At 41.0% G+C, this 72,089-nt stretch overlaps 1 protein-coding gene across 1 annotated transcript; it reads left to right on the forward strand.

The window, feature by feature from the left end:
• The first annotated feature begins 3,858 nt into the window (after positions 1-3,858).
• Positions 3,859-47,669, forward strand: LOC115263355 (serine protease 53-like). Its single transcript, XM_062848398.1, has 9 exons — positions 3,859-4,482; positions 4,549-4,723; positions 20,542-20,887; positions 26,397-26,452; positions 26,513-27,081; positions 27,149-27,294; positions 46,721-46,776; positions 46,836-47,404; positions 47,472-47,669. The coding sequence occupies exons 1-9, from the start codon at positions 3,874-3,876 to the stop codon at positions 47,616-47,618; spliced, it is 2,673 nt and encodes an 890-aa protein (XP_062704382.1). The 5' UTR covers positions 3,859-3,873; the 3' UTR covers positions 47,619-47,669.
• Positions 47,670-72,089: the final 24,420 nt, after the last annotated feature.

Below are 72,089 nucleotides of genomic sequence, written 5' to 3' on the forward strand. Positions count from 1 at the left end.
GTCTCAAATTTACGAGCAATAATATCAATATCATCGGCGAAACCAAGCAGCTGAACGGACTTCGTGAAAATCGTCCCACTCGTGTTTATCCCCGCTCTTCTTATTACACCCTCCAAAGCAATGTTGAACAGCAAGCACGAAAGACCATCACCTTGCCGTAACCCTCTGCGAGATTCGAAGGGACTCGAGAGTGCCCCTGATACTCGAACTACGCACATCACTCGATCCATCGTCGCCTTGATCAACCGTATCAGTTTGTCCGGGAATCCGTATTCGTGCATAATCTGCCATAGCTGTTCTCGATCGATTGTATCATACGCCGATTTGAAATCGATGAACAAGTGATGTGTGGGCACGTTGTATTCGCGGCATTTCTGCAACACCTGGCGGATGGCGAACATCTGGTCCGTTGTAGCGCGTTCACCCATAAATCCAGCCTGATATTGCCCCACGAAATCTCTTGCAATCGGTGATAGACGGCGGCATAAAATTTGAGAGAGTATCTTGTAGGCAGCGCTCAGTAGTGTGATCGCGCGGTAGTTCCCGCAATCCAACTTGTCGCCCTTTTTGTAGATGGGACACACGATACCTTCCATCCATTCCTCCGGTAATACTTCCTCCTCCCAAATCTTGGTAATGACCCAGTGTAGTGCTCTCACCAGTGCTTCTCCACCGTATTTTAGAAGCTCGCTTGGTAGTTGATCTGCTCCAGCGGCCTTGTTGTTTTTCAACCGGCCAACCTCCTCCTCAATCTCTTGAAGGTCAGGGGCCGGAAGTCTTTCGTCCTGTGCACATACTCCTAGATCTGTTACCACGCCACCTTCGGTACTTACAACGTCGCCATTGAGGTGCTCATCGTAATGCTGCCGCCACCTCTCGACCACCTCACGCTCGCTCGTGAGAATATTCCCGTGATTATCTCGGCACATGTCGGCTTGTGGCACAAAGCCTCTGCGCGAGCGGTTCAGCTTCTCGTAGAACTTTCGTGTGTCCTTAGCGCGGCACAGCTCTTCCATCGCTTCGCGATCTCGTTCTTCCTGCTGGCGCTTCTTCATCCGGAAGACTGAGTTCTGCCTGTTCCGCGCCTGTTTGTAACGTGCCTCATTCGCTCTCGTACGGTATTGCAGCATTCTCGCCCATGCTGCATTCTTCTCGTTTTTCAACTGTTCACATTCGCCGTCGTACCAGTCGTTTCTGTGATTCGGAGTCGCGAAGCCTAGTGCTGTAGCCGAGGTACTACCTATGGCGGATCGGATGTCCCTCCAGCCATCTTCAAGTGTAGCTGCGCCAAGCTGCTCTTCCGTTGGTAGGGCCACTGCTAACTGCTGCGCGTAGTCTTGAGCCACTTCTACGTTACGAAGTTGCTCGATGTTGAGCCGCGGCGTTCGACTTCGACGCGTGGTGAAAACTGTCGAAAGTTTTGAGCGCATGCATACAGCGACTAAGTAGTGATCCGAATCTATATTCGCACTGCGGTATGTGCGGACGTTGGTTATATCTGAGAAGAATTTACCGTCGATTAGAACGTGGTCGATTTGGTTTTCTGTTTGTTGGTCGGGTGATCTCCAGGTGGCTTTGTGGATATCTTTGCGGGGGAAGAAGGTGCTTCGGACTACCATACCACGGGAGGCTGCAAAGTTTACGCATCGCTGGCCGTTATCATTCGATACGGCGTGCAGGCTGTTGCGCCCGATTACCGGTCTGTACATTTCCTCCCTTCCTACCTGCGCGTTCATGTCGCCGACAACGATTTTCACGTCACGCGGCGAGCAACCATCGTATGTTTGCTCTAACTGCGCGTAGAACGCTTCTTTCTCGTCATCGGGTCTCCCTTCGTGTGGGCAGTGGACGTTAATGATGCTGTAGTTGAAGAAACGGCCCTTAACTCTCAACATGCACATCCTTGCGTTGATCGGCTGCCACCCGATCACACGTTGTCGCATCTTGCTCAACACTATAAATCCTGTTCCCAGTTCATTGGTGGTGCCACAGCTTTGGTAGAAGGTAGCCGCTCGATGCCCGCTTTTCCACACTTTCTGTCCAGTCCAACAAAGTTCCTGCAACGCCACGATGTCGAAGTTGCGGGGATGTAGTTCGTCGTAGATTATCCTGTCACAACCTGCGAAACCTAGTGACTTGCAATTCCATGTTCCAAGTTTCCAATCGTAGTCCTTATTTCGTCGCGTGGGTCTTTGCCGATTGTATCGAGTCGTATTTTCTCCTATGTTATTCGCAATGGGGATTTTCACGGGTGGCTTATTGGGCCTACGCCAACACTCCTGTCTCGCCGGAGGGCCATCGTGCCAGTTCTGTTTAACGTCCCAACCAACACTGGGACGACCACGCTGATGGGGCTACCACCTTGGATCTAGCTGGGCGTGGTGCAGCGTTTCTTACTCAGCCGCTGGATGCCAGAACAGACGCTGTTTGAGCCGCACCTCCTTGGTGAACAGACACTCGGATCGTACCTCCTCAATCTAGCTGAAGTCAGAAGGACAACAGTGCCCAGGCTGCACTACCAGCTAAGCACACAACTCTTAGCTGGCGGTCTTTGTCATCGCTTGACCCGTGGAAGCATGAGGTAGGAACTTGTGAGGACCAGAGCTATATTGGACGCTCTCCTTATCGACTCACCGTTTTGCAGCCCCAGGTTAACGAAAATGCCGCTGATTGATTGTCGCATGTATGAGTTTGATTCACTATCATATTTGGCCACTTCCGGCAGGACATCCGGAACCGGTTCCGGAACACTACCAGTTCAGATATTGTCTGAAACTATTTTCCTGCTTACCGTTCATCAGGTTACCGAAAATGCCGCTGTTTGATGTGTCGCATGAATGGGTTGTGTTCCCTTTCAGATATGATTTTAGACTATTTTTCTGCTTACCGTTTATCAGATGATCGAAAATGCCGTGGTTTGATGGGTTGCATTTTCGTGTCTGGCCCCTTCCAGGGGTACCGGTCCGGAACACCTAAAGGGCCATAACTCCGGAACGGCTGGACCGATCCGAACCATTTTCAATAGGAAACAATAGGACCAGATTACGCGTCTAATGAACCGTCGGTCATTAAAATCGGTTGAGGTTTACTGCCAAAAAGTGATGTGAGTTTTTTTGTCCACACACACACATACACACACAGACATCACCTCAATTCGTCGAGCTGAGTCGATTGGTAAATATAACTCGACCCTCCGGGCCTTCTATCAAAAAGTCATTTTTGGAGTGAACATATAGCCTTTCCAGTACACTTAGTGTACGAGAAAGGCAAAAAATCAGAAAATCATTCGTCATTCAAATAACGTAATATAACTGTAAACTCATCCAACTAAAAATATCAGAAATAACTTGACGTAAGTTATTTTCTGTAACAGAGTTCAAACTGTAAAGATTGGCATCTATTATCTATTATTATCAATTATCTTTTATCTGTAGTATTTACTGTGTTGATAAGAAAGGCCGAAAAGGATGTGTGCTCAATGAATAAAAAGTAATGTGATGCTCTACTTTATTGGGCTTTTCCCGTTTTCGATAAAGAAATGAATCCAACTATGCGTAGCTGTCTGCATTCCTCCGATGTCAATGGTAAATAGATTTGTTTTTGTGAGATTCTCAACCAGGTTATCGGTTCATATTCAGCAAATCCATCATACCGATAGATATGAGGGCGCCACTGCATCTGCGCGTCAAACTGTTCAACAGTAATAACTGACCTAGATTAACAAGACATTCGCGTCGAATCGCTTTGTATTTGATGGGATGATAAGCAGATACATACGATTTCTGATTTAATATAAATATCCATTCGATTTCAATCAGGGGTATCAGTAAGCTTTCAAGAATTAATCGTAACCACATCTCAATAGAATCAATAATGATATTCGAGCTGTTAATCGTAGTGTTGATGCGCGGACTATCAGCTGCTCCAACGGAAAAGATCATCAATGGGACGGACACCACGATAGAGCAGTACCCGTTCATTTTCTCTCTGCGGTCTTCATCCGGTAGTCACTCCTGCGGCGGAAGTATCCTTACGAATTACTGGATGCTCTGTGCTGCACATTGTGTCAACGAGTACACCACTCCAATCCTTCAGTCGATCCAGGTTGGCCGAACGGAGATAACTAAGGCAGCCGATAGCTCAGTGTTCGACATTGATCGGGTGATCATTCATCCTGAGTATACTCCGTCCAACAGCTACAAAAACGATATTGCCGTTTTCAAGCTGAAGCGTCCGTTGGAGTTTAGTCAATCGGTCCAGCCCGTTCAACTGCCTTCTCCGTGCTTCGAAGTTCCGGAATCGAACCCAGAAGTAAGCCTACTGGGCTGGGGCGTAACCGATGCCGGAGTTGTTGCTTCGATTCTGCAAAAGGTGAACTACTACGCGGTACCGAACGAGGAGTGCAACCAAATTCACAGCAATACGATCTACCCGAGCCATATCTGTGCGGCTTATCCGGGTGGTGGCAAGGGACAGTGCAGTGTAAGTGACTCATTGATTGTGGAATGATGGGAAAAAATGTTATCAGTTTTTGTTTCTGCTTTACAGGGAGACTCCGGTGGACCTTTGATTCACAACGGGGTGCAGGTTGGAATCGTGTCGTGGAGCATCAAGCCTTGCACGATAGCGCCGTATCCTGGAGTGTTGACTAAAGTTTCTCATTTTATTGATTTTATTTACGAGCACACTGATTTGGACTCCGCTGCGTACCGTAATGCGAAATGTACTTAATGGTGCTACTGTTGATAGATGCAAATATACTCGATGATAGAAAATGTGAATGATTCATGAAAACTTGGGTTTGTGCAAATCCCTGCTCGACCAGTTTGAGTACATAGGTACCTCGCTGGAAGTGTATCTCATTTTTTTTTTTTTCATAATTTTATATGCCATAAAATTCGTTACCAGTCGCGGCCTCACATCGTTTTTGTTCCAATTTCACGTGTGCTCTCTACCGCCATGTAGTGGTTGCTAATCCAAACACAGCATAAGTAGAATTTGGCTGTTACGTTTTCATTGTTTACTGTAATTTGTTTTCGTTTTTGTTGTTGAAAAATGTAAGTAAAATGTAAAACAATGAAATTATAAATGAAATAAACATACTCTGTTACAGCTTTTAGCTGATTCGCACCCACTTGCCGGAGTTTGCGAGCTGCTTAATAGAATTCAGCCCTAACAAGGAGATCATAATGGGGGTCTTCAGAGGGGGTTTTCGAAAGCATTGTATATAATTTAAGTCGATTTTAGACGGGTTACAGGTTCGTTTTCGGGGGTTTCCGAGGCTATCACATGCGTTACATGGGATCCGAGTGGGTCTTAGGGGGTTTCGGAGGTATTTCAGGTCATTTTCGATGAAATTCCGAAGCATTACGGAGGAGTTTTCGGGGGTATCAAAGCGTCTCAGGTGCGTTACATGAGGTCATAGGTATCTTGGAGGCATTTCAGGAAGTTTAAGATGATTTGCAAAGACGTCTCTGCAACACCCCTGAAATGCCCTATGAAAGATGTTCTTGAAACCCCCTGATACGACCCTGACCTGGAATGCCTCGAAATGCCTCTGAAACGCCCGTAGCCCCATTGAAATCATCATAATCAATTTGAAATGCCTCTGAAGTCCCTTTGGACGCCTTCAATAGGCCATATACCGCACCTGAAAACCCCTTGAAACACCCCTAAAATGTTATCAATAGCCCCTAAAACCTCTAGGAACGCCTTTAAAATGTTCTTGAAACTCTCTGAAATGACTCTGGAATGCTTTGAAACGCCACTCAAACACCTTGCAACGACCTTTACAGGCTTCTGAGATTCCCTGAATTGCTCTTAAAGCCCCCTGAAACCCCCTTAATTCTATTGCATTCCCCGAAACCCCGTTATAACACCAAAAAGCCCTGACTAAAATCCCCTGAAACAAACCCCTGAAACGCCCGTGAAGCCCTTGGAACCTCCTTTTTTGGTCCCACTGGGAAACTTTTTGGAAACCCCCTAGCCCTAAGCACCACCTCAAACGCCCAGGAGCAAGACCTGTTCTCACGAAGTAGATTCCCTTATTGGAGCCAAAACATAATTTATGCATAAATTTCCCTGTTTCTATGCCCTTTTCAATTTATGCACATGTTTTATTTATGCACCCCCAGCCATATGCATAAAAAGAGGTTCAAGTGTATCAGAATTGCGCATAAGGTGCTGTCCATAAATTACGTACACCTTGTCTTTTTTTACGTTCATGCATGACTTAGCGACAAAAAATTCTGCCACCAAGAAAATGAGCAAACTCAACATTTTTATATTTTTTAAAACATCTCCGTGATTAGGAAATGTGTACAAAAAGAGCGATTCCAAGCAACAGCATCAAAATTAAGGAAAATTTTTAATTCATGATTTTCTATTGAACTGAAACTTTGCACAGTTTTTCAGTTCCATCTAAATCGCCATTTTTCGATATCAAATTTTTATTTAGAGCCACGACTAACTTTTCAAAAGGGTGTATGTGAAAATGGTTCAAAAATATTCAAAAATATGCACAGCCAAAACGGATTGTTCGATTGTTATGAATTTTTCAGCAAAGTTAGATAGCTAAATGGTGATTTCTAAGAAAATATACACTGTGAAAAAAAATCTATTTTATCATTGAAAAACATCATTTTTGTCACAAAAACTCAAATATCTCAAAACCCTATCTTTTTACCAACTTGAATTTTTTAGGAAAAACGGTCCATTGTATTAGCAATCTACCATAAAAATTTGGTGATGGTAAACTAATAAACAAAAAAGTTATAACATTTCAAAAATTTCACAATTTTTACATTTAGTAAAAAAAATTTTTCTGTGTAAATTATTTCGGCCGGGAATCGCGATTTGATGCTGATTTTATTGTTCAGCAAAGTTAGATAACTAAATGGCGATTCCTAAGAAAATATACACTGTGAAAAAAATCTTTTTTAACATTAAAAAATATCATTTTTGTCACAAAAACTCAAATATCTCAAAACCCTATCTTTTTACCAACGTAATTTTTTAGAGAAAACGGTGCATTGTATTAGCAATCTACCATGAAAATAAACAAAAAAATTATGATAATTCAAACATTTCACAATTTTCACATTTAGTTATTATTTTTTTTAGTGTAAATTATTTCGGCCGGAAATTGAAGTTTGATGCTGATTTTATTGTTAATGGCCTTGCGTGAGTAAAACAAGTTGTTTTTATTATATATTATATATACATATAATATACTATGTACCGTAATGTTCCGATTTTATCACGCCCTCCGCGCATTAGTCGTTTATTCATTAATTTGCTGTTACATTTGAGGACAAGTGTTTTCCCTCTTCTTCAAGATGAATGTTGAAAGCGTGTTTTGCAACGTTAAAAATACTGAAATGGGTATAGATGTTGAAGAATATTACAGGGCATTTTTGAAAAGGGGCGTAATTAAATTGTTTAAACAGATGTCGCTGATGGCAATTTCTCAGATGTTGTCGTTTTCGAACTTCCTGCGCCCTGCTTTACCGATGATATACAGATGGCTCGTTTGTCAAATTTTAGACGGCAGGACGTGCAAATGCGTAATTTTGTACACAATGTGGACATTTGGGCATAACCAGTCTCTTTCAGTTTATCTATGGTGCTTTCGGTGAGATTTCGTAACTCTTTTGAACATTTTTTTTCATCAAACGGTCTACAAGAGAGCGTTGAGTTGAAGACATTTGAGAAAGCGACTGTTCATCTTGTTCGTTAGATTATAATAAACAAAATCACTTATTAATTTTAACTTACTTGTTTGGTGTTGGTGGCTGAAGAAAAAAAAATACTATACAATTTTTAATATTCATAGCGGTAGTATTTTTTTGTTTTTTTCGTGAGCATTGTCAGGTATGTATACAGACAAACAAACGTAACACTGGCGAAATTTTCATTGACCACGCCTTCAACGATCATTTTGAATCTTGGTTGTGGCTTTCATAACAAGAAGAGCGCCCATCGTTTTTCTTTGCGTTTGACGTTTCACACTAGCGCCTTCTGATGACGATATTGCACAACGCAGTGTTTCGTGAAACATTTCCACCAGGTGGTGATAGTGTGAACTGGGCGATGAATTTTCACTAAAATTGTTCTAGGCGTTTCGTCTGTTTGTCTGTGGTATGTACCTCTTATGCATTTGTTGTTGTTGAAGTTACTCGCATTCTTCCGATCATAAAGTCTGTTCTCTACACACTTAATTTTGATTACCGAGTTCGGTAATTTTTTGACGAGATTAAAACTGCTGAGCACCGAACTCGTTCAGCAAAAATGCATTGTTTACCTTTTCCATACGATTTTGACAGTTGTTTTACTGAGCCTCAGTAAAATCGATTACCGAAACTACCGAGATCGTACTGCTGTTATAATCTCGTCAAAAAAGTACCGAACAGGCAATTCAGAAATAAGTGTGTAAGAGGGATTTTTTTGCGGATAAACTAGACGTATACGCGTAAAAAAAAACTTTTATTATACAGCTTTTGTCTTAAAAATAAATTCAATTCCATTTTTCTTATAATCAACAGCTTTTCAACACTATCAAGGTATTTTTTCACCAGTCACGTACAATAAAAAGTATGACAATCTCAATATTTTTGATCACAACACTGGATCGCGTCTAAGTTTCAAATAGATACTATAGTAATTACGAATAATCAAACTAAAGTATCATGAAAACAACTTGTTTAATTCAGGCGGTAGCCTTTACAATAAAATCAGCATCAAAATATAATTCTCGAAATAATTTACACAGAAAAAAAATTTTTTTTGTTACTAAATGTAAAAATTGTGAAATGTTTGAAATGTCATAACTTTTTTGTTTATCAGTTTACCATCACCAAAATTTTATGGTAGATAGCTGATATAATGGGCCATTTCCCCTAAAAAATTGAAGTTGGTAAAAAGATAGGGTTTTGAGATATTTGAGTTTTTGTGACAAATATCATATTTTTTCAAAGTAGAAAAAGAAATTTTTTACAGTGTATATTTTCTAAGGAATCATCATTTAGTTATCTAACTTTGCTGAAAAATTTATAACAATCGAACAATCCGTTTTTGCTGTACAGCTTTTAGAATATTTTAGAACTATTTTCGCATACACCCTTTTGAAAAGTTAGTCGTGAGTGAATATGAAGGTTTAATATCAAAAAATGGCGATTTATATGAAATTGAAAAACTGCGCAAAGTTTCAGATATTTTTGAAATGGTCGCTCAGGATCGACTGACATGACTCCGTGGAATTCCTCAAAATATAAAAATGTCTATTTTATTTATTATTTTGGCAGTAGAATTTTATTTCGCTAAGCCAATAGTGGACGTAAAATGAGGTTTAGGTGTATCGGTCTGGGAGAGAGAAAGTACGTCCAAGAGTTGCGGACCTTACACAAATTTTGGGATTTTCATAAAGGGTAAAGGAGAGGGTAGGGGATCGAAAAATGTCGATTCGTTTCGTAATAAATGGGTAACGCCTAAGAAAATATGTAAATATTATTAATAAATAATATTGCTGGTAACTATGGCAACGGCGGCGAGTGCAAAATGAAAGCTTCAGCAGGGCTTCAGCATTGCCAATTTTGTAAACTCGTAATTATTAAGAAATGCTTCATAAAAAAATCAACAAGCGCGCTATAAAGGACGAACATGTGTTACATGAAAATGTACAATGTTACCCAAGATGTTACTCATAAATAATTGATGGGTTCGTTCGCATATTACACACTAAGAGGGGAGGGAGTGGGTCTACCGCTGTGTTACGCTCCATATAAAAATTCGGAATTCTTCATACAAAGGTGTTTACGTGGGGGGAGGAAGGGGGTTTAAAATTGGGAAATTTAGCGTAACATAATATGCGAATGAACCCTGAAAACGTTCCATTCTTTATTTATACAAAATGCACATTAAAAGAAAAACTTTGCACCAAGGCTGACACAAATTTCGTTTTTCTCTTTGTTTAACTTTGTTTACAAACCACACCAACCCCCCTTCAGAAAATATAAGTCGGATTTCAACATGTTGAGGCTGTACAAAATAAATATTATTCAAAAATTTAGGGGATCTAGGACCTACCGAGACAACATGGAGTCGCATAAGGAAGCACACAGTACATCGTATAAACTACTATTTTTGAAAGCATATGATGATATTTTTGAACTTATTGCGATGTATTTAGTAGAGTTGTATAAGAATACAAAACAACTTCTAGAAGGTATATAAAATCGTAGTAAACGATATTCTGATGTTTTGCATATTCGCATAAGCGTGCGAGCGATCTCGCAAAGTGTCAAATGAAATCGGATAATTGCGTACTGCGATGATTATACGACTCTACTGGAACTTTTCTTTAGTTAGCGCCAGTTTAACTCGCATTGGTGCATGCAAACTTTTAAATATAAGATTCGTTTATGTTTACATAATGCGACTCAATGTGATAACAATGAAAAATGTCATGATAATAATTACACCGTTCAACACTAAATTTTGTTATGGGATGAGAGAAAAAATAACAGGGGTTTAGGACCCCAGAAGTGTCATAATGAAAGAATTTTTTGAAAAATATTGGACCAGGCCTTCACAGTTTAAGACCGAAGTTTGTCTGGAGAACTTGGGGTGTTCAATTGATATGCGCGTTAGAACGGGCTGTGCATATATTTGGGCGTTAGACAATTACGAAACAAACCTGAATACCGAAAACGCCTAAATATATGCACCATACGTTCTTATGCGCGTATTTATCAATTGAACACTAGTATGGGACAAACATCAAATTCACGCTCCAGTCGACTTTTTTGATTCCATTTAGGTCCCATATGAACTGTGCAAAATTTCAGCACAATCGGTGAAACTATAATTTAGCGCAAGCGGTTCAAAGTCTTCATACGATTTACTATGGGAAAAGTTACACTTTCAAACAAAAAATCCCAGAGGTCACCCTTTGTCTCCTTAATTCAAAACGATCAACGTTTCTTGTAGAAAACTCATTTCTGAAACTTTCTTTTGAAGACCGCAAAACGATTGGATGCTTGTGGAAAAAGTTATTGATTTATTACCGATTAGTGCTCCAACGAACGGCTTTTTGTTTTGTTTTATCAGCAGCACTGTAGCTGCCGCTGTTGCATGGGGTGGCGGGAGGCATCACCACCCCCAGAAACAGCAGCAGCCAAGGCAGCAGCTACAGTGCTGCTAATAAAACAAAACAAAAAGCCGTTCGTTGGATCACTAATCGGTAATAAATCAATAACTTTTTCCACAAACATCCAATCGTTTTGCGGTCTTCGAAGGAAAGTTTCATAAATGATTTTTCTACAAGAAGCGATGATCGATTTGAATTAAGGAGACAAAGGGCAACCTCTGGGATTTTTTATCTGAAAGTGTAACTTTTCCCATAGTAAATCGTATGAAAACTTTGAACCGCTTGCGCTAAATTATAGTTTCACCGATTGCGCTGAAATTTTGTACGGTTCATATGGGACCTAAATGGTATCCAAAAAGTCGACTGGAGCGAGGATTTATTTTTTCCATGCAAGCGTGTCCCATACTATTGAACACCCAAGTACTCCATACAAACTTCGGTCTTGAACGGTCCAATATTTTTCAAAAATTCTTTTACTATGGCACTTCTGGGGTCCCGAACTCCTGTTATTTTTTTTTTCTTATTCCATAACACCAAATTTTGAGAAATTTTGTCGAGCACTGTTAATAATCTGCTTGTTCAATAATGAATGTACAACAGTAGTGTGACTAAGAAATCCAAAAATCATTAGTACGATGCTGAGGTGACAAAAGTTGTATTTTTTTATATATTTCGCACAGGTCTTCAGTTAACCTCGTAGTTGAGGCTGTGGATCGCCAATTCGGAGACGGTGAGTTCGATTCCCGTTAGGGTCGGGAAAATTTTCTCGACTCCCTGGGCATAGTGTTTGCCTCACAATATACAAATTCATTATTACACCCTCTAACGCAATGTTGAACAGCTAGCACGAAAGTCCATCACCTTGCCGTAACCCTCTGCAAGATTCGAAGGGACTCGAGAGTGTCCCTGATACTCGAACTACGCACATCACTCGATCCATCGTCGCCTTGATCAATCGCATCAGTTTATCCGGGAATCCGTATTCGTGCATAATCTGCCATAGCTGTTCTCGATCGATTGTATCACACGCCGATTTGAAATCAATGAACAAGTGATGTGTGGGCACGTTTTATTCGCGGCATTTCTGCAACACCTGGCGGATAGCGAGCATCTGGTCCGTTGTAGCGCGTTCACCCATAAATCCAGCCTGATATTTGAGAGAGTATCTTGTAGGCAGCGCTCAGTAGTGTGATCGCGCGGTAGTTCCCGCAATCCAACTTGTCGCCCTTTTTGTAGATGGGACACACGATACCTTCCATCCATTCCTCCGGTAATACTTCCTCCTCCAAAATCTTGGTAATGACCCAGTGTAGTGCTCTCACCAGTGCTTCTCCACCGTATTTTAGAAGCTCGCTTGTTAGTTGATCTGCTCCAGGGGCTTTGTTGTTTTAGAACCGGCCTACCTCCTCCTCAATCTCTTGGTGGTTAGGAACTGGAAATCTATCGTCCGCATTGAGGTACACATCGTAATGCTACCGCCACCTCTCGACCACCTCACGCTCGCTAGTGAGAAGATCCCCGTGATTGTCTCGGCACATGTTGGCTTGTGGTACAAAGCCTCGGCGCGAGGGATTTAGCTTCTCTTAGAACTTCCGGGTGTCCTTAACGCGGTACAGCTCTTCCATCGCTTTGCGATCTCGTTCTTCCTGCTGGCGCTTCTTCCACCAGAAAACTGAGTTTTGCCTGTTTCGCGTCTGTATATTCCGTGCCTCATTCGCCCTCGTGCGGTGTTGCAACATTCTAGCCCATGCTGCATTCTTCTCGTTTTTCAACTGTTCACATTCGCCGTCGTATCAGTCGTTTTTGTGAATCGGAGTCGTGAAGCCTAGTGCTGCAGTCGAGGTACTACCTATGGCAGATCGGATGTCCCTCCAGCCATCTTTAAGTGTAGCTGCATGCACCAAGCTGATCTTGCTTTGGTAGGGCCTCTGCTAACTGCTGCCCGTAGTCTTAAGCCACATCTACGTTACGTAGCTGCTTGATGTTGAGCCGCGGCGTTCGACTTCGACGCGTGGTAATAACTGCACATCAGTTCCTTTTCCTTACATTTTGCTTTTTTCTAGGAGGCGTTTCATTTTTCGGAAGGACCCTGGTTTATTGCTTCCAATCCGGTTTGTAACGACCCACGTTCTGTTGAGTATCATGCTGCAGCAAGAACGCTTATGCTTTGTTATTATAGTTTATTGCATTGCTAACTGGACTGCGACAGAGTGCGGAATCTTAAATAAAAGTGCGATATTGCATCGAATCGTTGCGGTGTGTTCACCGCAACTATTCAACATGAGCTAATGAATAAGTGCGGTGAAGACATCGGAACCATCTGACACCAAATCGCACTTTTAATTGAGATTCCGCACTTCCTCGTCGCACTTTTAACTGCGCAATGCGCAATATCTTTCAAAATATCTCTGCACTCCTTTCAATGAATCCATGGATGTGCTCCCGGCTGCTTAGTTGATTGCTACGTAAAGGTAAAATTGCTACCAAACCATTTTTTTGCCTACCATTTTCAAAAGCACAGATTTTGTCTTCCACAAAACGCGTGAAGTTGAAAATTCTACTCAATGTACACCGCAAGCAATTATTTTTCAGATTCTTGAAAAAAAAAAAAATACAAGAATTATAGAAATATTTCAAAACTGAATATTTTCGTTTTGAAACTGAATTTTAATGCTAGTATTTAGACTTCAATGTCTTATAAAATATCATACATTTCATATGGGTTTCTGATACAATATATATATATATATATATTTTTTTAGGTAAACCTGAGAAGTTGGAAAGACTTGAACATGTCTTCAAACATTTTAAAACATTGAAGAAGCATAAAAACATGATTTGAATCTGTTTAACTATTATTGCTCTTGTGGCACCAAGAGACAAACGACAATTACAGATAAATATTTCATTTTTTCAGGTTCATAATACCCAGCACGACCCATGTTCCCATGTAAACAAATCATCAATCTAGACTGCATACGGTAGGTCAAGGTTGAAGCCAAAATGGGCCACCCCCATAAGCTTCTGACCGACTTGCCTTTCTAAAAGATAACAGTGCCTCTGCAGTGGGCTCCTCTTATAAATCAAAATCAGCTGTGCATCCTTATCTTTGGAAGCATTTATTTTCTGGTTCTGTCTAATGATAAAGATACCGTCCGACACCGTAACGATGCCGTTTCTTATCAAAGCAAGGATGGTTGGTGACCTATGGAATTGATTAGGTGGCAATATTGATGGTCAATTGAGAAGTATACATTGTAAGGCATGCTTGGCAAATAAAGAATTTAATGCGTTCTACAGATTGTTGTACATTGTACGTACTGTTGTGTGAAATGTAGATGCTTGAAGTTCAGGAATTTCAAATAAATCATAAACTAAGATATTTATTCTCCTTTTTTTAATTTTTTTTTTATTTTTCTACTAGGGTATGAGAGCCATAAGATTTTTGCCTTTCTCGTACACCAAGGTGTACCGAAAGGCTATATGTTCACTCCAAAAATGAAATTTTGATAGAGCCCCCGATAGACCCCCGACAATCGACTCAGCTCGACGAGTTGAGATGATGTCTGTGTGTGTGTATGTGTGTGTGTGTATGTATGTGTGTGTGTATGTGTACAAAAAAAGGTCACCTCACTTTTAGACAGTAAATATCAACCGATTTTAACGATCAACGACTCATTCGACGCAGAATCTGGTCCCATTGTTTCCTATTGAAAATGGTTCAGATCGGTCCAGCCGTTCCGGAGTTATGGCCATTTAGGTGTTCCGGATCGGTACCCCTGGAAGGGGACAGACATGAACATGCACCAAACCCATGCATGCGACCCATCAAACCACGCCATTTACGATTATCTGATGAACGGTGAGCAGGAAAATAGTCGCAGACCATATCTGAACCGGTAATGTTCCAGAACCGGTTCTGGGTGTCCTGCCGGAAGTGGCCAAATATCAAATTGAATATAACTCATGCATGCGACACATCAAACAGCGGCTTTTTCGATAATCTGATGAACAGTTAGCAGGAAAACAGTATCAGACCACATCTGAACCGGTAATGTTCCGGAACCGCTACCGGATGTCCCACCGGAAGTGGCCAAATATAAAAGAGTACCAAACCCATGCATGCGACACATCAAACAGCGGCATTTTCGATAACCTGATGAACGGTTAGCAGGAAAACGATATTAGTCCATATCTGAACCAGTAGTGTTCCGGAACCGGTTCCGGGAGTCCCGGCGGATGTGGCCAAATAAAAAAGAGTACCTAACTCATGCATGCGACACAACAAATAACGGCTTTTCTGATAACCTGATGACTGGTTATCAAAGAAATTGGTTAGGACCACATTAGAGACAGCCGGTTGTATTCCGGAACCAGTTCCGGGTGTCGCGCCGGAAATGGCCAAATATAAAAGTGAACCAAACCCATGCATGCGACACATCCAACAGCGGCATTTTCGATAACCTGAGAAACGGTAAGCAGAAAAACAGTATCAGACCATATCTGAACCGGTAATGTTCTAGAACCGGTTCCGGATATCCCACCGGAAGTTGATAAATTTAAAACAGTACCAAACCCATTCATGCGACACATCAAACAGCGGCATTTTCGATAACCTGATGAACGGTTAGCAGGAAAACAGTATCAGACCATGTCTGAACCGTTAGTTGTTTGGAACCGGTTCCGGGGGTCTCGACGGATGTGGCCAAATATAAAAGAGTATCAAACCATGCGTGCATGCGATACAACAAATAACGGCTTTTCTGATAACCTGATGACTGGTTATCAAAGAAATATGTTAGGATCACATTAGGGACAGCCGGTAGTGCCGTAACCAGTTCCGGGTGTCCCTCCGAAAGCGGCTAAATATATGCGACAGAGCAAAGCTAGGATTTTTTGATAACCTCATGAACGTTAGCAAGCAAACAGGTTCAGACTGGTGAAAAAAATGTTTTACGCATATGGTCAAATCTCAACCGTTACGTAGTAATTGAACTTTACATGTTTTTGACTTTGCTTGTCTCAAACTAACTATAACTTGAAAATGGTCAAACTTATCGCATTTGAAAGATGATTAAATTTGCTACCAAAAAAGATCTTGGAATCTATTTGTTTAGTTAGATAACTAAAGCTAAAAAGCTCGAAAGTAATGTTTTGCCTTTCTCGTACACTTAGTGTACTAAAAAACTGTTCACTCAAAAAACGATTTTTCGAAACAAGGCTCGGAGGATCAAGTCGCATATACCAATCAACTCAGTTCAACGAATTAAGATTATGTATGTATGTGTGTATGTATGTATGTATGTATGTATGTATGTGCGCAAAATAAGTTCACTCATTTTTCAGGAACTTCCCATTGGCCGATTTATCGGATTATAGCTTGAATCTAACTGGAATTGTTTGCTATTAAAAATGGTCCAGGTCGGCCAAGGCGTTCCGATGTTATGGCCATTTCAGTGATCCGGACCAGCACCGGTAGAACTGGCCGTATATAAAACTAAACTAGCCCCATCATGCGATACATCATGGTTGGCGAGTTTTGTGCGGAAATCAACACTGGAGACCAGAAACTCCACTAAAACTTAAGATGGTGGCTCCGAATTCAAAATCGCGGCTCTTAAATGGAGTTTTAGGGCCTGAAACAATGCATTTTTGGTATATTTGGTAATGGGATGATTTCTGGATTCCAAAAATGGCGACTTGAATATCCAAGATGTTGGTCCAAAATCAAGATGGCGGCTGTTTAATGAAGTATATTTTTCGTAGGGAAGATGCCTGGACGCCAAAAATGGCGACCAGAACATCCAAGATGGCAATCCTAAATCCTAAATGGCAGCTTCGAATTCAAGATAGCGTCTTTTGCTCAAGAGTTTGAGGCTCAAACATTAAAAGCCAGATAAACGATATGATTTCTGGTATCATGAAATGGATTTCTGTTAATTGTATGACAGTGCGAAGTACATCAACATTTCGCTTGATTTTTATTAAAATGGGGTTTCGAAGGCACGAGAAAGGCGCCATCACCGCTAGGTGGATTAATTAGGGTTTTTTTTATCTGTATTAACAAGATTTTCAGCCCTTGGCTAGTTCATCTCGACTCCATAAGTAATCTAACATTCCCAAATTCATCAAATTCGAAAAGAAGCGATTGCAGTACCGATTATTTCCGTTCTTTTTGCTTTCATGTGTGCTCTTTACAAACAAAATATACAAAAATAAGAAACAGAACAAACAACACTTCACTATTTTGTTTTTCGTAGAATTTGTTCCCTTATTAAGCATATGGCTTCTATATATGCTGAATAAAGGATCCAATCCCTACTTCTATCAGAAATGTTGTCCAAGCTGAGACAGAGCCTGCTTCTCAACTAAATATTCTACATGCATTGCTACAACTATAAACAGAGAGCTTTCTTTGTCAATTGGCCATTTTGCATTAATGTATCTTCAAGCAGATGCGATAGTGCTCTATATCGATGAAGTTTGAATAGTATTTTCATTACTAAAATATTCTGGACCGATCGGGAAATGAACCCTATCCCTTCAACATGGTCTTGCTGAATACCAGCTCGTTCTCTGCTTCAGCCGCTTCAGCTACGTCTTGTATCTCTGATGTAAATTTTTCAACTGGAAATTTGTTTTAGTCCAAGAAGAAACGTTTATCATCGTGTGGAGCTTTTGACCGACATCTACCGACAACATCAAGATCGAACTATTGATAACAACGGCAGCTTGAGCTTTAGCTTCGTAAACTTTATATCGACCATTTTCAGTTCGAACTGTATGTCGCCGGAGCAGAAAAACAGCATTGGGATAATCTTGATCAATAACAGAGATACTTTACCGTTTATCTCTAAAACATATTATTTACTATAGCAACGGTTATTTGAAATGCACCTGAAACTTATTCAACAGTTACACGCTAAAACCGCTTAGCACCTAAAATGTGTAAGACCTACTCATAAGTACATAATTTCCAGACCACAACAAAAATTTGTTACAGTTACACATTCACAAAAACAGCTTGTACATATTGTTGTTTACCAAGGTCACTAGTAAACCTAGCTAGATTGCCGTACCATTAATTTTGCAAATTTCACGATTTTGTGGACACAGGAGCTGATTTTGTGAATGTGTATGGTTTACACATTTTTAGTGTAATCTGGAAATAATACACTTAAGTGCTACCGGAGCGGACCTGGTGTGATGGTTAGAACACTTGACTATCACGCCGAGGACCTGGGATCGAATCCCACTCCCGACAGACTCACAAAATGTGAGTTCTTCCTTCGGAAGGGAAGTAAAGCGTGGGTCCCGAGATGAACTAGCCTAGGGTTAAAAATCTCGTTAATACAGATAAAAAAAAAACAACTTAAGTGCTGAGCGGTTTTAGCGTGTATTAAAACCAAAATAAGTAGCAAAACTGTTTAAGTAGGAAGGTATTGACGATCTTGCGCCAAATAATACGACGCACAGGCAAATACAATTATTCCACCACAAAATGTTCACACCATACACAGCATACATATTGGTTGTAGACGTGTGCGCCGAAGCACATTTCATCGGTGGCGGCGTATATAGTAATTTGAGTCAGCGGCGGCGGCGACGTGGGCGTCACGCCGGACGCCCTGTTCGGCGGCGGCGGCGGCGGCGTAATCGGCGCGAAGTTTTTTTTTAATTTATTTTCATGAACTGCAACTGTCAAAACTTCAACACAGAATAGTTTGTTTTCTATAGAGTAATGCGGGGCAAAAGTTTGCACCTAACAGTCTTCATAGAATAGCTATTGAAATTGAACAAAAAGAAAATAATTTATTTTTTTCTCGTTAAATTGATCCCTATCATGTTACCTTCAAAACGTAGTACTGGATTTTTTCGCATTCTTTTTGTAGTTCTAGTAATAACATTATCAATACAAGTAATCCAATGCGATCTTTTACCCCATACTGGGGGCAAAAGCTCGCATTGTACGGGGCAAAAGTTCGCACATGGTAAAGGATAGTTTATTGGCGTGGAGTTCATTTGCTTCATGTTAATTTATGTTTATCCTTTCACTCTAGCCATTAAACGTGTTTCTTTCCATTAGTGATATTAGATCCCAACTGGAACACGGCCATGTTCTCAGTTTTGTATACAGTATATTTTATGTTTCCACAACTATTAACAAAGAGCTTTCCCTTCCTGCTTTACTGCAGTTGTCAAATTACATTGTGGGGTAAAAAATACCCGCGAAAAAATCAAACATGCTGTATTAATTGTAGTGATGATGCTCTAGATTCAGAAATATATTTGTATTCTTCAATCACTTAACTTAACAACTAGGGCACTGCGTGAACAATTCCAATTGGAAGCTGTACTTACATTTTGTACAGCGTCTAAATGTATTCTATTCTATTATAATTCTACTATATCGAACAGGTTGCCGTTGCGCTGCTTTCACTTACTACCCTATCATGGTAGAATGATGAACACGGGGATGTTTATGTGTGGCTGTTGGTTATTCCTGTTTCCAGTCCGATTGGGGGTCCATTAATATAGGGTGCCGAAGTCCAAGTAACCGGGTCCATTTGAGCCATGCATGGGCTCAGAAGAGGGTCAGTTTCAGCTGCTTTCTGGTGGAAAGAGCAACTGACGAAAGTGCCGGGGCTGGGATCGGACCCATGACCATCTGCTTATGAAGCAAACGTGTGGCCAATTGCGCCACGGGCCCCGGCTCATTCAGAAATCTAGTGCAAATTTTTGCCCCACTGTCGAGGCTTTAGAAATGTTCCTGTCTGCAAGAAGCATAAGTAGTTTTTTGTTCATTCGAGTACACCTCTCGAACGATTCACCGACATCAAGAGGTTATTAATTTCTTCCTCTTCCTGGCACTACAAATTCTTATTCTAAAAGGTCCAAAAGTTACATCAAAACCGCTAGAAACACATTTTTTTAAAGTTTCTTGACATGATGTTGGAACGGGCGGATGACCAAATAAATACATCTTGGCTTCCGAAACATTCTAACGGAAGGTACCTGGACTATACGTCCAAAAGCCCGTTCCAACATAAACAAAATACCGCGATCGCGCTAATTGATCGCGCCATTAAGTTAACATGTGGGGCGAAGCGGGAAGAAACGTTAAAACAAGCAACACAAGTCCTAGAAAGAAACAACTACCCCTCCTGGTTCATACAGAAACTAAAAAGACTCCGCATACACAAACACTACAACACCTTGGAGGCCGACAACCGAACTACACTCCCACAGAAATATGTTTCCGCACCTTATGTGCCTGGTCTTAGCGAAAAGTTGAGAAAAGTCTTAAGAAAAAATGACGTCACTCTTGCTTCTAGACCGCAAAACAAAATAAAAAAACCAAATATTCAGCAAACTGAAGGACCCTATACCACCAGGGAAACAGAAGAACGTGGTGTACTGCATACCATGTGGGGCTGACGAGAAGGTGTACATCGGCCAAACGAAAAGGATGCTAGAAGTAAGAGTGGCGGAACACAAGAATGACTGCCGAGGTAGAAACCCGAAATCGGGCCTGGCAGTCCACAAAATGGAAGAAGGACATATCTTCAACTTCGATCAAGTGAAGATTTTGGATCGAATCCAAGACCAGGCAACCAGGAACATAGCAGAGGTGTTTCATATTAAGAAGAGAGGAGAAGATCTCACTGTGAACCTACAGAGAGAGTGTGGGAACTTCAACTCGGCTTACAACGGGCTTTTAGCTCAGTTGCGAAGACAACCGTGAGAGGAAAACTGCGTGTATGAGAGAATGAGTGAAACAGCATAATGGGTGAAAGTTGGGTGAAAGTAGGCATGAGATGGGTGTTACAAATTAGTATTATATAACTGACGAAGTTGAAGGGGTGATTCCAGCTGAATGTAAGTGTTTTGTGATTTGTAAATTGTATTGTATTTGTACTTGAATCAATGTTTTAAATAAATGTATAATGTTTTAGGCGTCTGATGATGACCGAAGAATAGTAGGTCGAAACGCGTCACGCAAAATAAGCTGTTTCCGTTATTTTTCACCGATAATTGCCAATAAACCGCATAATAATCGTTCACGGTGATCAACCCCGGTCAGTTCATGAAAATGTGCATGTTAAGTATGTGAAAAGCTATGTCGCATTTTAAGAAATGGAGTTTTATAGATGTTTTACGAAAACCGCTTATGCAGTTATGCAGTAAAGAACATTTTGCGTAATGTTATATTTTTTCTACATTTGAGAATAGCTATAGAAAGTAATGCAAAAAACTGATAATGATTTTATTGAAAAATAAAAAAGATATCGCACAAGCAAGTTGTCCGTTTTATAAATTGAACAGTCCTTATACCTCCAGGAATTCAGAAAGAGTTTTTTCTTCAAGATTTTCCAGGAATTCATCTGGAACTCTTAAAAATATTCCTCCAGATTTTCCTTTTAAAATCAATTCGAGTAGAAAACAGATTGAAGAGTAGTTCCTCTATCGATTACTTCACATGTTTCATAAGAGTCCAGTTATTATTTCAGTAATTCCTCAAGAGATCGTTGCAGGAAATACTCCAGAGGTTCCAGAGGTTCAGAAGATTATCGGATATTCCTCCTGAGGTTACATCATTTACTTATCTTGAGAGTTATTGAAACTTTTCATCGAGAATTTTTTCGGTAATTATCTCGAGGATTTTTCTGGAATCATTTCAGACATTCTTTTGCAAGAAATTCTTCCAAAAAATCTCCAGGAATTCTGTCAGGGTTCGCTTCAGAACTTCCTCCAGGATTCCCCCTAGAATTTTATTGAGAGATGAAATGTATTCATGAACTCCTTCAGTACCTTTGACTGCAATTTGTGCACGAATTGCTTTAGATTTTTTTCAAGGATATTCTATTCGAAATTCTTTCAGGAAATTCTATTCTCTCCAGGGAATTCATTGGAAATTTTTTAAATAATTTCTTTATGAAGTTTCATAAAATACTTCTGTAAAAATCTAAAAGCATTTTAAAGGCATTTCCAAATGAATCTCAGGAGATATTTCTGAAGGAACCGCGAAAGAAATTCCAAAAAGAAACCTTCTAGAAACTTCTCCAGTAAGGCCTAACGAAATCTTCATGGGATTCCCGAAGGAACCCTCGAAAAAAAAAAAAATCCAAAAGAAACGCTGAAATTGAAAAAAATATTTTGAATGATCTTCTGAAATAAACAAATCCATGGCAAACTTTCTTTAAAAAACCCTTGTTGATATTGATAAAGAATTTCTTAAGCTGCTGAAGGAGTCTCAGGAGATATTTCTGAGAAGATTTCTGAAGCAGTTTTCAAAGGAATCCGTGGAGGAATTTCTAATGGAATCCTTTGGAGCAGTGGCGTAGCCAGAAATTTACTCTGGGAGGGTTTTAACGATCATTCATTTTTTATTATTTGACACTTACAATTCGTAAACAGCAATGAATAATCAGGCAAAGTATGTTGAATTTCAATCGTAGGGTTAAAATAGCGGTGCAGCCGAAAAATTTTATCGTCAGAAAGCGTTTTGAACTGAAAATTTGTTCCACAAACTTTGACTATGGTGAGGGTTGTTATTTTGTCATCGGCGTGGGAAATATTGTTCGGCGGCGTGGAAAAATTTGAGCAGCGGCGCGCCGGGTCGATTTAACTGGCGGCGGCGGCGTGGAAAAAACGTCGCCGACGGCAGCGCGGCGCGGCGGCGCACACGTCTAATTGGTTGAAGTCGCCGCTACAGTTTTTCGTTTACACGCTGTTTCTCCACCGCTTCTCCACCGCTTGCCCAGCTACCGTGAAGCTTGAAGAATTGACCGTGTTAATTTTCAACGATTTGGTCTTGTTGACTTTGATGGTAAGACCTGTCGCAGAGTAGCGATTGGCACGATCATCGATCTTACTCTGTATACCAATGCGCCGTTGAGCTAGGAGAACAACGTCATCAGCTAGTTCGAAGTAATTTAGGTGCTCCATGATAATGGGCTGCCACAGCTACCCACGATTTGGTTCACGACCAATTGCACCTACCAGAATCTCGTAGATTACGATGAGATTACGGTGATAGTATACATCCTTGCCTCACTCTAGCAACGACCCGGATGAGATCGGAAAAAAAACACCGTAGTGCAGTACTCTGCACGAAAATGCCCTGTACTGTGCTTCAATGAGGCCGAAGATTTTCTCAGGGAGACTCTTGCGCCTAAAGGCTTCCAACATGCTTTCGTGATTGAGACGGTCGAAACCGTTTTCGTAATCAATGAACACCAGGTAGAGAGACTCTTGGAATTCATTGATTTGCTTCAGAATGAATGGGTCCAGCCGGTCGGTCAATAACTGTCCACGGGTATCTTAGCATTTATCTTACACTGCAAATTTTGTTTGCTGGCATTCAGCAAACTTTGCTGATTTTTTTTTGTACTGATTTCATTCAGCAATACGAATTTACTGAGTACCAGCAATCATTTTTAAACTTGCAATTTAGACAGTTGATCAGCAACATTGTGATGCTGAAATTCAGCAATAAGTTTTGTTGATTTTTTTTGCTTCCATTTAAAAAAAAATAGGTGTGTAGTCCCACTAATGCGACGTGAAACATCGTAGAGAAGATTGATGTTGCCGGTGTTTGCAGTTTTCTCGCGTTCGTCAGCCAGGGAGTCTGCCCACGCTTTTTTGTCCCATCTACATGAGCGTTTCACTTCCTTCTCGGGAGCCGAATAGCGCTGACGGGCTACGATTTTGGCTCCTCGTGATCAGATATCATCTGTGATTCACTGCTTTCATATAATAATATTTAATATAATATAAAATGATATAATTAATATAATATAAAATATTCACTCCGGTGGCGATGGAAGCGTTCTTGATGGCGCTCCATTTATCTGCTTCCACCTTCCGGAATATCCGCAGCACGGTTCTGTAGCTCCTCGACGAAGGAACTTTTTGCCGCAGCTCTTCCAGTCGACGTGTGTTGAACCGAAGCTCGATTTTCTCCTTCTGTCGATGGATCCTACCAAGGTGCAGCCGGATATCACCGATTAGAAGATGATGATCGGACGTGGACGCAATGTCGGCGCTACGTTTGTTCCGCACATCATTTTCGGCTCCGTCACCATTTTCGGCTGATGCAGATGGGAAACCCATGTCATTTTGTACACTGGTCGATGAGGAATGAGCGATCCTTCAATCACAATGTCATTGTTGCCACAAAACTCTGCAAACAGCTCCCCGTTCTCGTTTATTTCTCCAAGACCATGACGTGCTCATAGTCCAAGTTTTCGGAACCAACCTTCGCGTTGAAGTCGCCCAAGAGGATCTTGACATCGCTTTTCGGAATCTTGTTCAGGACAGCATTCAGTTGGCTATAAAAGTTCTCTTTGTCTTGCAATTCGGCAGCATCGGTTGGCGCGTAACATTGGATCATGGTAAGATTTCGAACCCGTGTTTTGAATCTGGCTACAATTATCCTCTCATTAATAGGTTCCCACTTCATGAGGACAGCGCGGGCGTGAACGCTGAGCAGGAAACCAATTCCATGGTGACGAGGAGCGTCTTCACCTCGTAGGCCAGAGTATAGCAGAATTTGATCCGACGCCAAGCTGTTTCGTTCTTCAAAGTTCAACCAACGGACTACGCTCAGTCCTCGGATCTCAAGCTTCATACGGCATGCTTCTTTGGCTAGTTGTGTCAGTTTACCCTGCTGGGCTAGGGTTAATACTAGAGGTGGGCAAAACGGCTCACTGCAGTGATCGGATCCGAACCATTAGAGAACCGGATCTGTTGAGCGGATCAGCGGTTCAGCTATGAATGACCAAGCCTCAATGAACGAATGGGATTGCTCGCTTCCAGTATTCTCTGAAACACAGCTTGCGACACTCATTCTCATGATGTGTTACACCCTTAAATAAAACAACACAGCGCACGAGTAGCATAGCATATCCGCATTATGTCTCTCCCAGCGCCATCAGCATCACACAACACACTGCTGAAGAACCGAACTAAAGAAGTATGTAATAATGTGTGAGTGCGGGTTGGGTCGTTCGGATCACACACTAAGATTCAGATGTTCCAGCTCAGTAATTTTTTCACTGAGTTCAGTATTTTTCCTATCTTTTTACTGAGTTTTCAACAGCTGATTTATCTCGGTACACTCGGTAATCGTATTTACCGTTTACCAGTAACGATATTTACAGTGCATCAGTAACTTTTGACAGATTATTAGCTGAGCTCGGTAAATCATTTACAGAATATCCGCAAAATAAATAACCGAGCGTACCGAGTTAAATCTGCTGTTGAGAACTCAGTAAAAAGATTGGCAAAATACCGAGCTGATCTTAGTGTGCAGCTCTGTCCGGACACACGCAGAACTCGATGTACACAGAGCAACGAGTAACTTTCACGCAGCGACCGAAAAGACAAAAGAATTTTCACGCAGATTTGTGTAACACCGGATCAGCACATTTTTTGTGTTGATCCAGTCGTACACAAATATGCGTGAAAAATCCTTTGTCTTTTTGCTCGCTGCGTGAAAGTAACTCGTGCGCTATGTTGTTTCATTTAAGGGTGTAGTGATCCGGCTCTCTTTGTAAAAGATCCACGCCTCACTCGCTCACTTTCCTGAAACGAATCTTTTTAACGGGTCCGGATCTGATTGCCCATCTCTAGTTAGTACAATCCATGTTCAAATTCTTGTCCGTTGTTTCGCGCTTCAAGTCGTTGCCATTGAATCAGTTCGTAATCTTGCATTTTCGGTTTCTGTAACGGTTTCTTGGGTTTTGGAAACAGTAGGCTGTTGGCGTAAGATCCCCTATCCACCGTAGTGGGACTGCCAGCTTATTTAATGCTTCCGGTGGAGGAGCATTTCGTATTCCGCCGCTAGATGCCAGAACAGACGCACGTCATCGGTGAACAGACGCTCGGGGCGTACCTCCTCAATCTAACTGAAGTCAGATGAACAACAGTGCCCAGGCTCCACTACCAACTAAACACACAACTATAAGCTGGCGGTCTCTGTCATCGCTTGACCCGTGGAAGCATGAGATAGGAACATGTGAGGACTAATGTGCTATGTTGGACGCCCTCCTTATCAACTCGCCGTTTTGCAGCCCGGGATAATTGCAATGATGTCCACTATTACCTTGAACTTTTTTTTTACTACATGAGTAATTTATGGACCTTACAATATGGCGAGATAAGACTAATCTAGCGCCAATTCAATAAGCCGCAAACGTTCCGTTTTGAAAGGCAATTGTCTTTTATAAGTATCATTCCACAAAAGTCTAGCCATGATAGCACATCTAATCAGCGCAATTGTCCTATTCAACGCGGCTTATGGTAAGTACCGACAAAGCAGACGGATCTTTTATGTCGAATCAATCCACATCTTCTAAACAGCTGTCCCAGCAACATCCAAGATCGTCAATGGCACAGATGCATCAATCACGGATTATCCCTTCATGGTATCGCTGCGTAGAGCCTCGGGTAGACATGCCTGCGGAGGAAGCATACTTAACGAATACTGGGTCCTAACGGCGGCTCAATGCGTCAATTTCTATACCACCCCCATTGTGCAAACGATCCAGGTAGGGCGGTCCGATGTGTCGCGGGATGTGGACGATTCCGTTTACTTTATTGCCGACGTGATTATCCATCCGTTTTACGATGCGTCGAATAGTTACGTGAACGATATTGCGCTGCTTAAGCTGAAGACACCGCTGGTGTTCAGCGAAAACGTCCAGCCAGTGAAGCTTGCAAGTAAATGGTATGAGCTGAAAGAGGAAAACTTGGGTGTGACGTTGATTGGTTGGGGTCGGCTGTGGACTCAGGGCGATTACCCAACTACGCTGCAAAAGGTGGATTTATTTGCAGTGCCTAATTCCCAGTGTAACGGATTCCATATAAATCACATCTATCCGAGCCAAATTTGCGCAGCTGTGCCGGAAGGAGGCAAAGGGCAATGCAACGTGAGTTGTAGTACATAGTTGAAGCCATTCGCCTTTCAAGACTTGACGCTATACTTTTGTGTTTCAGGGTGATTCTGGAGGTCCTTTGCTGCATAATGGAGAACAAGTTGGCATAGTCTCCTGGAGTATCAAACCTTGTACGGTTGCACCATATCCCGGTGTTCTGACTAAGGTTTCGTACTTCCTCGATTTCATCAATGAGTACACCAACTAAATGGTGATATTTGCTTATGAAAATAAAGTTGGATAAATATATCACCAACTCACTTCTCAGATTAAAAAAAACCCAGATTAATCCACCTAGTGGTGATAGTGCCTTTCTCGTCGAATATGTACTCATGATCTTTCCGTCGACATTCCGTGGCCGAAATGTTTATGAATCTTGAGAACACTTCACATAGAAAAGCAACAATTTTAACAAAGCCATCATAGATTTGAGACACTTATTGATGGCACTCATTCCGATGTTATGTTCAACGACAAACTTTATTCAAAATCACAGATCACAAAGTTTTTTTTGTAATTAAGTTGCGAAAAGTCTCACTTTTCCATCAGAGAAAATGCCGTGTAAAGGCCTACTTTTCGGCACTGTTGTTTGTATGGCCAATTTGATTATTCTTTTACATTCTTTTGCACTACAAACTATGTGTATTTGCCAGAAGTGTATTTCACGTATGGCACGTCCTGCAGCTCATTTCCGGTATTATTTCTTGCCGGATTTGAAGGCTAAGTGCCAGACCGAACTGGGCAGGAGATATATGCCGCATGCACGGGTTTGGTTCAATTTTACGTTTAACCACTTCCGGCGGGCAACCTGGAACTCATTCTATGACACTACCGATTGCCCCAAATATGGTTTCAGACTGTTTTCTTGTCTGTTCATCAGGTTATCCGCAAATTAATGTGTTGAATGCATGGATTGCCACTTGACCAATTCCGGCGGTACACTCGGAGCCCGTTTCGGATCACTACCGGGAGTTTTCTAATGTGATCTGAGGCTATTATTATGCTAACCCTTTGATGAGTTATTGAACAAACCGCGATTTTATGTGTCGCATGCATGATTTTGCTTCACCTCTCTATTTAATTACTTCTGGTGGAACACCCGCAACCGATTCCGGAACACTATTATGTACTAGTCTTAGATGTGGCGTGCGACTATTTTCTTGCTGGCCAGATTATCAAAAAAGCGCTATGGTTTGTTTCCCTTGTATATTTTACCACTTCTGGTGGGACACTTGTTACCAGTTCTGGAACACTACCGGTTCTCCCAAATATGGCCTGAGGCTGTTCATAGGGCTATTGAAAAAGCCACGATTTGATGTGCCGTATGCATAGGTTCGGACTTTTATATTTGACCACCTACGACGAGACACCCAAAATCGGTTTCGGAATCGACCTGTTATTCCAAGACTATTTTCTTGCTAACCGTTCATCTGACAACCTAATAAATCATTTGATATATTGCATGTATGGGTTTTCTTGTACATTTGACCATTTCCGGCGGGAAACCCGGAATCGGTGCCGTAACACATTGATATGGTCTGAGACTAATTTCTTGCCTACTGTTCATCGTGTTATATTAAATTAGATCCCTAATGTGATTTTAGCCTACTTTTTTTGATTATTGGTCATCAGGTTATCAAAAAAAGCCAGTTCCGGAACACTACCGGTTCAGATATGGTCTGAAACTATTTTCTTGCTAACCGTTCATCAGGTTATCAAAAAAGTCGTGCTTTGATGTGTCGCATGCATGGCTTTGGTTCACTTTTATATTTGGCCACTTCCGGCGGGTCCCCCGGAATTGGTTCCGGAATACTACCGACAGACCCCAATTTGGTCTGATCCTACTTTTTTAATAACCGGTCATCAGGTTACTGGAAAAGCTGTGATTTGATGTGTCACATGCATGGGTTTGATTCACTATTATATTTGGCCACTTCCGAGGGGCACCCGGAACCGGTTCCAGAACACTATCGGTTCAGATATGATCTGAGACTATTTTCTTGCCACCCGTAATTAGGTTATCAAAAAAGCCGCCCTTCGATGTGTCGCATGCATGGGTTTGCATAACTATTATATTTTGGCCACTTCCGGAGGGACATCTGGAACTGGTTCCGGAAAACTACCGGTTCAGATATGGTCTGAGACTATTTTCTTGCTAACCGTTCGGAAAATGCCGCAGTTTGATGTGTCGTTTGTATAGGTTTGGTGCATTTTCATGTCTGGCCACTTCCAGGGGTACCAGTCCGGAACACCTAAATGGCCATAACTCCGGAACGGTTGGACCGATCCGAACCATTTTCAATAGGAAACAATGGGACCAGATTCTGCGTCTAATGAACCGTTGATCATGAAAATCGGTTGAGGTTTACTACCAAAAAGTGATGTGAGTTTTTTTTGTACACACACATACACACATACACACACACACACACGCACATACATGCACACAGACATCACCTGAATTCGTCGAGCTGAGTCGATTGGTATATGTACTCGACCCTCCAAGCTTTCTATCATAAAGTCATTTTTGAGTGAACATATAGCCTTTTCTGTACACTTTAGTGTACGAGAAAGACAAAACAAAAAAGTTTGTCGGACATAACGGTTAAAATAGATGAACATGAGCACGTTGTGTTCGCGACATTTCTGCAACACCTGGTGGATGGAGAACATCTGGTCCATGGTAGCGCGTTCGCCCATGAATCCAGCCCGATATTGCCACACAAACTCTCTTGCAATCGGTGAGATAGACGACGGCATAGAATTTGAGAGAGTATCTTGTAGGCAGCGCTCAGTAGTGTGATCGCGCGATAGTTCCCGCAATCCAACTTGTCGCCCTTTTTGTAGAAGGGACACACGATAACTTCCATCCATTCCTCCGGTAATACTTCCTCCTCCCAAATCTTGGTAATGACCCAATGTAGTGCTTCTCCACCGTATTTAAGTAACTCGCTTGGTAGTTGATCTGCTCCAGGGGCTTTGTTGTTTTAGAACCGGTCTACCTCCTCCTCAATCTCTTGGGGGTTAGGGGCTAGAAATCTATCATCCGCACGTACTCCTAGATCTGTTACGTAATGCTACCGCCACCTCACGCTAGCTAGTGACAAGATCCCCATGATTGTTTCGGCTCATGTTGGCTTGTAGTACAAAGCCTCTGTGCGAGGGGTTCAGCTTCTCTTAGAACTTCCGTGTGTCCTTAGCGCGGTACAGCTCTTCCGTCGCTTCGCGATCTCGTTCTTCCTGCTGGCGCTTCTTCCTCCGGAAGACTGAGTTCTGCCTGTTTCGCGTATGTATATTACGTGCCTCATTCGTCCTCGTGCGGTGTTGCAACATTCTCGCCCATGATGCATTCTTCTCGTTTTTCAACCGTTTACATTCGCCGTCGTATCAGTGGTTTCTGTGATTCGGAGTCGCGAAGCCTAGTGCTGCAGTCGAGGTACTACCTATGGCAGTTTGGATGTCCCTCCAGTCATCTTCAAGTGTAGCTGCATGTACCAAGCTGATCTTGCGTTGGTAGGGTCTCTGCTAACTGCTGCCCGTAGTCTTAAGCCACATCTACGTTACGCTGCTGCTCGATGTTGAGCCGCGGCGTTCGACTTCAACGCGTGGTAATAACGGCACATCAGTTCCTTTTCCTTTCACTTAGCTTTTTCTAGGAGACGTTTCTTTTTTCGGAAGGACCCTGGTTTGTTGCTTCCCATCCGGTTTGTAACGACCCGCATTCTGTTGAGTATCATGCTGCAGCAAGACCGCTTATGCTTTGTTATTATCTTTCAGAATCTCTCTGCACTCCTTTCAACGAACCTATGGATGTGTTCCCGGCTGCTTCGTTGATTGCTGAGTTAAGGTGAAATTGCGACCAAATCATTTTTTTTGCCTTCCATTTTCAAAAGCACGGGTTTCGTCTTCCACAAAACGCGTGAAGTTGAAAATTCTATTAACCGCAAGCAATTATTTTTCAGATTCTTGAAAAAAAAAATACAAGAATTATAGCAATATTTCCAAACCGAATATTTTCGTTTTGAAACTGAATTTTAATGCTAGTATTTAGACTTCAATGTCTTATAAAATATCATACATTTCATATGGGTTTCTAATACATTATATATATTTTTTAGGTAAACCTGAGAAGTTGGAAAGACTTGAACATGTCTTCAAACATTTTAAAACATTGAAGAAGCATAAAAAAATGATTTGAATCTTTGATATTTTTATTCAGCACTTCAAAGAAAATTCTGACAAAACTTCAACACTGTTATCACTGAGAAACAGACATTACAGTCTCCAACTCTCCATTGATCAAATTTTTAACCTTTGTTTCAAATATTTGATAATTAGTCAATTAGCCAGTCGCTCCCATCGTTTTTGCTCCAGTTTGACGTTTGCTCACTACAGTGCTTGCTCATCATATGTTTTAACTATTATTGCTCTTGTGGCACCAAGAGCCAAACGACAATTACAGATAAATATTTCATTTTCTCAGGTTCACAATACCCAGCACGACCCATGTTCCCATGTAAACAAATCAACAATCTAGACTGCATACGGTAACGGTAGGTCAAGGTTGCAGCCAAAATGGGCCACCCCCATAAGCTTCTGACCGAGTTGCCTTTCTAAAAGATAACAGTGCCACTGCAGTGGGCTCCACTTGTAAATCAAAATCAGCTGAGCATCCTTATCTTTGGAAGCATTTATATTCTGGTGCTATCTAATGATGAAGATACCGAACGAGACCATTACGATGCCGCTTCTTATCAAAGCAAGGATGGTTAGTGACCAATGGAATTGATTAGGTGGCAATGTTGATGGGCAATTGAGAAGTATACATTGTAAGGCAAGCTCGACATATACACTAGTAAGGGATACGCTTGTATGGAAAAAATAAATCCTCGCTCCAGTCGACTTTTTAGATCCCATTTAGGTCCCATATGAACTGTCCAAAATTTCAGCGCAATCGGTGAAACTATAATTTAGCGCAAGCGGTTTAAAGTTTGCATAGGATTTACTATGGGAAAAGTTACACTATCAAACAAAAAATCCCAGAGTTCGCCCTTTGTCTCCTTAATTTAATTCGATCAACGCTTCTTGTAGAAATCATCATTTATGAAACTTTCCTCGAAGACCGCAAAACGATTGGATGCTTGTGTAAAAAGTTATTGATTTATTACCGATTAGTGATCCAACGAACGGCTTTTTGTTTTGTGTTATCAGCAGCACTGCTGCTGCCGTTATTGCATGGGGTGGCGGTAGGCATCACCACCCTCAGAAACAGCAGCAGCCAAGGCAGCAGCTACAGTGCTGCTAATAAAACAAAACAAAAAGCCGTTCGTTGAATCACTAATCGGTAATAAATCAATAACATTTTACACAAGCATCCAATCGTTTTGCGGTCTTCGAAGGAAAGTTTTGTTAATGACTTTTCTACAAAAAGCGTTTATCGATTTGAATTAAGGAGACAAGGGGCGACCTCTGGGATTTTTTATTTGAAAGTGTAACTTTTCCCATAGTAAATCCTGGGAAAACTTTGAACCGCTTGCGCTAAATTATAGTTTCACCGATTGCGCTGAATTTTTTTACAGTTCATATGGGATCCAAATGGAATCAAAAAAGTCGACTGGAGCGAGAATTTGATGTTTGTCCCATACTAATATACACTGAAAGGCGGCTTGCAGTAATGACAAGCATAAAAATGTTTTTAAATTTATCATGGCAAAACATGATCATCGACCCACCAACGCTTCTTGTGTGCGTTTTGTTTCTTCTCACATCAATCGGTGCGTTAGCCGAGTGGTAGCGTGCAAGCCTGGTGATGTCAACGTTCTTGGTTTGAATCCGGTTGCCAACAGAAACTTTTTTAATTGAAAATCGAGTCCATGGTAAAATTGAAAACATAATTCTGTTGATTGCAACGAAACTCAGCCTGCACAAATTTAATGGCGTTGTGTATTTAAATTGACCCTCAGAATAGTAATTTTCACCGCAAGTCGCCGTTTAGTGTATAGATTTTAATGCTTCCCGGGTAGACGAGAATATCTCCAATCGATGTGATTTTGAAGTGTTATTACAAAAATATGAATATCGCACGAATAACTCAAAGTGATATGATATAAATTTTTGTTCTTGTCGAATTATAATTATAATAGCATAAGAATTATTATTATAATAGCATGAGCTTCTTCGTTTCCACAGTTCAGAAAGAGATGCATGGCATTTCACTACATTGAGCCATTTCTATGGGTGTATGTGTTCCATTTTGAGCCGAAGAGCTAAATTTGTTCTTATGTAGAAATTTTCAGATAAATATCCGGGAGTTTCCTTAGGAATTCTTTCAAGAATTTCTCGGGGCTGGATTTCTCCGAGAATTTTTCTAGGAGTTCCTCCGGGAATATCTTCAGGAAATTCGCCATGAATTGCTTCGTAAATTTCTTCAAGAAATTGTCCGGGAAATCCTTCAGAAATTCTTCCAGGAATTCCTCCGGGAATTCCTCCAGAAATTCCTCCTGGAAAACTTTCGGTTTATTTTTTTTTTTTTTCAAAAAAAATCCACTGGGAATTTCATTAGGAAGTCTTCCTTCAGGAAGTCTTCCGTGACTTTTTTTTCTTCAGAAAACCCTCTGAGAGTTTCTCCAGGAATTCCTCTGGGAATTTCTCTTGGAATTCCTCTGGGAATTTCTCTAGGAATCCCCCCTTTGTTTTCTCCAGGAAGTCCGCCAGGAATTTCTCCGGGAATTCCTCAGGGAATGTCTATGGAAATTCTCCCTGGAATTTCTCCAGAAAATCCTTTCAAAGTTTTTAGGAAATTCTTTACGATTCCCTCCAGGAACTTGCCCGGGAATTCTTCTAAGACTCCCATCAGCAATTCCTCCGGTGATTCCTTCAGTTATTTCTCCAGGACTTTTTCTGGGATTATTTCCAGGAATTCTATCGAGTATTTCTCCAGGAATTCTCCCGGGGATTCCTCCAGGAATTCACCCTGGAATTTCCTTCGGGGATTCACCCTGGAATTTCCTTCGGGGAGCACCCTCCCCAGGAAGGAGGATTCCCTGAAGAGTTTTCCAGAGGAATTGCTGAAGAAATTCCTGGAGGAGCTCATGGAGGAATTCCCGGAGGCAATCATGGTCGAATTCCTGGGAAAATTCTCAGTAAAATTTCCGGAGAAAGTATCGGAAAATTCCGGAAGAATTCCTGGAAAAATTCCCAGAAGAATTCCTGCAGAAGTTGCCGATTCCTGAAGGAGTTCCTGATGGGATTCCTAGATGAAATCCTGGAGAAATTTCCGGAGGAATCCCCGGAGGAATTCCTGGAGGATTTCCTAGAGGATTTCCCGGAGGAACTTCTGGAGGATGTCCTAGAAGAATTCCCGGAAGATTTCCTGAATAAATTCTTGGAGGAAGTTCTTGAGAAGTTCCCAGTGAAATTCTTGGATAAATTCCCGCTGGAATGCCAGGAGAAATTCCTGGAAAATTCCCGGAAGAGTTCCTGTAGAAATTCTCGGAGATATTTCTGGAAAAAAAACGGAGCAAATAAAGCAATACTGTAGGGCGACAAAATTTGTCTGCAGGGTGTTCAATTATTGCCTCTTGTACCACCGTACTCGACTATCCTGCTAAATGGCTCTTAGCTTGCTGAACAACTATGCTGAAAATGGAATACTTCTTGTTCATTAGGGTGTTCATACAAATATTTTCTAAATACTAGACGGAACCCATCGAATAATATCAGATCCAAGGACACCAGATACGTCTTACTTCCTCTTAACTTTCGGAACAATTCCTGGACGTTTTCCGATTTTTGAGATACAATTGTTTGAATGTTTTGATTGCTGGTGTCACCTAGCGTCGCCATTGCCGGATAGATCTCAACCTGCCGAACAATTTTACAAAAAAATGCCATGCTTTCAGCTTATTACAGTAACGAGATGCACGTGTTTAAATATTATACACAAGGTGCCACCTTTGCGAATAAATCACGAATCAAAGACTCAACTATCAGACAGTTTTTAACTTGCTGAAGAACTTTGTTGAAGACGGCATTATTCTATCTTATCAGGATTCTGAGATATGGAAGTTTGAAGATTTTTGAACCTGGCGGCACCTAGCGGACGATTCTCGAACCAAAATTGCCATTGCCAGATAGTTCTTAGCGTACTGAATAACTTTGCTAAAAACCGCATGATTGTACCTCATTAGGGTATCGAGATAAACGTGTTTGAATTTTTCAGACACTATGCGCCACCTAGCGGATAAATCACAAACCAAAGACTTCGCTATCAGTTAGTTCTGACCTTGCTGAAGAATTCTGCCGAAGACAGCATCATTCTATCTTATCAGGTTTCTGAGATATGAGGGTTTGCATATTTTGGACACTGGCTCCGCCTAGCGGCCGAATCGCGAATTAAAGTCGTCATTGCCAGTTAGTTCTTAACCTGCTGAACAAATTCGCCGAAGGGACTATACTTCTATCTCATCGGGATCTTGAGATATACGTTGCCCAAAGTATGTGGACAATTTTGGTACCCCAAGACAAACCGGAATAACTCCGGAACCATGTGGACCAGACACCCATGTCCACGGCATCATAAACTAGAAGAGTTTTTTCGGGAAGTTGTGAAAATGTCATCAAAATTCATCGAAAAACAAAAAAGTTATGACCATTTTTGTGCTTTTCCGAAGGTGGAAAATGTACGTTGGCTGGATGAAGGGTAATATCAATATCAACACTTGTCTTTATTGTAAGAGATGAAGATGCTCTTGCATTTGCATCATCAGATTACTACATTTATTACCGTGTATTTCAACTTATGCTAATTCTACACTTCAACACTGTTGTCGTTTCGTAAGATATACTATAGGACACGGATTCCCAACCGGTGGTCCGCAGCACCCTGGGGGCTGTGAAGCCAGTCCAGGGGGGCCGCGATGTTGCAAAAAAAATGTTAAATGAGGGGGTTAGAACATCGTAGAGCCCATATAGCCGAGGCGGTAAACGCACGGGTATTCAGCATGACCATGCTGAGGGTGACGGGTTCGATTCCCGGTCGGTCCAGGAAATTTCCTTGACTTCCTTGGGCATAGAGTATCTTCGTGCCTGCCACACAATATACACATGCAAACTGGTCATTGGCAGAGGAAGCTCTCAGTTAATAACTGTGGAAGTGTTCATAGAACACTAAGCTGAGAAGCAGGCTTTGTCCCAGTGAGGACGTTACGCCAAGAAGAGGAGAGAGAGGAGAGGGTTAGAAGCAAAGGGGTGTAAGTGCCAAAAACTCACTTTCGAGTAAATGAGGTTTAAAGATTTTGACCAATTTTTCATCCCATACAAAATGTATAGAGTTTCAAAAACAATTAAATTTTCCCTGATTTATTGTAATTTTTCCAATTATCGTAGAAACAATCCTAAAAAAGTTCTTGAAAGCTTGAAATCTGAAGAATTTTATGATATGCTCAGCTCAAAATCGACAAAATGGTCACTTACACCCCTTTGATTCTGGGCCCCTCAAATTTTATTTTATTTTGTGCAAATTATACCAATTTTTGATTTTGTATACCGTCACCCCCAAAAGCCACAATTTGAGGAACATTTTCTTAGTATAAAACGCCTTCAGATGAAACAATTTTCGGCTGCTCCGCTATTTTTCAACTACGACTCAAATTGAATATAGATGGCATCATTGTTTACGAAATGTGAGTGCCGAATAAAAGAAAACGTATGATTGATCATCGAAAGTCCCTCCCACAGTAAATTTCTAGATACCTCACTGTGTACCCAAAAAACTCGGTTTTGTTTATTTAATTCATTTTTGCCTTTCTCGTACACTAAGTGTACTGGAAAGGCTATATGTTCACTCCAAAAATGACTTTTTGATAGGAGGCCCGGAGAGTCGAGTCACATATACCAATCAACTCAGCTCGACGAATTGAGGTGATGTCTGTGTGTGTGTATGTATGTGTGTATGTGTGTGTGTATGTGTGTATGTATGTGGACAAAAAAACTCACGTCACTTTTTTGAACTAAATTTCAATCGATTTTAACGACCGATGGATCATTCGACGTGGAATCTGGTCCCATTGTTTCCTATTGAAAATGGTTCGGATCGGTTCAGCCGTTCCGGAGTTATGGCCATTTAGGTGTTCCGGACCGGTACCCCTAGGAGGGGCCAGACATAAAAATGCAACAAACCCATGCATGCGACACATCAAACCACGGCATTTCCGATAACCTGATGAATGGTAAGCAGGAAAATAATCTCAGACCATATCTGAACCGGTTGTGTTCCGGAACCGGTTCTGGGTGTCCCGCCGGAAGTGGCCAAATATCAAATTGAACATAACTCATGCATGCGACACATCAAACAGCGGCATTTTCGATAATCCGATGAACGGTTAGCAGGAAAACAGTATCAGACCATATCTTAACCGGTAGTGTTCCGAAATCGGTTCCGGATGTCCCACCGGAAGTGGCCAAATATAAAAGAGTACCAAACCCATGCATGCGACACATCAAACAGCGGTATTTCCGATAATCTGATGAACGGTGAGCGGGAAAACAGTATCAGACCATATCTGAACCGGTAGTGTTCCGGAACCGGTTCCGGATGTCCCACCGGAAGTGGCCAAATATAAAAGACTGCCAAACCCATGCATGCGACACATCAAACAGTGGCATTTTTGATAACCTGATGAACGGTCAGCAGCAAAGCAGTATCAGACCATATCTGAACCGGTTCCGGGGATCTCCACGGATGTGGCCAAATATAAAAGAGTACCAAACTCATGCATGCGATACAACAAATAATGGCTTTCCTGATAACCTGATGACTGGTTTTAAAAGAAATAGGTTAGGACCACATTAGGGACAGCCGGTAGTGCCGTAACTAGTTTCGGGTGTCCCTCCGAAAGCGGCTAAATATAAAATTGAACTGCACCTATGTATGCGACAGAGCAAGGCTAGGATTTTTTATAACCTTATGAACGATAGCAAGCAAACAGATTCCGACCGGTGAAAAAAAAAATTTACGCATATGATCAAATCTCAACCGTTACGTAGTAATTGAACATTACATGTTTTTGACTTTGCTTGTCTCAAGCTTGCTATAACTTGAAAATGGTCAAACTTATCGCATTTGAAAGATTATCAAATTTGCTATCAAAAAGATCTTGGGATCTATTGGTTTAGTGAGATAACTAAAGCAAAAAAGCTCGTAAGTAGTGTTTTGCCTTTCTCGCACACTTAGTGTACTATAAAACTATATGTTCACTCAAAAAACGATTTTTTCGAAAAAAGGCTCGGTGGATCAAGTCGCATATACCAATCAACTCAGTTCAACGAATTGAGATTATGTCTATATGTGTGTATGTATGTGCGCAAAATAAGTTCACTCACTTTTAAGGCACTTCCCATTGGCCGATTTTTCGGATTATAGCTTGAATCGAACCGGAATTGGGTTCTTTAGGGGTATCCGGATTATTTCATAATCGGAATCTCCGCCCAATAATTAGTCGAAATCCAAAATTTCATATTTTTTGGAGGCCGGGAACTATTTTTAAAATGCTTTTAAAGTTTGTTTGGGGAATTTTTTTTGTTCGGGTCGAACTGTTACTTTATCGATTGAACTGTCATTCTATCCACGAAAATTAAAACTGTTTTGTTGATTTAACCATCAAAACGAAGGCATTGGAATCCAATAAAATCACGTTATACTCAGAAAAATGTGCTCTTTCGATTAGGTTATAGAAAATAGCAATATTTTATTCACTAAACAACCCAATTGTTTGCTATCCTAAATGGTCCAGATCGGCCAAGGCGTTCCGGACTTTTGGCCATTTCAGTGATCCGGACCAGCACCGGTAGAACTGGCCGTATATAAAACTGAGCTAGCCCATCATGCGATAAATCAAACTGCGGCAATTTTTGTAACCCTTAGCATGGTTGACGAGTTTTGTGTGGAAATCAGCACTGAAGACCAGAAGCTCCACGATGTCGGCCCAAAATTCAAGATGGCAGCCAAATGTTCAAGGTGGCGGCTCAAAATTCAAGATCGCGGCTGTTTACTAGAGATTTAGGCTCTTAAACCATGCTATATGGGAATATTTAATATGGGGAAGATGTCTGGACTCCTAAAATGGCGACTAGAATATCCAAGATGGCGGTCTGAAATCCAAGATGGTGGCTTCAAATGCAAGATGACTTCTGTTTAAAGAAGTTTAAGGCTCTAAAACCATTGAAGATGTCCGGACCGGAGTCAAAAAATGTCGACCAGAATGTACAAGATGGCGATCTAAAATCCAAGATGGCGGCTTCAGTTTCAAGATGGCGACTGTTTGATGGAGATTTAAGCTCTATCGGCTGTTTAATGAAGTTTTCGGCTCTAAAACCGTGCAATATTGGTATATTTGGTATGGGGAAGACTTCCAGAGTCCAAAATGGCGATCAGGATATCCAAACTGGCGATCTAAAATCCAAGATGGCGGCTTCAGTTTCAAGATGGCGACTGTTTGATGGAGATTTAAGCTCTATCGGCTGTTTAATGAAGTTTTCGGCTCTAAAACCGTGCAATATTGGTATATTTGGTATGGGGAAGACTTCCAGAGTCCAAAATGGCGATCAGGATATCCAAAATGGCGATCTAAAATTTAAGATTGCGGCTCCGAATTCAATATCGCGGCTGTTTAATTGAGTTTTAGGGCCTGAAACAATGCATTATTTGTATATTTGGTATGGGGATGATGTCTGGATTCCAAAAATGACGACCAGAACATCCAAGATGGCAATCTTTAATCCTAAATGGCGGCTTCAAATTTAAGATAGCGTCTTTTTCTTAAGAGTTTGAGGCTCAAACATTGAAAGCCAGATAAACGATATGATTTCTGGTATGATGAAATGGATTTCTGTTAATTGTATTAATGTGCGATATTCATATACATTTCGCTTGAGTTTTAATGAAATAGGGGTTCGAAGGCACGAGAAAGGCGCCATCACCGCTAGGTGGATTAATTAGGGTTTTTTTCTAAAATTTCTCATTGGGCCCCAGATGTTTTGACAATTCTTAAAGGGGGTCGCCACCTCCTAAAGGTTGGGAACCCATGCTATAAGGTATTTGTTCCCTTATTAAGCATGTGACTCCCATTTTCGTCCTACACAAAACAAAGGATTGTAGCGATGTTTATTTTCTTACTTATTTTTCTTTTTTTTTTGGTACCTATACAAAACAAAACAAAAAGGACTGCATGAATCGCTGACGTGATCGCGTGAAATTACTGATGGCATTCAGACGCTAATCAATATATTTCCATACATATGGATTCACATAAAACAAAACTTTAAGTCCAAGAAGAAATGCTTATCATCGTGTAGAGCTTTCGACCGACATCTACCGACAACATAAAGAACGAACTAATGATAACAACAGCAGCTTGAGCTTTAGCTTCGTGAACAGTATTTCGACCATTTTCAACTCGAACTGTATGTCGCCGGAGCAGAAAAACAACATTTGGATAATCTTGATGAACAACAGAGATGCTTCACAATTTATCTCTAAAACATGTTAAGTACTTCAGAAAAGAAGGTAAGTACCTTTTAAACAAGTAATTAACCTTATCTTGATGCCTTGTTGACTACAAATTAAACCTACTAGAGTGCCGAGCACATACTAGAGCACCATCATCATCGGTCATTGGCGATGTTCCTTCAGTTTTTCCCAGGTCTTCTTCAACCGCGTGCATTCAGCACCACGTTCGCGGCTGCCCACCTCTACCTGAGTACATGTTAAATATTGGCTTTGCTATCCTTTCTTCCAATATTCCCATCACCTGTTCAGCCCGCTGAAGTCTGCCGTGTTTTATCCTTTCATGCTCTAAAACTCCGCGAATGCTTTTCGGGCTCTTTCGTCAAGCCTATCTTCTCTGTGTCCCTCTTCAAAGAAGCATAAGCATCCTCCACTGTCTTATGATCGATGCTGATGAGTTCAATATCGTCCACAATGCCGAGGAGTATGTACAACCATGCGATGATAACACCGTTCAACACTAAATTTTGTTATGGGATGAGAAAAAAAAACAGTGGTTTGGGACCCTAGAAGTGTCATAGTGAAAGAATTTTTGAAAATATTGGACCGGGCATTCACAGTTTATGACCGAAGTTTGTATGGAGAACTTGGGGTGTTTAATTAACCCGTTAACGCCCAAGGTGTCTCACAATTTTAATCTTCAAATAAATTTGTTATCAAAGGTCAAGTTCCATTGAAACAAGCATGATTTGATGAAAAAAATGGAAGTCTATGGTGTAGTTCCAAAATAATTCTTCATTGTAGGTCCTCAATGTCTGATAATTTTCTCGAGTTCTATTTCAGCCAAACTTCTACGCTATCGTTATATTCTGATCCGTATAGATACAATACAGCTCTAAACAAGTGACAGAGATGATAACCACTCAAAAGGAATAGAAAAATGACTTATAAATTTGTACAGAAATATAACCCGATAAACGCTTAAAAGTATCCAATGCATGATTCTTGTAATTTTATGTAATTTCGACTGCAGTGTTCAACATTTCTCATTTTTTTTTTTAACAAATCAAGCAAACAGAGCTCACAATGTGTGGCATAAGCAAACGTTAAAATACTGTAGAAGTGAGATTTTACACAGATAATGATTTCTAATAAAGTAATTGAGTTTGCACCCCACAAACTCTCTTTACGTACTCACCATACGTAAACTTTTCAGAAGTTTTCATATTTTAAAAAGAAAATCGTGTTTAGTTCTGTTCCATTTAATTTGAATCCTTTGACAGATAAGTATTTCGACCTCAACTATAAGGTCGTCTTCGGTGTCTCGTATTTACAGGTATTCCACTAACACGCCCAGGTTCATCATCATTTCATGTTTTGATATAAAATTTCAACCAGATATACTCTGCACAGCTTCTCCACTTATGTTTGTACTACTCCATGATTGCTTATTCGTGAACAATATGTGGGTTTTATGGTGTTATTCTGGGCACTATCAAAGTTACATCGAAAAGATAATATGAAATCCCCGAAGGAATCCCGGGAGGATTTACAGAAGGAATTCTGAGAGGCATATCTGGTAGAGTTCTGAAGGAATCTCAACTGAAAGCTTGGTAGGAAACCCTGAAATAGTTACAGAAGAAATCCCGGGAGGAATTGATGTATAGATCCCGAGCGAGGATCCCGGCTCATTGAAAGAATTCCATTAGGATTCTCTGAATATGTTTTGACAGATCACTTTGAAAGTATACTAAAATGAATCTAAAGCAATTCCGGCAGAAATCCCTGAAATTATTCCTGAAGGAATCCCGTAAAGAATACCTGATGGAATCCTTAGAGAGATCATGACGGCCAGAAGCTGAGCAGGCATTCCTGCAAGAACCATAGAAGATATCTCTATGATCTATGATTGCCTGAAAACAATTTCGGAAGAAACATATATTTTTTCATATTTTTTTCGGGAGGAATTCCTTAACGAATAATAGCAGGATCCTGAAAGGAATCTTTGAAGGAATTCCAGCACAAATCAATGAAAAAATGCAGAAAAAAATATCTAACAGAATCCATTCAGGATTTTCCAAAGCAACCCCTGCAAAAATCCCTGAAGAGAACTCCGGAGCAATCCATACAGCAATCTCGGAAGCAATATCTGAAAGAATCCCGGGAATAAACCTGGGAATGCCTGAAGAAATCCTGAAAAGAATTCCTGAAGGTATCTCAAAAAAGAACCTTAGCTCATTTACAGGGGATGGCCAAAATGTTTGGGATAGGCAACTTTTTTTCCCAAAAAAATAATTCAACATGCTGTAACTTTTTATAGAATGCATAAAAAAATCTCAAATTTTGACTGTTTGTCAACCTATTATTTGTGCACCATTGCACAGTGGGCAAAATCGACCCAAAAAAACGGATCTTTTAACGCCGCTGGTTTCGGTACGTGAAGTTGACCATTTCTGACGTAAAAAAATACGAGAAATCGATTGGTGCTAAATTCATTCCCCGCATGGCACGGGAAGTGGTCCATTTTGCCCCATTTTGCCCTTTTTTCATACAATAATAGAATCAAAATGTACTTTCAAACAACAAGCACAACTGTTGATCGTTGAAAATAGCTGCATATATAATTAGTGGTTCATAGCAATCATAAAAATACAATAAAGATCCTTTCAAGTGCTTATTTTGCCCCATCTGCCCCAACAACGGCCGGAAATTCACACTTTTACCTAATTATGAATAGATTTTTAATGTTACTGATTTGAAGTTGATTTTTTTTTGGCATAAACAAAAAGCGATATATCTATTATCATCAGAATTATCTTCGGGAGTTGTCCAATTTGCCCCATTTTGCCCTATTTTCATAGAAGGAGATTTAAAATGTATTTATAAGAAACAGATACTGCTAAGGAACGTTAACATTAGTTTTAGGTGCAATTGGCAGCTCACAGTAATTATGCGCGTATATGAAGGATCTTTCCCTATTTCACCCTACATGCCCCAAAACCTGCTGGATAATACCATATTTTGTATGGTTTTGCAATGTCAATATTGATACTTAATACAACGTTATAAAATGTAATATTTTGTCAAGGCGAAATAAGTTGATACGGGTTGAAATTTTTACCCATATAGAGGAAAATAAGTCAAAATTACAATACCACACAAAAAATACTGAATGTGTTCTTCCTTTAATCTGAATAGGCTCTAATATATCTGATTAAAGATAACTTGAGAACAGAAGTGGAAAATGTTTGGACATCAACACTGAAATTTATTGACATTGACGTAAAAAAATACATATTTTCGTGAAAAATCCAAAAAGTTTCAATCCATGATAACTTTTTTCAACGTTTGAAAAGTATCTATGTTATAATAGTTTGTGAAGCATTTATATATTGTTAGTGTACGTTCCAAATTTCATTCAATTTGGTTTCCAAGATATCACAGCTCAAAAATTAGTTGTCTAAAAAATAGTGTTTTACCCGAACGGTTCTAACTTTGCGAAAAAATATTCAATCGAGCCCGAATTTGTACCAAAGATGCACATATAATAGGTTGACAAACAGTCAAAATTTGAGATTTTTAGATGCACTCTATGAAAAGTTATAGCATGTTGAACTTTATTGTGAGAGAAAAAAAGTTGCCTATCCCAAACATTTTGGCCACCCCCTGTAATCTCATCTGTGGAGGCGATATGCGTACATTTTACATGCGCCTAAATAGAGGCATGTACGTATATGGCCTCCACTTTATCATCCTATGCAACATGTACCGTCTACCCTACTCTCTATCCTAACATTTTTCCTACCCTCATACCTACTATCTATTCTACCCTTCTCCCTACCGTCTACCCTATCCTCTACCCTAACCTTCTACTCCACTCCCTCTACTCTATCCTTCACCCAAACCCTCTACCCGACCGTCTGCTCCGACCTTTATCCTACCCGCTACCTTACCATCTACCATGACCCTCTACCCTGTGTCTCACAAAGCCCGATCGGTAGATACCCATATTGCATGATATTATAGCTCAAACTACCATTCCGTGGCCACCTTCTTAGGTATGGTCCGCCATCTTGGGTTTCAAAATGGCATCGGATATTAATTTTTGAGCTCTACTCATGAAGCCCGATCGATAGATACCCATATTGCATAGTATCATAGCTCAAACTCTCATTCCGTGGCCGCTATCTTGGATATGGTTCGCCATCTTGGATTTCAAAATGGCGTTAAATATCGATTGTTTTCATCTACTCATCAAGCCCGATCGATAGATACCCATTAGCCTGGTACACGGTTTAGATGGGAAAATTCAAAAAATGGAAAAACTCAAGCTCCTGTATACTTTTTGAGTTCCTCTCTGGTCCCATATCAACTGTGAAAAATTTCAGGTCGATGGGAAAAACTATATTTTAGCGCCCGCCATTCTTAGTTTTTCATACGATTTACTATGGGGTCAGACGGTGGTTGTAGGGGAACAGAGCCCAAAATGCCAAGATGGGGTAAAATGGCCCAACTCGTAAAATCATTCATATATGGGACTTAATCATTACTATAGGTGAATGGTGTCAAGATATGTTTGCATTAAACATTCTTCTAGAAGCTAGGCCGTCAAACCCACGGAAAATCTTTTGATTTCCCAATGAAAATTGGCAACTTCCGGTTTTTCGTGCTTCCAATTAAGGTTTTCGGGTGATTTTATTACCAGCCATGCTGTTCCAAGGAGATTGAGGCACACATGGAGACGCATGGTTGTAGACATCAACAATCCCGTTTGGGGGTCATTCAAATATGACGACCATCGTTTAGCAGGGAGGGAGTGATACACCATGCATTGAGTATACGAAAAAAGCGTGACAGAGGGAGGAAAGGGAGTCGGAAATGCCCAAAAAATGTTGGACGTAATTTTTGAATATTTTCATGATGTGGCATCTTAACCCATGGCAGATGGCCTTTTTGCACCACTTCCGTTTTACGAACCAGTTTATTAAATTGCTGAAAATCGATGAAAATGCAATTGTTTAGTGAATATTTTTGCTTAAGTATTGAGCAAATATTGTCTAGTTGCTGTTACCACTTTGAAAGCCTAACAAATGAGGCTATTTCCATTGAAAATGATGAAAGGTTGAAAAATTGCATCTTACCCCACTTGACCCTACAAGGAAGCTGACTCTGCGAAGAATTCCTAGGTAGTAACTAGCCATTTTTGATGTATTGGCACGTCGTTGATAGATTCCGTACAGAAACTCCTCACTAACTCGTCGTTGTATATTTTTGCATCAAAATCTTCGAAGGAAAGCTTCTCTCATATGGTGATATTGCTTGTATTTGTGACCAAATACACTCATCCACGCGCGAGCAACATTTTCGAGGCAGGAATCGAATATCTCGTACCACGCATAACTCGGAACAATATGGGTACGTTTCAGATTGTTGATATACAGATCGAAATCATGCAAAAACTGCGGAGCTGGATATCTCATCGTGTTCCCATCGAATTTAGGAGCGCGTAACGCAGTGTTGAAACATCTGTGGAATGATCGATTTTCTCTAAGGTAATTTGTATTTCCACGGTGTAACGCACTGTAGTGTGTACGATTGGGTCCTTGGTTTGGTCTGTCGTAGCTTCCACGCCAATTATAATTATGCACTGGTCCTGTATTTCTTGAAATATTGTATCTCTGGTTTTGTGGGAAACATCCCGGTTGAGTCCCCAAGTGTCAACGTGCATTTAATGTTGAATTCATCACGAACTTTTATTTTTATTCAAATTGTAACTTTCATCAACAGCAATACAATATCTGATTCAACCGATAGGTAAACTTAAACTGTCCATTCTCTTTTCCCAAAATCCGATCTCTCCATAACATTGGATGCCGCAGCTAACGGAGAAGTAATGGCTTCGTGCTTTTCTCTGAGTACTCTGCAGCTTGGTTTGATGAGTGATGGTTCGAATTTGGCGACGACGTCAATGTGCTCATTACATTACCTTAATTTCATTTTTTTTACTACATGAGTAATTTGTGGACCTAACAATACGACGTGATAAGACTAATCTAGCGCCAATTCGATAAGCCGCAAACGTTCCGTTTTGAAAAGCAATTGTCTTTTATAAGTATCATTCCACAAAAGTCTAGCCATGATAGCACAGCTAATCAGCGCAATTGTCCTATTCAACGCGGCTTATGGTAAGTACCGACAAAGCAGCCGGATCTTTCATTCCGAATCAATCCAAATCTTCAAACAGCTGCCCCAGCAACATCCAAGATCGTCAATGGGACAGACGCATCAATCACGGATTATCCATTCATGATATCGCTGCGTAGTGCATCGGGTGGACATTCCTGCGGAGGAAGCATACTTAACGAATACTGGGTCCTAACGGCGGCTCACTGCGTCAATTTCTATACCACCCCCATTGTGCAATCGATTCAGGTAGGGCGGACCGATGTGTCGCGGGATGTGGACGATTCCGTTTACTTTATTGCCGACGTGATTATCCATCCGTTTTACGATGCATCGAATAGTTACGTGAACGATATTGCGCTGCTTAAGCTGAAGACACCGCTGGTGTTCAGCGAAAACGTCCAGCCAGTGAAGCTTGCAAGTAAATGGTATGAGCTGGAAGAGGAAAACTTGGATGTGACGTTGATTGGTTGGGGTCGGCTGTGGACTGACGGCGATTTACCAACTACGCTGCAAAAGGTGGATTATTTTGCTGTACCCAATTCTCAGTGTAACGGATTCCATAGAAGTCACATCTATCCGAGCCAAATTTGCGCAGCTGTGCCGGAAGGGGGCAAAGGGCAATGCAATGTGAGTTGTAGTACAAAGTTGAAGCCATTCGCTTTTCAAGACTTGACGCTATACTTTTGTGTTTCAGGGCGATTCTGGAGGTCCTTTGCTGCATAATGGAGAACAAGTTGGCATAGTCTCCTGGAGCATCAAACCTTGTACGGTTGCACCATATCCCGGTGTTCTGACCAAGGTTTCGTACTTCCTCGATTTCATCAATGAGTACACCAACTAAATGGTGATATTTGCTAGTGAAAATAAAGTTAGAAAAATATATCACCAACTCTCTCCTCCGATTTTAAACACCATAATTCCAAGTCCAATCTAGTCTACTGCAGTGTTTCAGTTACTTTGAGAGAATCGAAAAGTACTGAGAGCTAGGGCTTTGGCTCCTCGTGTTTTTGCTCGCTTAGTAGCGGCTTTGGTGTTCGCGTGCTTTTGTTTCTTCATTACAAACTTACATTCATTTCATAGAGGGACTGACTGGGTTTTACAGAAACTTGGTGTTTTTTCGGCTTTCAGTCACAGAAAAAGCGTTGATTGTTTCAAATCATTGCCTACGTTTCGATCCTGCGGTTGGGATCTTCATCAGGGCTCGATATGAATCAACTTGTAAAGATCGTGTTGATCACACGGAGGATGGTCGTTTTCATGAGGGTTGAGCACCGCACTTGTAGCATTGGACCAACCAGCACCCTGGTTGAGATGGTGGGTGAGTGGTACGCTTAACCGTTCGAGTCGCAACACTAGGCACTTTGGGAACACTTCTGTTCTTGTTTACCGGATTGGAGTTACTGTCTACTGTAAACACCAAGTTTACATTTATTTCACAATTATAATAAACAACAATAATCGTTTTGTGGCTGCCCCTCTTTATAAATGTTGAATTAGCAATAAGTTACAATACCCAAAATTACCTTCTTTATCCTCACCCCTCGTTCACTACCAATGCTAGCCAGATCACGCTCCATCGGGTCCATCCATCATGTTTTCTTTGCCAACGCCTTTTTGTGCCAACCGGATCTGTGGCAAACTCCAAGTTTGTAGGATTGTTGACCGTCATTTTTGTAACATGCCATGTCCATCGTAACATGCTTTGGTCATCTTCTTGAGTGTTCATCCTAGAGTGCCGCAAGCTCGTGGTTCATCCTTCTCCACCACATTGTTGTCAACCATCAGAAAAAATCCATGTCTAGACAATGTTTTGATGCATTAACTGTTGGAGCTAGTCCACCATGACCACGCAGGCCATAGCGAAGCTAGCTCCGTCGATGCCAGTTTCTTAATTACAATGAAAAAAGAACGCTAGGCATCTTCCATCAAACTAGAAGGCTGATACCTCAATCAGCAACCGCTACACTCTTTATTCCATTCAGGTATATACAATCCAACATTCTTCTTTTACAATAATATAGGGTCTGGGACCATTTGGGCAGGAGCACCTATTTTGGGCACTTGCTGTTATAACTTAGTCAATTTCAAACCGATTGACTTGAAATTTTGCACATGGCTAGATACTGTGCGAATCTGATCGTGTCTCAAAAATCAAGTCAATCGGATCAAAATTGACTAAGTTATAGCAGCAAGTGCCCAAAATAGGTGCTCCTGCCCAAATGGTCCTAAACCCTACCTACTACATCTCTCAAACAATTCTACCTACCAACAATATTGTCGCCGTTCACGTACCTGAAGGTTCGACACTACCTAACTTCCAACACTCCTCCTTAGCGTCGCAGCCTTCGAAACCACGATCATCTCCTCTTGGCTCGAAGCTACTCCTCACTCCAACGCTTGTAGGACGCTGTAGAAATTCTTGGTAAAAAGCTATGATTATTTTAACGAGTTATAAAAATAAACATATTAAAAAATCACTCAGAAATTTATTTTTATTATAAATTTTAATCCAGATTGTTTATATTAATTACATGTTCTGCAAAGTCGTTGAGCATACAAAAATACACAATTGTGCTGAACATTACGACACTCTATCTCGTTAAATGAAGAAGTTATTGAAATATTTCAATATTTGATAATTGTTTGTTTTTTTTTACCATAACCCATAAAGAATACACTTGTATACAAAAGTTTAAGCCATTTTCATATAGTAGAAATATAGTTGTTCCAGTATTCGAAACGATTCTCTGCGCAATTTTGCGCCGAAAGCAGTTAGACGTGTTCAAAGTTACCCTATAAAAATCAGTAATTTGAAAATAACGTTTTTATTCCAAAAGCTAGCGTTTTTCGATGTTCAGCAAAAACATGTATTTTTGCATTCTTAGCAACTTTGTTGAAGACATATCTCGTAAAGTTTAGCATTAGGACGTCTTTGACAAAGTTGTTCAAAATTGCATTTTGCACAACTATGCCGATAACATCAAACGTCTATCTGCATTTAAAAAAATCTCACTTTTAGGTGGATTGATCATCCAGCTCTTCATGTCAAAAGATGCGCTTTATTTTATGTAGAAACTTTTCTGAAGAAACTATAGCGCAAAAATCAACGGTTAAAAAGTTATTAAAAAAGCGCACGAAACCGGCAAAATAAAACACTGTGCAATCTTCGCGTTGAAGTCGCCCATGAGGATCTTGATAACACCTTTCGGAATCTTGGTTCGATTGGTTCCGACAACTCGGACTATGAGCACGTCATGGGACGCCATGGTCTCGGAGAAACGGAGAGTTGTTTGCAGAATTTTGTGGCAACAATGACAAGGTGATTGGGGGATCTCTCTTTCCTCATCTAGCAGTGCACAAAGTGACATGGGTTTCTCGTGATGGCGTCACGGAAAATCAAATCGACCACATCTGCATCAGCCGAAAATGGAGACGGAGCATTCTTGATGTGCGGAACAAACGTAGCGCCGACATTGCGTCCGACCATCATCTCCTAATCGGCGAGATCCGACTGCACATGGCTAGGATCCATCGAGAGGAGGAGAAAACCGGGCGCCGGTTCAAGACACGCCGACTGAAAGACGCTGCTGTGAAAAGGTCCTTCGTCGAGGAGCTGGAGAATCGTGCTGCGGATATTCCAGAAGGTGGAAGTGTAGAAGATCGCCATCAAGAACGCCTTCATCGCCCCCGGCGAGAATAATTTGGGTGAGCAACGCACCCGGAGACAACAGTGGATCACAGATGATACCCGGAGGGAAATAGAGGATCGATGGACATCAAAGCCGCGATAGAGCGAGCGAAAACACGAGGAGCCAAAGCCGTAGCCCGTCAGCTCTATTCGGCTCTCGAGAAGGAAGTGAAACGCTCATGTAGTCGGGGTAAAAGATTTTGGGCGAACTCCCTAGCCGACGAAGGCGAGAAAGCCGTCACAAACACCGGTGACATCCGTCTCCAGCTGACCAGCACTTTGGAAACCGCTGGTTCGAGCACTTTGGAAACCTTTTCCAAGTATCGATCATGCCATCAACACCTTAGCATGATCCGCCAAGGGTTTGACGCATTACCCGTTTCAACACCGAAGTTCCATCAATAATGCAGGAGATAGAAACAGCATGAAATCGAACAGGGCTCCATAGGTCGATCACATATCAGCTGAGATGCTCAAAGCTGACCCCGTAGTATCCGCACAACTACTGCATCAATTATTCTGCATCATATGGGAAACCGTGACATTTCAGGCCGACTGGGTGCAAGGCTGGTAAAGGTACCCAAAAAGGGTGACCTGACTGTATGCTATAATTGGTGAGGAACCATGTTACTGTGTATCGTTCTCAAAGTCCTCTGCATAGTGATCCTTAACCGGACACAGGAGAAGATTGATGCAACTCTCCGACGGCAGCAAGCAGGATCAAACTGGAGCGAAACAATGAATTCCAAGAGTCTCTCTACCTGGTGGTCTTTGATTACGAATTAGCTTTCGCCCGTCTCAATCACGGAAACATTTTGGAAACCCTCAGGCGCAAGGGTTTCCCGGAAAAAAATCGTCGGCCTCATTGAAGCACAGTACATGGCATTTTCGTGCAGAGTACTGCACAGCGTGCTGGGTGAGTGCGACTGGAAATTTGTTACTTCCGGAAAAATTGGCTTTCTCAGTCTTGGTCTATTCAAAACGGTGAGTTTTGCTTTGCCCGCAAAACTCACCGTTTTGAATAGTCCAAGACTGAGAAAGCCAATTTTTCCGGATGTATACTGCACAACGGAGTTTTATCCGATCCCATCCGGGTCGTTGCTGGAGTGAGGCAAGGTTGTATACTATCACCGCTACTGTTCCTCATCGTAATCGACGAGATCCTGGTAGGTGCGATTGACCGTGAACCAAATCGTGGATTGCTGTGCCGGCCGATCGCGGCACCAAGATCGACATAGGTGCACGGATGCAGAAGACGAGGGCTGCTTTTGCGAGTTTAAGAAATGTATGGAAAAACCAGTAAATTAGTCGACGCACCAAGATCCGAATTTTCAACTCGAATGTGAAATCTGTGCTGCTATACGCCAGTGAAACCTGGTGTGTATCAGTGGAGATCACTCAACGACTGCAGGTCTTCGTCAATAGATGCCTGCGGTATAAAATTCTATGCACGAAATGGCCTCAGAATTGGATCTCCAACGTGGAGCTCCATCGTCAATGTCATCAAGAGCCGATAGCGACAGAAATTCGGGAGCGAAAGTGGAGGTAGGTCATCCACACTCTAGGCCGGGGGCGGAAACGAAATCTGCAAGCAGACTTGAATCAGATTGGAACCCAGCAGAACATCGCAGCCGAGGTAGACCCAGAGGCTCATGGTGGCGCAGCCTCAACAACGAAATCAAGCAAGTCGACAGAAATTTGACCTGGCCACTGGCGATGGCTGGCAATCGCCTAGGATGGGTAACTTTCAATTCAGGCCTCTGCACGACCGTGGGTGCCCAGGACTGAAACTAAGTAAGTAAGTAGATCAAGCAAACTTTTCACAAGATCAAACACCTCAAAAGCAAGCTCTTCCTCATCTCAATACCCGGATCAGCCAGGTGGTCCCAACCAAGACTCGTTCTTCGACCTACACGTCAATCGGTAAGAAACTGCATAGAAAAAGGAAAGAGAAAAGATGGTAGAAGATACAAAGAAAAGGAAAGAGACGGGCCAGGGATTGAACCCAGGACTTTCTGCATACGAATCAGTAGACACTATACCACCAAGCCCATGCAATAGGGTTTGTTGGTACTGGAAGCTCTTGGTAAATAACAATGAAATTGTTAATAGCATACCAAACAGAGAAGCAGGAGTTGTCCCAGTTGGAACGTTATGCCGAGATAAAAAGGCATCAGGAAATAACACCATTCACAGTAACATACCTTCAACATCATGTAGGTATGTTACCAGAAGGTAGGAAACGTTAACGTTCTTCAATTCATTTGTTCCGACGCGGCCCTTCCTGAACGGATGGACACATTACGGGATGCGTCATTTCGCTAGCAATGATCGCTAATTATCATCAATTTTGCTAATTTGTATCGGTCATTCAATTGTCACGACCCATTGAATCCAATCATCCTCCGGCATCGCTGCTACTGCTGCTGAACATCGTTACGTAGGATTGTCGTCCTACAACCATATCCAGGTGCAAGCATCAGTTACCTTTAGGTGTAATCTCTCCTTTTTCGAATCCACACGACACGCGTGAGCTTTGCTCTCTCACCAAAAGCTTCCATCCCCTGTTGTAACTCACGCCAACCGGGAGGGGAGAAATGAGTGACGTTTTCCGAAGTGGGAAACCTTCGAGGGGAATCGCCGATCAACAGGTTCATCCCGAACTTCCCCAGCTCATCATCTGTACCCGGGGGTTCTTAACGCACTTGGGGGTCGGGATACTCGATGGAAAGAGAAGAAGGTTCTCCGAAAACAACTGAAACAAAATAAAGCGATTTTAACGGAGACAGAGCAATCCACACTGGATGGCAGCAAATCAAGTCGTTAAAAATTCGGCTACCATCCTACCGTCCGTGTGGATGGGATACCTGGGAATGGACGTTACCGTGTGCAAAGCAAGGACCCATAATTAATTGAGGACTTTTCGAGAGCCGGGTCGTGGAAGTGGCTCTCCGGACAGAATTATGTGCTCTGTGAATTACACACTCGGCTGGCTGGTAGCAGGGAGGCAAAATGTAGGGCACCGTGCGTGGGTAAGACACGTTGGGAACGGAAGGGCAGCCGAACTCAGGTCAACAGCTGAGTGCGAGTAAGCTGTTGCTTCTTCCCGGGTGGGAGGTTGTTACAAAAAGGAAATTAAATGTTTATGGTTATAGAGAAAAGCCTGAACAGTAATTACATTTGATTGTTTCAAAAAATATCGCATACAGAAATCTTCTTCAACATCTCACGTTCCAAATATGCCCAGCATATGTCACAGAAACCTTCATTTTTCCTTCAACCCTACTTCAATATCTTATTTTGGTGCATTGGTGATGCATAGGCCATCACGGAAGATCACCATCCTGGGTGATTGCTTGCAATCGCCTTCACCTGTTGCCCGGTCTTATTTTCGTTCCTCATTTGTTTATAAAGATAAGCATTCGTTGATTATTCTGCACTGATACACACCAGGCTTCACTGGTGGCGTACAGAAGCACAAATTTAACATTCGAGTTATACATTCGGATTACCGGAGTTACTGCATCGACTATCGACTTCAACTCGGATTGAAACCCGATACCGACCACTACCATGACTTCCAGGAACAACAACAATGAGAAGAAGGAAGAAAAGTCCTAAATCTTTCGTGAGTTTCGCACTGGTATCGGTAGACCACGACACGAGAGATAATGGTGAAAAGCATTCAACAAATGAAAAGTCACGATCCACACATTTTGTTCTCCCTGGTGCTGCAGCGCCCGACTCGAGAACTCGAGAAAGGAAATGGTGACACGGGATGGGAGCAGACTCTGACGGACGACGGCGAAGAAGATGTTAGTCCCAAGGGAAGGGCGGGTGAGGTGATGGAATAAAATGAGCGGCTATAAATAGTGTTATTTCATTCCGGGTGGGTGATGTGACGCGATGGCGGGCTTCGAGGCTTTTGCGTTGGCCGGGATGATTTATGGAGTTTGCTTTTGGTTGCAAATCAACAATGTTTTAACCTGGGCGAAAGCGGGTGATGGCCATTGATCTTGACCGGGTTTTGGGTTAAGTGGACTTAGGTAAAATGGGCAGTCGAAGTTGAAGTGTAATGCAACAAATTAGGAGAGTGACATTCACAATTGTTTTTTGTTGGGTGGATATGTCAATCAAAAAGGATATAAAGGAATAATTGAAGTTAATTGTTCGCCTAATTGATATTAATTGATTTTCTTTTAGCAATTGAAGAACTTCTCGGACTAGTAGAGAATGAGTGAGAAACGAAATACCTACTGGTAGGCGTAATTGCCCACAACATTCGTTGTCTAGAATAAAGGCAGACGGGATCTCAAATCGACCATGTTCTGATTGACACTTCTCCGACATTATCGACGTCAGGACCTATTGTGGCGCTAACATCGACTTCGACTACTATCTGGTGATGGTCAAAATGCGCCCAAAACTTTTCGTCATCAACGATGTACGGTACCGGTGATCGCCACGGTACAACCTGAAGCGACTAAAACAACCGGATGTCACCTCAGCATACGCGCATAATCTCGAGGCCGCGTTGCCCAGGCGAGGGCGAGCTTGATGAGCCCCCTCTAGAGAACTACTGCAGTACAGTGAAAGCGGCCATCAACGACGCAGCCGAGAACATCATCGGGTACGTAGAACGGAATCAACGGAACAAATGGATCGACGAAGAGTGCAGAACGGTTTTGGAGGAGAAGAACGCTGCGCGGGCGATAATGCTTGGTAATGCTGCAGCAAGGGGTCCGACAGAACAGGGAACGTTACAGACAGAAGCGGAAACAGCAGAGCCGCCACTTCGGTAGATAAAGCACCGCCTGGAAGAAGCGGAGGGCGGATAACGACGGAGGCCTCTTGACGGACCACGTAAGGTGATCGAAAAGTGGAAGCAGCACTTCGACCAGCACTTGAATGGCGTGGAGAACATAGGCACGGGAGATCACGGCAATGGAGGAAACGACAACACCAGTGCACAATGGTCCACAAAACAGATTTACGAGGAAAGATGCATTCAGCGCCTTCAAATGATTTTCTAGATTAATATGGTCTTCTACAAAGTAGTCCCTTATAATAAGGCCCTCTTTTCAATACACATGAAAATTAGGGTGGTCCATATTTTCAAAGAAATTGGGAACCAAACTTTTTTATTTGCAAGAAAAACTATATACATTCTTCGGGATAGTTATAGATCTATCTATTTTGAGCAAGTTTACTTAAGACACTTTTTATGTAGCTTTAAAATTGACCGATCTAGAGGTATTTTTTTGAATTATCTTAGGGTGGTTCAAGAAAAACCGGTTTTCTGGCGTTAACTTTTTCAGTTTAGATTTTTAATTAAAGTCGCCCAAGAAACACTTGTAGAGCATTTGAAGACGCGTCGTTTCGTGCGCTGAGATGGTTGTTATCTCTTTTGGTTCAAAAGTTACAGGCATTTTTCTTGACAAATCATAGTTTTTTTTAAAAAGGGTTTATGACGGGTTGGGGCAAACATAAAAAAATATCGTTTGCCCGCATTCAAAAGATAAAATGTTGTTATAAAACATATCAAAAAATTAGAGGGGTGTTATTTTTGTAACTCAAGTGAAAAATACTTGAAAAGTGCCTATTTTTTCTAGAAAATCATCAATATCTTTTGAACGGAATGACGTAGCAACATTCTCAGCGCACGAAAATGTGCGTTTTAAAGCTCTGAAAATGGTTCTTAGACAACTTTGATGGAAAATTTGAAACAAAAAAGATAAATTGTTTAAACTGTTTTGACCAAATTTGGAGCATTATCCCATAGTTTTCATAGGGTGACGCTAGAACAAATCGTTTTAAGTATTGCTTTATCTTTTTTGTTTCAAATTTCTCATCAAAGTTGTCTAAGAACCATTTTTAGAGCTTTAAAAAACGCACATTTTCGTGCGCTGAGAATGTTGCTACGTCATTCCGCTCAAAAGATATTGATGATTTTCTAGAGAAAAAATAGGCACTTTTCAAGTATTTTTCACTTGAGCTACAAAAACAACACCCCTCTAATTTTTTGATATGTTGTTCAACAACATTTCTTCTTTTGAATGCATATTTTTTATGTTCGCTCCAACCCATCATAAACCCTTTTTAAAAAACTATGATTTTTTTTAGAAAAACTCCTGTAACTTTTGAACCAAAAAAGATAACGACCCTCTCAGCGCACGAAACGACGCGTCTTCAAATGCTCTACAAGTGTTTCTTGGGCGACTTGGATGAAGAATCAAAACTGAAAAAGTTACCGCCAGAAAACTGGTTTTTCTAGAACCACCCTAAGATAATTCAGAAAAATACCTCTAGATCGGTCAATTTTGAAGCTACATAAAAAGTGTCTTTGAACTTTTAGTGGCTACGCAGTCTTTATTCTTGCGTAGCCACTAAAAGTTCAAAGTTAAGAATTTCAGTCGATCCTTGAAAGTAATAAAAAGTGTCTTAAGCAAACTTGCTCAAAATTGAGAGATCTACAACTATCCCGAAGAATGTATACAGTTATTCTTGCATATAAAAAAGTTTGGTTCTCAATTTTTTTGAAAATATGGACCACCCCAATTTTCATGTATATTGAAAAGAGGGCCTTATTACACAGCGCAACATTTTTTTGTCTCAAGAGCAAACTTATGTGTCTCCGAAGGATTTTGGGCCGCTGAATCTGAATCCGGGCTCAGATTTGCTCTTACACGTCACAATTTTGAGCTATACCTCAATTTATGGGGCAAAATATGCGATTTTGGGCTTTTTTGACTGCAAGCCATTAAGCAAGGCAATATTTTTTTAAGTAATCAAAAGGTTAATTGGTCAATTAACATCTAAATTAACGACTCATGCAAAATATTTTGTTTTACCTAATCAAATTTGATAGATTTAAGCATTTTATGTTAGTATGGAAACTTGCATGCAACTTCTGGAGGGTGACTTGTATGGGAAATATCGTACCTAACATAAATCGCTTAAAACTATCAAATTCGATTTGGTAAAACGAAATATTTTGCATGAGTCGTTAATTTAGATGTTAATTGACCAATTAACCTTTTGATTGCTTAAAAAAAATATTTTCTTGCTTAATGGCTTGCAGTCAAAAAAGCCCAAAATCGCATATTTTGCTCTATAAATTGAGGTATAGCTCAAGATTGTGACGTGTTAGAGCAAATCTGAGCCCGGATTCGGATTCAGCGGCCCAAAATCCTACGGAGACACATAAGTTTGCTCTTGAGACAGACAAAAGGTTATTTTTTGTTACGCTGTGTTATTAGGGACAACTTTGTAGAAGACCATATTTGCCTAAAAACTCATTTGAAGGCGTTGAATGCATCTTTCCTCGTAAATCTGGTTCGTGGACCCCTGTGCAGAGTAGCGGAGGACGGAAATGAACCAACTCTCACGCTGAGGTAAGTCAAGGATGCCATTCATAAGCTCATAACCAACATAGCAGATGATAAAGGTGGTATCGCAGCTGAACAGCAGCTGAAGATGAGCCCAGAAAAGTTGGCCACCTGTCTGCACCGGCTGATGGTCAAGATCTGGGAAACCGAGCAACCATCGGAGGAGTGGAAGGAAGGGGTAATCTGCCCCATTCACAATACAGTTTTTTTTTTCAGAAATTCTTCCAGGAAACTCTTCAGGAATACCCTCAGGAACTTTTCAGGGATTTCTCCAGAAATTTCTCCTGAGGTTCCTTCATGAATTGCTTCAGGGATTCCTCCAGGGATTCCTCCACGAAATTCTCCAGGGATTCCTCTAGCAAATCCCTCGAAGATTCCTCCAGGAAATCCTCCAGCAGTTCCTCTAAGGATTCTTCCAGCAAATTCTCTTGGGATTTCTTCAGCAATTCTTGCAGGAAATTTCAGCAGTTGTAATACCTTAAGGACTTTTTCCTCCGGATATTCCTCCTGGAGTTACTTCCAAGATTCCTCCAGTGACTTCTTCACTAATGTCTTCAAGGATTCCCCCATGGATTCTGTCAGGGAAATCCTCTAGGAATTGCTCCAGGATTTTCTCAAGGATTTTTTACAGAAACAGATAAATAATAGAATAGATTTTTTTTTCCAGATTTCCTCTAGAAATTCAACAGTAATTCGTTCAAAAATTCCTGTAGTGATTCCTCCAGGAAATCTATCATAGATTCCTCCTGCAATTCCCAGAGCAATATCTCTAGGAATTCTTAAAGGCATAACTCCAGGATTTTATCTAGGAATTTCTCCAGAAATTACCCCAGGAATTTCTTCAGAAATTCCTCCAGGAATTGCTCCTGGACGTCCTTCAAAAAAAAATGTCAGGAATTCCTGAGATCTCATCAGGAATTGCTTCAAGGATTCCTCCAGAGGTTTCTCCATGAATTTCCCCAGGGATTTTCCAGGGATTCCTCCAGGAAATCCTCCAGCAGTTCCTCTAAGGATTATTCCAGGAAATTCTCTCAGGATTTCTTCAGAAATTCTTCCAGGAAATTCTCCAGGAATACCTTCGGGAATTTTTCAGGGATTCAGACATTCCTCCAGGGGTTTCTTCACGAATTTCTCCGGAAATATTCCCAGAGGTTCCACCACAAATCGTTCCAGGGGTTCCTGCAGAAAATCCTCTTGGAATTTCTCAAAGGATTTTTTACAGAAATATCTCCAGGAATTCTTCAATGGATTGCTCCAAGAATTCATCAAAGAAATTTTTCAAGGAATATCTCCAGGAATTTCCGCTGGGTCTCATCCAAGAATTCCTCTAGGAATTACGTTAGGAATTTATTCATAAGTTTTTTCAGGTTTTCCTCCACGATTCTCTCTAGAGATTTTCCCAGGAATTTCACCACGGATTCCTTCAGGAATTTCTCCAAGAGTTCCTCTTAGCAAGCCCGTGCACAAGGAAGCGGTTTTGGGCGTTAAACCCCTCCCATTGCCGATGTTCCTAACACTAGGCGCTCCTTCGCCCTTTGCCAAATTTGGGCAAAAATCCCTCCCTTTTCGCCTTTTCTGTGCACGGGCCTGCCTCCAAGGATTCCTTCAGAAGATTTCCTCTATGAATTCATCAAGAGATTTCTTATGAAATTTTTCTAGGCATTCCTCGCAGATTTCCGCAGGAATTTCTCAAAAATTTCCTCCACGGAATCCTCGAAAAATTTATTTATAGGTTTAATAGGATTTCCTCATGAGATCTCTTCAGAAATTTCACTAGGTTCTTCTTCTTCTTCTTAATGGCTCTACGTCCCCACTGGGACTTGGCCTGCCTCGCTTCAGCTTAGTGTTCTTTGAACACTTCCACAGTTATTAATTGAAGAGCTTTCTTTGCCTGCCATTGCATGAAATTGTATATTGTGAGGCAAGTACAATGATACACTATGCCCAGGGAGTCGAGAAGATTTTCCCCGACCGGAACGGGAATCGAACCCGCCGTCTCCGGATTGGCGATCCATAGCCTTAACCACTAGGCTAACTGGAGACCCACTAGGTATTTATCCCATAATTTTTCCAGGAATTCAACCAGTTATATTCCCAGAAATTCGCGCAAAATTGTGACGTGCTGAAGCAAATCTGAGCCCGGATTCGGATTCAGCGGCCCAAAATCTGTCAGAGACACATAAGTTTCTCCTTGAGACAAAAAAATGTTGCGCTGTGTAATCTTTTCAGGGATGTACCCAAGAACTTTTCCAGAATTACCTTATGATTTATTTGAATTGTTTCAAGAATTTCTAAAGAAATTCCTCCATCGAAGAGAATGGGAAGATAATTCTTAAAGGACGCATACAGGAATCTGTAAATTCTTGGTTAGTCCTCAAAAGAGTTCGTAGTTTCCAGGAGAGTTCAGCTATAATTTCTTATGAATCTTTGTAGACATCAACAACAAATTAGGGCAAAATAATGCATGAGTAAATAAAAACTCTTAACCTTCTAGAAATTGGTCTCCGCTACCAGTCACCAGTGTGGATCAGGAGAACTTTTTTTTAACATATTGTACAAAATACAGCAGCGTGACTGCTGAAGGGCTAAATAATGCTTTTAGAATATACAGGGGATGGCCAAAATGTTTGGGATAGGCAACTTTTTTTCTCTCACAAAAAAATTCAACATGCTGTTACTTTTCATATAGTGCATCAAAAAATCTCAAATTTTGACTGTTTGTCAATCTATTATATGTGCATCATTGGTACAAGCTTGGGATCGATTGGTTAATCTTTCGTAAAGTTAGAATCGTTCGGGTAAAACACTATTTTTTAGACAACTCATTTTTGAGCTGTCATATCTCGGAAACCAGTGAACCAAATTGAATGAAATTTTGAACGTACATTTACAATATGTATATGCTTCGCCAACTATTAAAACATAGGTACTTTTGAAACGTTGAAAAAAGTTATCATGGATTGACACTTTATGGATTTTTCTCGAAAAAATGTATTTTTGCCTTTCTCGTACACCAAGGTGTACCGAAAGGCTATATGTTCACTCCAAAAACGAAATTTTGGTAGAGCCCCCGGAGGGGCAAGTCTTATATACCAATCGACTCAGCTCGACGAGTTGAGATGATGTCTGTGTGTATGTATGTGTGTGTGTGTGTGTGTGTGTGTGTGTGTGTGTGTGTGTGTGTGTGTGTGTGTGTGTGTGTGTGTGTGTGTGTGTGTGTGTGTGTGTGTGTGTGTGTGTGTGTGTGTGTGTGTGTGTGTGTGTGTGTGTGTGTGTGTGTGCGTGTGTGTGTGTGTGTGTGTGTGTGTGTGTGTGTGTGTGTGTGTGTGTGTGTGTGTGTATGTATGTGTGTGTGTGTATGTGTACAAAAAAGGTCACCTAATTTTAGATAGTAAATATCAACCGATTTTAACGACCGACGGTTCATTCGACGCGGCATCTGGTCCCATTGTTTCCTATTGAAAATGGTTCGAATCGGTCCAGCCGTTCTGAAGTTATGGCCATATAGGTGTTCCGGACCGGCACCCCTGGAAGAGGCCAGAAATGAAAATGCAACAAACCTACACATGCGACACATCAAACTGCGACATTTTCGATAACTTGATGAACGGTTAGCAGGAAAATAGTCTCAGACCATATCTGAACCGGTAGTGTTCCGGAACCGGTTCCGGGTGTCCCACCGGAAGTGGCCAAATATAAAAGTGAACCAAACCCATGCATGCGACCCATCAAAGCGCGGCTTTTTGATAATCTAATGAATGGTAAGCAAGAAAATAGTCTCAGACCATATCTGAACCGGTAGTGTTCTGGAACCGGTTCCGGATGTCCCGCCAGATATATAATAGTGAACCAAACCAATGTATGCGGCCCATCAAAGCGCGATTTTTTTGTTAACCTAATGAATGGTTAGCAAAAAAATAGTCTCAAATCATACCTGAACCGGTAGTGTTCCTGAACCGGTTCCGGATGTCCCGCCGGAAATATAATAGTGAAAAAAACCCATGCATGCGACCCATCAAAGCGCGACTTTTTTGATAACCTATTGGCAGTATAGCAAGAAAACAGTCTCAGACTATATCTGAACCGGTTCTGGATGTTCCGCCGAAAGTGGCCAAATATAAAAGTGAACCAAATCCATGCATGCGACCCATCAAAGCGCGGCTTTTTGATAACCTAATGAATGGTAAGCAAGAAAATAGTCTCAGACTATATCTGAACCGGTAGTGTTCCGGAACCGGTTCCGGGTGTTCCACCGGAAGTGGCCTTATTTAAAAATGAACCAAACCCATGCATGCGACACACCAAATCACGGCTTTTCCAATAACCTGATGACCGGTTATTAAGGAAGTAGGCTAAGACCACATTAGGGACTGCCGGTAGTGCCGGAACGAGCTTCGGGTGTACCTCCGAAAGCGGATAAATATAAAATTTTACCAAACCCATGCATACGACACATGTAAGCGCGAATTTTTTGATAACCTAATGAATAGTAAGCAAGAAAATAGTCTCAGATCATATCTGCAACGATAGTGTTCCGGAACCGGTTCCGGATGTCCCGCCGGATGTGATCAAATATAATAGTGAACCAAACCCATGCATGTGACCCATCAGAACGCGGCTTTTTTGATAACCTATTGGAAGGTTAGCAAGAAAATAGTCTCAAACCATATCTGAACCGGTAGTGTTTCGGTAGCGGTTCCGGATGTCCCGCCGAATGTGACCAAATATAATAGTGAATCATACCTATGCATGCGACCCATCAAAGCGCGGCTTTTTTGAAAACCTAATAAATGGTTAACAAGAAAATAGGCTCATACCGCATCTGAACCGGTAGTGTGCCGGAACCGGTTCCGGATGTTCCGCCGGAAGTGGTCTCATATAAGGGTGAACCAAAGCCACGCATGCAACACATCAAATCACGGCTTTTCCAATAACCTGATGACCGGTTATTAAGGAAGTAGGCTAAGACCACATTTGGGACTGCCGGTAGTGCCGGTGGGCCCATATAGCCACAGCTGTAAAGGCGTGGGTATCCAGCATGACCATGCTGGGGGTGACGGGTTCGATTCCCGGTCGGTCCAGGAACTTTTCGTAAAGGAAATTTCCTTGACTTCCTTGGGCATAGAGTATCTTCGTGCCTGCCACACGATATACACATGCAAAATGGTCATTGGCAGAGGAAGCTCTCAGTTAATAACTGTGGAAATGCTCGTAGAACACTAAGCTGAGTAGCAGGCTTTGTCCCAGTGAGGACGTCATGCCAAGAAGAAGAAGAAGAAGAAGGTAGTGCCGGAACCAGCTCCGAGTGTCCCTCCGAATAACAAGAAAATAGTCTCAGACCATACATGGACTGGTAGTGTTCCGGAACCGGTTCCGGATGTCCCGCCGGATATAATAGTGAACCAAACCCATACATGCAACCCATCAAAATGTGGCTGTTTTATAACCTAATGAACGTTAGCAAGCAAATAGGCTCAGACTATATAAGAAACTACCAGTAGTCTTCCGTAACCGGTTCCGGGTGCCCCGCCGGAAGTGGTCAAATCTAAAAGTGAACCAAACCCATGCATGCGACACCTCAAATTACGGCTTTTTAGGTAACAGTTGGCAAGAAAATAGTCACAAAATAGTCAAAGACCGCAAAGTGATCTGTGATTGTGAAAAAAAGTTGAATCCTAGCTTGTAATTGTCGTCTTGATAATGATCGGCTTCCAGTGAAAAAATCTTCACTGGTCAAGCATTTAACTGAGAGGTCTGATATTTTTCCGCTCTGCCTATACGTTGAGCTTAACGTCTAAATATGTGCCATAAATAAGTTTCCCAATTCAATTATTGCTTTGATCAAATTCTTGCTTTTCTATATAAAGTATTCTCAAGATTCAGGAACACTCCGCTTTATGTCGACTGAAAGGTCATGAGTACACATTCGACGAGAAAGGCACTATCACCACTAGGTGGATTAATCTGGGTTTTTTACATCAATGTCAATAAATTTTAATGTTGATATCCAAAGATTTTATATTTCTGTTCTCAAGTTAACTCTAATCAGATATATTAGAGCCTATTTAGATTGATGAAAGAACACACTTAGTAATTTTTGTGTGGTATTGTAAATATAGAGAGTCATATATTTTAGCACTAGCTACTCTAAAATTGCTTGAAATTGCAAATTCTCATAAAACTATGCATAGTATTGCTTTTTAAAGTGATTCCTGGTGGTTTTGGTATCCATAATATTATAAGGAATCAAAATATAATCAAATTTAAAAAAAGTGTCTTGTATGGGAAAATTTGACCTTTTATTTTCAAAAAATCATATCTCAAAAACTAAAAAACATACATCTCTGATTTTTTTGATATGTTACGCCAAATTTCCTGAATTTTCAGATAAAAATATAAAACCAGGGTATCTCTTTGGTCCCGAGACCATGAAAACGTGGAAAAAACTTATATATTTGCATATTTTATAGTACTCTTTACATTTTGCCCCTTTAACCCTTTAACTGATTGATTTATCTTTATTTGAGAGACTTTCAGCCCTTGGCTGGTTCGTCTCTTTAGCCCCTTTAACGTATTTTTCCTGAAAACTACAATTCAATAGCTTTCAAACAAAAAAAAGAAGTTTAAAATCGGTCAAATGGTTCAAAAGTTACGATTTTTTGAAAATTTTTAGTTTTGAAAAACCTTGATTTTTTGGACCTTCCTATATGAAAATTGGCCACCCTAATGACGAAATCAAAAAAAAAATTACGGGTCTAATTATTTCCGAAGAACTACAAGCACACCAAGTTTCACGACAATCGGAGATGCACTATTTCGTTTTTCTATGGAATGGCTGTATATTAGTATGGGACACGCTTGTATGGAAAAAATAAATCCTCGCTCCAGTCGACTTTTTAGATCCCATTTAGGTCCCATATGAACTGTACAACATTTCAGTGCAATCGGTGAAACTATAATTTAGCGCAAGCGGTTCAAAGTTTACATAGAATTTACTGTGCGAAAAGTTACACTTCCAAACAAAAAATCCTAGTGGTCGCCCCTTATCTCCTTAATTCAAATCGATCGACGCTTCTTGTAGCAAAATCGTTTATGAAACTTTCCTTCGAATACCGCAAAACAATTGGATGCTTTTGGAAAAAGTTATTGATTTATTACCGATTAGTGATTCGACGAACGGCTTTTTGTTTTGTTTTATCAGCAGCACTGTAGCTGCTGCCTTGGCTGCTGTTGTTTCTGGGGGTGGTGATGCCACCCGCCACCCCATGCAGCAACGGTAGCAGCAGTGCTGCTGATAAAACAAAACAAAAAGCCGTTCGTTGGATCACTATTCGGTAATAAATCAATAACTTTTTCCACAAGCATCCAATTGTTTTGCGGTCTTCAAAGGAAACTTTCATAAATGATTTTGCTACAAGAAGCGTCGATCGATTTGAATTAAGGAGACAAGGGGCGACCTCTGGGATTTTTTATCTGAAAGTGTAACTTTTCCCATAGTAAATCCTATGAAAACTTTGAACCGCTTGCGCTAAATTATAGTTTCACCGATTGCGCTGAAATTTTGCACAGTTCATATGAGACCTAAATGGAATCGAAAAAGTCAACTGGAGCGAGAATTTGATGTTTGTCCCATACTACTGTATATTCAATTTCATCGTGTTGCGTTTAGTTATAAAAGCTATAGTAGGTAGACATTTGCTGAAGGTGCTTGACCCCCTCTCTGACCGAAAAGCTGGCTACGCCCTTGGACTGGCAAGACAAAATTCAAGGCCAGCTTGCTATTGTGTCTTTTGTAAACACTGGCCACGGTGGTCGTACAGAAACTCTGCTTTATAAACATCCTAAAACCAATTCCCTATTATCCTAGAACCATCATGACACTCTAATCCACCAATTCAATCTAGTTCGGCTATAGCTACTCCCAAAAACAGTACCGTAAAATGGGGTAACTTTGATAGTTTTTCAGCGAATTTTCTCAATATTTTTACACGTAACAGTATTTCCCCGAGTTTTATATTTTTAAAACAAGTACTGGGGTATCAGTTCTCAATTGCAATTAAAAGATTCGATAATCTGAAATGTTTTAGATAACTTTTAGTTTTTCATATAACCGAAAATCAGATTTTCATTTTGGGGTAACTTTGATAATGCCCAAAAAACACATCAAATCTCAAAAAATAATCACAGATTGAAATCTTAAGCGTATGAACTGATGAGAGAAGGCTTGTGGAATATATTAGATAGAATTTTTATATCAAAACAGTGATTTTTGTACTAAATTCTACAAATAAAAATGAGTTTGTGGAGTGTTGAGTGCAAAACACAATAAATTTAGCTATCAAAAATCATTATCTTTGTAATAATGAATGCTTAACGGTACATCAACATATGATTACATGCTATGCATGGTTAGTTTTCTTTTTTTGAGTAGTTTTTTAATGTTTTATTAACAAATTTTTAACAACACATATTTATCTACATGAAATTACAAGAGCATTGCATACTTTTAGGCGTTTATCAATGTATGGAGATTTTTGTCACATTTTACAAAATCGCTTCCATTTCATAAAAACACACTTCGTTAACCCTCGAGCGATCGCGCAGTTGTATTTTGTACAACACGATGAAAAAATCTCGCTTTTTGTACTCAGCATTAGCGTGGTGCTGACGCAGGTAGTCAACCGCGCGAGTTACGGAAGGTTAAGAGATTCAAGGCCAGATTTGGAATCTACCATGATGAATCTATCGAGAATAAGAGTCCATTCATTGAAAAAATAGTTTTAACGAAGTCGTATAGCAGTTTGTTTGAAGGGGTTGATAAATTACAAAAATATCAACAATTTTTATTTTTTGTCCAAAAAGTTGTATTTAAACTAGATTTTAATGAAAATTCGTCTGAGATGAACTTTCATATGTATAGAATTGATTTACGTTTACCTTTTTCTTAACTGGTTGAAGGAATCATAGTTATAAGATAAATTACACAATGCCTGCCGTACTATCAAAGTTACCCGCATTATCAAAGATACCCCGTTTTACGGTATATCCTTGTTTCGTCCATCGATAATGCTCTTCCCATCTCGATGTGTTGGACAAAAGAGCGTTTAGAATCTTTTGTTTCAAATTAAATTTTGGCATCGAAAGGACACCAACTGACCGTGCTGCACTGGCCGACGACGACGGACGCTTAAGCTTCGGTCTCCAGTTCCAGGTAGCAGCTATTTTGGTACTAACCAAACCGACATCCTACACGTCCAAGCCTGTCCCGCGGGGATAAGCATGATGTTCCGTACCAAGCCGATTGTCTTGCTCTTTCCGGTGCACACATGGGAAAAGCACAATGCTGCTGTGAAAGGACAGACAGGATGCTGTTTGGTTCACACGTCTCTCTGCCGATGAAAACAGTCTCATTTCATTAAGTCCCGTTCGAAAACCGGTGCCCCCCCCCCCTCTCTCCAGTAGTAGTGGTGTTGCTGACATGACAATGGCGGCGCGTTTGCCTCAAATAGGATCTCTGGTTTAGCCTTTTTTCCCGGAGGGAGCCATCCGAGTCAATACGTATAACGTTGGTTGCCGTCATTCGCTTTGTCATTGCTGCCTACATGTCGTCACCGGACACTGGATACACAAACGTGCTGCAGCAGATGTGGATCGGTTTTTTTTTCTTCCATCTGAGAGAGTGGGTTTTACTGGATGAGGTTATGTGGTTATCTGAAAGGCGGGCTTCTTCTTTTTCGTCTATGTGGCTCTACGTTCCCACTAGAACTTGGCCAGCCTATCTTCAACTTAGTGTTCTTTGAGCACTTCCACAGTTATTAATTGAAGGGCTTCTTTTGCCTACCATTGCATGAATTTATATCTTGTGAGGCAAGTACAACGATACACTATGCCCAGGGAGTCGAGAAATTTTTCCCGACTGGTACAGGAATCGAACCCATCATCTCCGGATTGGCGATCCATAGCCTTAACCCACAAGGCTATCTGAAGACTCCTGAAAGGTGGGCATTGTGTGGAATAAAGGAACAAGCACATTTTGTGTACCAAGATGCATTATGGGTTTTAATCAACTGGGTTATCATTTAAAAATTTGTAAGCTGCTTAAAAATAAGAACGTTTAACTAAGCAAAAGTATAACTGATTCCACAATAAATCATATAACAAAACTACCAGATCTTTCTACAGTTCGAATTTCTGTCATGTCAGATACACACATTTGCCATTGTAGCAATACATTTTTCTTTGCCTTCTTGCATGAGCTGAACAGACGTAAGAACAGATCAAAAATCAATTCTTTTCATCTCCTAAAATGTCCTCCTGAAGGCAACCTTGGATGCGTCACAATAAAGAGCTCCGTTCAATTAGCCAATGACAAAAAGAAGGATATGTGAGAGCCTTTCAATGAAAGATCAAAGACCAGTTCCGTTCACTTTTTTCCTGTTGGCCCTTTTAGTCGATGTTGTAAGTATTGGAGCCGGAAGCATATGGATTCCTGTTACTTTTTCACCTGTTGGGCTTCGATAAAGGTCACAGGTAGAAGCTTAAAAAGACTGATAACAAAAAGTTTTGGATTTTAAAATAACTCGTTGAAACTTTAGCTTGGGATGATCATTTTTAGGAGCAGATGCATTGAATAAGCTGATAGCCAACATAAAGCGGGCCTCAGACGACAGAAGTATTGTCAATGCTTTTCTTGTCAATAATTCTCGACAATATTTTCACCGAAACCGACACGGGTCACCCAAACTGAGTCGCTCCACACAAAATTCGATTTTTTTATGATTCCGATCGAAAAAAAAATGCCGGTGACATGGCCCAGTGCGCAAAAGTGGCATGGTTTACAAAACGGCAGATAACTTTTGATAGGAGACAAAGACATCTCCAATTTTTTGAAATGTCTCAGCTTTCATTTGATGCAAACATTTTGAAAATCGATGGTTGCCATCATCAAAAAAAAAAAAAACGAAACGATCGATCAACGATCAAATCTGACTGTCAATGGTTGCTACTCCGTGATTGATCTGAGCTGGTACCAATTGCACTGAGATCCAAATGAATAAGGGCTGGGCCACTCCACTTATTCTCAAAGTGCAATTCTAGCAGCTCATACATTTTGGATCAATAACGGCGCCGGCCACGTCCTTATGGGAAGGGAGAGGAATGTTAGAGTGTGCTGGTTGTTGCTACTAAAGACCGAGATCACCTCTGCATCCCCACAATCAGCACGGACTGGGGTATTTGTTAGACGGAAAGGATGGGAGATCTGGGAGTCACCGTTGGGTCGGTGATGCGATCCATGGATAGGGGGTTATTTATAGTGTTCGTAAGGTGATATATTGTGTGGTGAATGAGGTGAATAAGGTCAAGCGGCACAGTACGCTTTGGATGCATAACTTGTAGGCGTTATATACACTGTGCTGCTGTGAGTGGAAATTGAAAGGGAGGGAAACGACTTTTTCCAATTCGTTTCTGGTTCTAGCGATGGCTATGAACATATGAATATAGATGGCTTGTTGAGAAGAAAGAGAGAGAGAGAGTGAGGAAGTGGATAGAAAGATACAAAGTAGGATGAAAGGGACGAGCCAGGGATTGAACCCATGACCTTCTGCATACGAATCAGAAGCGGTAGCCACTAGACCACCAAGCCCGTCCGTGAAAATCGATGGTTGCCATCATGGTGATAAAAGAGTTTTGGTATAAAAATCCAAGACGGCGGCCAAAATCAATATGGCCGACCCAACTTTTTTATAATTGCAAATAATAGCTCTATCTTTGCTCTTTTCAATAACATTTCGTTTTGAGGTGGTTTTTGGAGAAAATTCCGAGTTATAACGGTTCAAATGAGTCGCCATTTGATCAAAATCGAGGGGTTTGCAAAAAATGTTGTGGCTCTAACAACCGGGGGGTCCATCAATTTGAGTAAGAAAATGCATTTTCCTTACTTTTTGGTGAGGACTTTCAGAAAATCGCCACCTTAAGCATTTTTAAAGACAATGTGTAAATAGTGGGCTGGTCTCAGCCAGTGATGGAATTACTCTCATCATGAATCAATTCGCGAGTGTAAAGCCAACACAAGGCTTACTCACGATTCCGAGAGTGAACAGTGTGTGAGTTTATTCGCACCCGCCTGCTTTGCGAGTGAGAAGCAAAACAAAAACAGAAACACTCATGAGTTTTTATTCATGAAGAACTGGTGGAGGTGCGGAAAGTGCATTTTATTGTGGTTATAATAGCAAATCCAGTGATAACCCAACATAAACTAATGATTTATGCTTCATTGTTCCTGAAAAGCAGCACTGCCAGTTGTTAAAATGCGTTTTTCGTCAAAATGTGAAGCTTCGCGAATCACATGCGAGTGCTTGCCAGCTTCGTTTACTCACGAATAAAGAAGTGCGAGTATTCTCGAGCCGCTGTTGTTCACGAGTATGTTTGCTTTGGTTTGTGTCTGCTCAGCTGCAATCTTCATCATTTTCCATCTCTGGTCTCAGCGAGAATTACTCATTGTTTTCTTTTTTCATGTGAAAAGTGTTTCTATCTGTAAACATCATTCTATCAAAAAACAAGCCAAAATGACCGAAATAAAGTTCATGCAAGAGCGGTCGTTTTTTTCTGCCCTGACCCGTCAAGAGTTTTTCACATCACCTTCGTCGACTTGGCGAGAATCGCTATGATTCCTGGAAAAAGCACATATCAGAAGATCTGTCAGAAATCGCAAAAATTTGTTAGAAGCATTTTGTTTCTGGTGAGTGTAAAATACTTATAGAATGGACATGTATTAGGGTGGCCCACACTTATATGAAAAACAAAAATATCGAAAAATGCCAAGTCTTACCTCCTAAATCAGTTGTTTTGGACTCCCAGAAGCTACGTTCAAAATTTGAGCAAAATCGGTTGAGCCTAAGGGGGAGCTCAAAACGCTTGAAGTTTGTATGGGAAAACTTGGCCAAATGTATGCAGAAATTTTAAGTTTTCCAATTTTGACGCTAGGTGGCGCTGTAAGCGTTCGATAAATAAACCATTCGGTATTAAACCCTTCGGTGACTATATGCCAAAGAACTTTGTCGAAGACCGCGAAGTGATCCGACGGCTGTGAAAAAAGTTATACCCTAGGCAAAGTGAGGCAAAGTATTGAGATTTCATTATTGATATTATTCCTTTACATGTATTGTTTTTCGATAGGTGAACCATGAAAACATGATTGTTTTTCGATAGGTGAGCCAGCCGCACTAACCGACACTGCAAGTATCGATTGGGTGCCAAGATTAATCTTGGCATTCGCGTTGATGATGCAAATCACCTTCTCAACGACTCAGTCCCATGTGGTTCCATGGGTCGAAGCTTGCTGCTGTGTTCATATTCCTCCGCAGGTTAGCTGCGCAGTATAAGCTATTTCTTACCACTTTTTAATCAACATTTTCCCATCAGGTTATGTTGCTGATGACCTATGGACGCGGCAGCAGACAAGTTTCATGTTGTGGACAGTACAGAACGTTGTCGGGAATCCGAAATTACGAGAGGCGTCATTTTAAATCATGAGTCTTCTGACACTGAAACGGCTTCGGAGTCTGAACGATCAACTACAAAGCCTAAGACAAGTTCCGTAAGAATTCAAGCGACGGCAACTGTAAGGAGTCATCATACTCAAACTGATGATAAAGAAGAAGAAAAAAAGGATTTAGTAGCGGAAGCTGAGAAAGAAATTGGAAGACTAAAAGTTGAGATAGGTACGCGGAAAAGATAAAGAAATTGAAGAATTGAGAAAATCTGTCAGGAGGGCCAAAGTTGGCCTGCTTACCTTACCCGAACGACCGAATGCCTTACAATTTTACACTGGGCTGGATGATTATAATGTTGTATAAATGATTTCCAATTCTATCGCACCATTTTTGTTATACCCGCTCAACTTGACCAAGGAGCAAGTTTTTTTTAATGCCACTGCAAAAATTACGACATGATTATACACCTCGTCCTTTTTTTACGTCCATGCTTGGCTAAGCGACAAAAAATTCTACCGCTAAGACAATGAGCGAACTCGACAGTTTTATATTTTTTAAAACATCTTCGTGATTAGGAGAAGTGTACAAAAATATAAAAATGTGTATTTTGATCATTTTTTTGGCAGTAGAATTTTTTTCGCTAAGCCAATAGTGGACGTAAAATAAGGTTTAGGTGTAACTTTAAATGTATCAGTATTTCATACGAAATATGCCCAACTACGACAGCGGTGTTCTATAAAGTG

Source organism: Aedes albopictus, chromosome 2 (genome assembly GCF_035046485.1).
Source record: "Aedes albopictus strain Foshan chromosome 2, AalbF5, whole genome shotgun sequence".
In the NCBI taxonomy this organism is placed as follows: domain Eukaryota; kingdom Metazoa; phylum Arthropoda; class Insecta; order Diptera; family Culicidae; genus Aedes; species Aedes albopictus.

Excerpts from the sequence above, each read along its gene's own strand:
- LOC115263355 (XM_062848398.1), top strand. The coding sequence starts at position 3,874 with ATGATATTCGAGCTGTTAATCGTAGTGTTGATGCGCGGACTATCAGCT. Across the intron at positions 20,888-26,396 it reads GCTCAGTTGCGAAGACAACC|TCTAGCCATGATAGCACATC; the intron begins GTGAGAGGAAAA and ends ATTCCACAAAAG. Across the intron at positions 27,082-27,148 it reads GAGGCAAAGGGCAATGCAAC|GGTGATTCTGGAGGTCCTTT; the intron begins GTGAGTTGTAGT and ends TTTGTGTTTCAG.